Source organism: Ornithodoros turicata, chromosome 1 (assembly GCF_037126465.1).
Source record: "Ornithodoros turicata isolate Travis chromosome 1, ASM3712646v1, whole genome shotgun sequence".
In the NCBI taxonomy this organism is placed as follows: domain Eukaryota; kingdom Metazoa; phylum Arthropoda; class Arachnida; order Ixodida; family Argasidae; genus Ornithodoros; species Ornithodoros turicata.
The window spans coordinates 35,325,343-35,397,431 of record NC_088201.1 but is presented as its reverse complement, the minus strand read 5'-3'; the positions used below and the strand labels follow the sequence as shown (position 1 = coordinate 35,397,431).

The window sequence follows — 72,089 nt, the reverse complement described above, 5'->3', positions numbered from 1 at the left end:
GATGTCATAATTTCGCGGATCACGGTATCTGCATTACTCAACGTTGGGTTTCTTAGACGACGCTGGGTCAATGCCGGGGCGCTTGTGCTTAGTCGCCATCAACATGGCCACCAGAAGGGGCGTACAAACGTTGAAGTAACCGCTGCCACGTCTACTAATGAAGTTCCCAAATTCCCATGAAGTTCCCAAGTTCACGCGAGAAATTTGCAAGAAGTACAAAGGGAACACGTCCACCATACTTAGGATCGCGGCGCCATCTCGTGGAAGGTTTGTTCAACTTCAGGACTGTTTAATAAGTATAATATTATCTCCATCCATCATATGTACCAATATAAGCCATCACTGACCTATAGAAAAGCGACTCTTGAAAATAACACACTCTTCTTTGAGATAGCCAATCTGTCACGACTTGATTACACATATTTTCATCGCCACACGCTAACTTGGACTATACCAAAACGTACGAGGGGTGTTCAAGTCAAACCGGGACTTTTCATTTTTCGCAAAAGTAAAATGAACTTACTGGCGAGAAATTAGTTTTATTCTTCAACGTAATCTCCAACTGCACGAATGAACTTGTCCCAGCGTTTCACGAGGGCTTGGATGCCAGCAGCGTAGAAATCCTTACCGGCGCGTAGCAGCCATGATCGGACCGCATTCTTGACCTCGTCGTTGCAGCTGAAGTGGCGGCCCCCAAGGAACGCTTTCAGTGGCCCGAAGAGATGGAAATCGCTGGGGGAGAGGTCTGGACTGTAAGGGGGATGTGGCAGCAGCTCCCAGCCAAGTTCCTGTAGGGTGCGTGTCGTGAGATGCGCGGTATGTGGGCGTGCATTGCCCTGGTCGAGGAGGACCCTTTTGGTGACGAGGCCCGGCCGCTTTTGCTTCAGCGCCTTATGCACATCCCTGAGAACCTAGCAGTAATATGCACTATTGATGGTGGTACCACTGGGCAGAAAATCAACATGAACAACGCCAGCCTTGTCCCAGAAAACCGTGGCCATGACCTTACCCGCAGACTGGGTGCTTCGGAACTCTGACACTGGGCTCTGAGCTGCCCCAGCCCGGATCGTCCTGCACTGATGTACGGCCGTCTCGGAACCGTTTGCACCACTCAAACGCTTTGTTGCGGCTAAGTGCATATCATGGCCATACTGAGCCTGAAGTCTTCTGTGAATTTCAGATGACTTTACGCCTTCATTCACGAGATATTTCATGACAATTCGCTGTTCGATGTGCGCGCTCACCTCGTTGTCGGCCATCTTGTCCAGCACGTGCCTTCTGTTTTGCACAAACTTTGGACTAACACGTGGTGAACGCGGAGGCCTGTCGCGTGTGAAAATGGCGAAAAAAAAGTAGCGCGAGCCATTTGTACGTGTCTGACGTGTCTAACGTGTCTGACTCAGGAGACAGAAAGTCCCGGTTTGACTTGAACACACCTCCTAGAACAACATATGGTGAACAAAGACTACAATATACACTCCCTACTTTGCTGAATAATGTTGACATAGACATACCAAAGTCCTCCAAAAGAATGGTTCGCGAATACTTCTCCAGTTAAAGCTAAAATTGTTTGCTATGTATTTCTAAGAAGAATTTTGTCATTATCATGATATCAGCTTTGTCTGTGCCGCTACTGTATGGGAGCAGATGCCTCGTCAAGTCACGAACAGTGACTTTTTGTGTCTGCTTCCAATCACTTATGTGATCAAATAAATATATTATTATTATTATTATCTCTACGAGAAAGCGTCGGTTCTGCGGAATGATATAGCACGCCTCCACAAAACCAGTGGTCTAACTCAGCTCTGCAGCAAGCGGTGAGTTCGCAGTGAGCGATTCAACTTCCTTACGCAAGAGCCCAACACATCCTCTATTATGGATGTTATACTATTATTCCGATACTGATGATCCTGGGATCATTGAGCAATTAATCTGGTCGCAATCTAGGCACATACAGAAACCGAACGGCGGTGAATATCCTGCAAAACGTATAGGATGGCAGTGATGAATTGTGCTGTCTCAAGATATTCTCTTACGTCGAAACGAGTCATAAGGATTATCTGCAGTGATTTATTTAACATTACTGGCTGCCTAGTGGCATCACACAGTGATCTCAGAAAGACGCCGTCTTGGCTAAGCGAGTGATAGCTAGCTTTGCCGCCGCATAACGCTGAATTCGCACTCGCAGCGTTAGCAACTTTCGACTAGTCAGGCGATGCCTTTGAAGTGGTTTCGTTCACTCAAACGAGTTTGTATTCTTTTAATTTTCCCCTTACAAACGAAACAAAAAGTCTGCGAATGACTTACGAGTCAATCATCAGGTAACGGACACCAGTTATTTATCCAGAATCCTAAGCACGGGAGGGGGGAGGGGGTTGCGAAAATTGGGGGGGATCATTACAGTTACGTCATAACAGCTTAAACATAACATTACCAACATGTGTCTAAAGCTGAAATAGCAAGCCCCCACCCCCCCTAAGGGTACACAGGAAAACAGTTCAGGTGGTGTCACCAAACATTTGGGAGAGTGTTAGGAGGGTGCTGGGGGGGGGGGGGGGGGGGCTGGATAAATCACTGACTGACACGGTAAACTTTATGATGACAATGACGATGGTGGTGACGACGACAATGGTGGTGGTGGTGGTGGTGGTGATGATGATGATGATGTTGTTGATGTGACCAAGAATAGTAGCTCTATGTATCGATAACAATGAAAGGGCGCAGAGTAGCTGGTTCATAATGACAATGTGGAGACCCGAGACAGGGGAAAAATTAACTTAATTAATTAATTAATTTTTTTCCCTGTCTCGGGTCTCCACATTGCCGTATAGTTCTATGTAGTATACAGTAGACTTTTGGTAAAGCAAGTTCTTGTAAATTTTGGATCGCATGTGCACTGGCATTGGTTCATAATGGGAAAGTTCAGTACATTAGATCACGTGGACAACCAAGGTTGCGATAATACCAGATTCCTAGTTCGCCTCTTTCTAGAGTCTTCGAGGCTCCTCATACTAGAAGGAAATCAATTTAAGAACTGTACTCAAATCCACCGAATCTATCTAAAGTGCATGGATCAGTTCGCAAGCATATGAACGATAGCAGGCGAATTTCATTTTCTTCGTCATCTACTCTAATTACTGGGGTCTCTGTTTCCTACATTATTATTATTCGCGCTGCGAAAGGATAGCTTCAGTTTTCTCCCTAGCTTCGCAATATCAAGCCCAGGTTTGTGAGGTCACGGATTACGAATGTAAGTAATGTGAAAGGAAAGAGAAGTGTAGGGAGACTACTGTAGTTCGAAATCAAGATTGCGCACCATTTGGCAATATTGGCACAGAATGTGAAAGATTTTTTGTTTCTTTTGGAACCACTACTTTTCTAAATATGGTATTTGCCTGTACTTTGCTTCCCCCTGTCATTTTTTTTTTCTTCTTTAGCTTGCTTCTTGGACCCTGAGCTTTGACGTTAATTGCACACTGTAACTCGTAAATTTGAGTAGAACCTTTGTGCCCTAATGCCTGGTTGCTCGTCCCTAATCAAACTGCAAGGCAGCACGACACATATTTGTGTATATTATACTCGGGAGTTTAACTTTTTAAGACACTACACTCTAAAATCAGAACTTCACTGCATAGCACTCTCATAGATTAGATTAGATTAGAAGTAGAAAGAGAAAAATGGAAACGTAGCACGCTCCTAGCCAACTTCATCCCAAATGACAACGTTCTCAACCTTGATTTGCTGAAAACTGGGGGCGTGCGCAATTTTTGTGGCATTAAGCGGTTCATAATTGCCACAAAAATGGCGTAGGCCCTCCGTTTTCATTAAATCAAGGGAGTCAACGTTGTCAATCAGGATGATGGTTGGGTAGGAACGCGCTATGCGGTGAAGCTCTGTTTTTTTAGTGTACTACACCAATACTGTGGAAATGACAAAACATGAATTTTACGTGTAGCTGGGATTTCGCGTGCTTTCACTCTGTGTGTATCCAAACGATGCGATGTCCCGTTGCACTCCAAGTGTTAAACCTAGAAAGATACAGCACACTCCTACACTTTAAAAGCAGAACTTCACGGCATAGCACGCTCTGCGCGAACCATTGCCACTAATGATAGGGTTATCGCTTCTGCTTTGAAGAGAGGGGGGACGACGCTTTTTTTTTGTGTGTGTGTGATTATCACATATCCAAATTGACACAAGAAAGGAGTACGCCCCCTGTCTCTTCGAATCAGAAGCGATAACCCTATCATTCGTGGCCATGGTTGGCGCACAGCGTGCTACGCAGTGAAGTTCTGTTTTTAGAGTGTAGACAATTACAATCCAGAATGACAACGTTCTCACCCCTGATTTTTTGGAAACGAGCGTACGTCATTTGCGTATGAGCGTACGCTCTTAAAACAGATGGTGGTGGTGGTGGTGGTGATGGTGATGGTGAAAGGGCTCTTAAAACAGAACTTTACCACATAACACGCTCGTAGCCAACCATCATCCCGAATGACATCGTTCTCTCCTCTGATTCGTTGAAAACCGGAGGCGGAGCCTTTTGTGACACTTATGAAGTTATGTTAATTGCCACACACTAAAAACAGAACTTCACCGCATAGCACGCTGTGCGCCAACCAGAGTTGTGCCTAACTCGTTACAAGTAACTCGTTACTTGGTAACGGTTACTTTTTTTGGTAACGAAGTAACGATTCAGTTACTTTTTAAAATATGGTAATAGTAACGGAATCAGTTACAAAAATTGGTAACTCGTTACTGACGTTACTCGTTCCTTTTCTTCAGCACGGGGGAGCCCATTTCGGCACTCCGTGTGGCGCAATGCGTGCAAATCTGACCTGCGTGACCCACGACCACGTGTGACTCAAAGTATTATTGCAATCCCTCACTGGATGTGTTGTTGTATTTTCTCTTGTTTCCATAATCTCTGACCATCACTCCTTCCCAAGAATGGGCACCAATTGTGCATTGGCTACAAACGTTTCGACTTCTAGCCTTTCCTTGTCTTTGCTGAGCTTCTGAGCGCCCTAAATTATGACGCAGCCCCTGCGTCTGTTTTCGGGAACCGTTGGTGATCGGTGGCACGAATACCGGTGTCTTTTCTTGTGTTTCATAGTCTCCAACCACCCCCACTTCCGAAAGAAGGAAGGGCCCAAGCAAGCTGATATAGACTCATGGTAAGGGGCCGCGAGACATGGAACACGAAGGACGGACGACAAATTATCAGACTCAGCAAAAGGTTTATTACAATGACCCATACCTAAGACGCGACGCAGAGGGGCAACAAGACAAAACGAAGGGTCACTATTCACGTTGCCACGTTTGGCGGCATGTTTGTTGGCTCCTTTAACTATGCGGCGGTAACGTAAAAGTAACTCGTTACCTGTGAGTAACGAGAACTCGTTACTTTTGTATGTCGGTAACGAGTAACGTATTTAGTTACTTTTTTCGGAAGTAACGGGTAACGGTATTTAGTTCCTTTCTTTTGGTAACGGGCACAAGTCTGGCGCCAACCATTGCCACGAATGATAGGGTTATCGCTTCTGATTCGAAGACACAGGGACGTGTGCCTTTTTTATGGTAATTTGGATATATGATAATTGACACAAAAAAAGCCTTACGGCCCGTCTTCGAATCAGAGGCGATAATCCCATCATTCATGACAATGGTTGGCGCAGAGCGTGCTATACGGTGAAGTCCTGTTTTTAGAGTGCACAAAGCGGCGTACACACCGGGCTTTCCATGAATGAGGAGTGTTAATGGTGTCATTCTGTGCAATGCTTGGCCTTCAGCGTGTTATGCGGCGAAGTTCTGTTTTAAGAGTGTTGTGTAGTCTGCATGCTGGATGGTAGTAAGATGAAGCACCCCATTCGCACTCTTAAAACGGATGGTGGTGGTGAAAGCGCTCACCGTTGTCGGCCTCACAGGGGTATTGTGACAATTATCCTACCTGCATAAGTGTCACAAAAAGGCGTACGCCTCCCGTTCTCAACAAATCAGGGGACAGAACGATGCCATTCGGGATGACGGTTGGCTAGAAGCGTGCTATGTGGTGAAGTTCTGCTTTAAGAAGCGCATACCCGTAATTTACTGGCTCTTTTTATCCTTTCCAACAAAGTCAACTGAGTCAAAATTGAGTCAACTCAACTGAGTCAATGCAGAAGTATTGATGGTGAAGTATTAGTGGTGGTGGTGATGATTGAACTGCTTCAACAGAACAGAGCTTCGCTGCAAAACACGCTTGTAAACCAACGATCACCCCGAATATAAGATCGTTCTCTCTCCTGATTTACTGAAAACAGGAGGCATACGTCTTTTTGTGACGCTTACGCAGTTACGTAAATTGTCACAAAAATGCGTACACTTCGCGCTTTCCAGGAATAAGGAGTATTGCGGTATTATTCTGTTCAATGGTTGGCCTTCAGCGTGTTATATGGTGAACTTCTGTTTTAATAGTGTATAGGAAAACCGTGGGCTAAAGCGTTAAAGAGGATGAGATCACCTTTTCGTCACTAACCCTAGTCAGCAACAAGAAAATAAAATATTTTTCAGCTTTGACGATGCTGTCACCCTCAGTAGATGATGTGATTGGGAGCGTTAAACTGTAAACGAAGGTTTTACATCGGTATTATTCTTCAGGCACGTGGCATTGTTGAGCAGTAAAATAATAATAATAATTGATTTACACGCAAGGTGGTGTGCAGGACAAAAAAAAAAAAAAAGCACGCGTAGGTGCATCGTGATGTGATGTGATGTGATAGATGAAGAAAAAATTGGGAGGTGCATCGTGAAAGAAGCATCTGCACAGGTTAGACGTTCGTTTTAATTAGCACCCGGGGCCATGAAAAGCGGCATTGATTTTTGAGGCGTCTTAAGCTTGAGAAGTAGGATAACCCGCAGACGAAATCTGAACAGGTAAAAAGGCGCGATCTAATTTGGGGTGAGCTCGCGAAAGGGAGTCTTGAAGCGGCTCCAAGTTCTCGTGGGCAAGGAGCGAATGGAAGGCCGTCGGGCGTTGAAACCCTTAATTAATACCTGCGGCCATGTATTGATTTGGTATCCTATTTAGAGAGAACGCAAGAGACGCCGCAACAGATCGTAGTCTCAGGAGGTTTGACCCACAGCTGGCGGATAAGCCGCGGCATCAAGCCATTTTTGTCGTACACTTGCGAAGTCTGAAATGCAGTGCGCTGTACTAGTGTATAGCTAAGGGGACTGTAGAGGAAGAGCCAGACCAGTGGAGCCGCGGCAAAATGTTTACTGAATCAAGCAAAGAATAAATGCACAACCTTTTAGCTCGGGGATAAGCACGCGCCACTCACTTTATCCACATCTTCCTTAACACTCCCCCGCCCGATGCGTCTCTCATATCTAGACCTCAAGAGGATAAAGTAACTGATTTGGTCTTCTGATGAAGGAATCAGCTGTTGAGTGTGCACGATCGTACAAGTTCATCACTTCCAGTATGAAGCTCCTGCGCCCTTGCTAACTTCCAGAACATCCCTGGCTGCCGCTTGGCGGCAGAAGTACGAGCTGATGCGGTTGGACGCTGTTGGAGGTTGCATGTCGACTCAGCTGTAGCAAGTAGTCATTGTTCCACTGCCTCCAGTATGCAGTGAGGAGCCTCTCCTTTGCTCGAAGGACTTCTGACGGTTCGGCGTCTACGCATGCTGTCTGACGTCTCTTAATTGGCGGCAAGGCCGTGAGTCGTTCCCCAGTATCAGATGCGACGGATACAAAGCTTGGGTGTCGCCAGGATCTTCTGACATTTGTGTCAATGGCCATGAGTTGACGATAGCTTCGACTTCTATTAGCACAGTCAGCAACTGTTAGAAGTCTAGCTGACTTCGACGGAGTGTTCTTCTGAGAGAATCCTTACCTGGGCGTACCATACGCTCCCAGAAGCGTCCCAACCAGGCGGCACGTTCGGCAATAAACTCCCATGTTATTCGAGCTTGTGTCGCATACTCCCGTACCGCTTGGAATTGTTTCGACAGCAAGGCAGGGATCTCCCGAGCGGCCTTCTTAAAAGTTAAGAAGTTGTCTGAATAGATCTTCCTTGGCGTACCTCGGCGTGCTACAAAGCGTTTGACGGCCATAAGGAAGGTTCCGAAGGATTTATCGGAGACGAGCTCAAGATGAATGGCTGTGGTAACTGTGCAAGTAAAGAGAGCCACGTATGCCTTTCGTTGCCCTTCTGCCGCTCTGTAATAAAATGGATCCGCAAAACCTACGCCCACGACCTCAAACGCAAATTGCCGTGTGACCCTATCAGCAGGCAAGGGTGCTTCCTGCTCTGTGTACGGACGCGTCTTCAGTCGTCGACAGAAAAGACATCAGACATCAGACCAGAAGTCTTCTCTTAACTGGTGCAACGTTTCTTATACGTACATCGGCGTGGGACATCCTTAATGCTCTCTCAGTATTATAAGCAGCGTGAACCAAGCTTCTGACGCTGGCGGTAACAGTACGGGATGCTTGGCTGCTTGTTACTGTTGCGAGCACTACAGACGGCCAGTCGCAGGATTCCATCGTTATCCTGGTAATGGCGAAAATTCTCGAGATGAGAGGACCTTCCTGTAAGGAGCTTAGTCTGAGTAGCTTTGATCCAGTACAACTCTGATGATGCCATTTCTTCAGTAGAGAGAGCACCCGTTCTCTTGACGCCTGAACGCCTCGAGTTGTGGACGTAGCGCAGTATCCATGCGGTAACTCGAAGAAGCCGATTGGCACTACTGAAACGTTCGGGTGAAAGAACCTGTGTCGTGCAGCTGACTAGTGTCACCTAAGTGTCCAAGCATTGCTCGTGTCCTTCAGTGCAGTCTGGAACTATAAGGAAAGTAGGAAATAGCAGCCAGCAGAACGACTTTGAGGTAGTACCCAGCGCTTCTAGACTCCTCATATGCGTATGCACCGTGTCGTGGAGGCGTCTCAGTTTGAGTACGTTTCGGGAGGAAAGGACTGCCTGAAGACTCAGCAACCGCTTCATATGAAACTGAATCAGCGCGTTCGGATTGCCAAATATTTCATTGATCATTTTGACAGCAGTGTCATACATAGTTACATATTTCCAGTTAACTATAGGCCCTTTATTGAAGTTGCAGCTTCTCCTGTAAGAACAGCCGTCAGGTAAGACATCTTCTCATTGTTCGAGAAGGAAGCGTTACTATCTACCAGCGACTCGAACCGGATCCAAAATTCTTGCCAGTGCTCTTGACTACCATATTTTAGGAGTTCCAACTTCGGTAACTGCGGTCTGTGACGGCCATCTCCTGCACTTCGATGTTGACTAGGGTGACCCGGACTACGGTCTCCAATAGGAAGCGCCAGCTCACCCGTGTTTCTGGACTCCAATACGGAACCAGCTCTCGAAGACAGTGTGACGAGGTGTTTCTTCAGCAAGTGATGCTGCGTACCCGGTCTTGGTAGTCAATCATTCTCTCAAATTCTGATTCAACCTCCTCGACCGAAAACGTGGGCTCCAACTTGCTGTCCACGTCGTCGATGCTGGCGGAGAAAGCGGAGCAGTACCTCACGACGAGTTGTGTGATCCTGAGAGAAGTCTACGACCTGCATAGCTTGTTCGGCTTCATTCAGTATGCCATGGTCAATCTTTGTCGAAACGACTTCCCCTTTTGCAGGAGCGAAATCCTCGCAGTCGATTCCTGTGACGTCTCCATCGTCGTGTTGGCCTGTGAATGTCCTCCACTCACAAGTCCCTAGCAGGGCTTCCCGGGTTTCGGCCCCAAACTGTGTAGAGGAAGAGCAAGACGAGTGGAGCCAGGGCAAAATGTTTACTGAATCAAGCACGACCTTTTAGATCGGGGATAAGCACGAGCCACTCTGTTTATCCATATCTTCCTTAATAGGGACACTAAAGTGCAAAAATTTCTTCTCGCTGAATGAAAAATACCGTTACCTTGACACCTGCACAAAAGGAACGGGAATCATCCGTTTCGTCGTCCGTGATTCATGAGCGAAAGAAACCGCTCTTCACACATCACACTCTCCCTCTCCGCATCAGGAAGGCCGACAATGCAAAACTGGCTCTCATTGGTTTCCTCAAACGATTTGTCCAACCGTAGCGGGGGATCTTTTGATAAGACCAGTCGGAGGCCTGTCCGCATTGAGAAAGACAGGGAGATGGAAAGCGCAAACTTCCCTTTCTTTCGTTCATAAATCACGAAGGACGCAACGGATTAATCATGTTCCTTTTGTGTTGGCGTTAGGGTAACGGCACTTTTCATTCCGCGAGAATTTGTTTGCACCTTAGTGGCCGTTTAGGCTTAAAATTCTACATGCCGAGTAGGTATATAGAGCTTGGTCTATATTATAGTAATTCAAAGGAATAAGGAAAAAAGCAACAGAGGATCGTGTATTTGTCTTCAAAGCTGCACGTGACGCTGTCACAGTGTTTCACTCGAAATCTCGTGTTCCCGTGACGTTTCCTTGATCCACTATTTTCAGTACATGTATGTATCAAAATGTAATTTCCACGTACTTAATAATTCGTTGTTCTCGGAATGAGGCTGAGCACCGCTTGTGGCGACGAAACACCCCAGTCGTCGTCATCAACATCACCTTGTTGTTGTTCGTTGTTCTCTAGTTGCTAACGCGCCATTAAAACGTCAATCATCATAATCATCAGCCGCTTCTGTATTAGACACGAAATGACAAAGACAATAAGTAGAAAGTCCGAGAGCAGGAACGTAAAACAATGATGATAATAATTGGTGGCTTTACGTCGCGAGACAACTATGATCATGAGCGACGCCCTAGTGGTCGGTCTGTGGATTAATTTTGCCCCTGAGCGTTTTTTAACTTTAGCCTCAGCATATGGCACCTCAGCACATGACACAACGTATTTAACATCCCTCGCGGAAGACGCCGTGTCTAAGAAACTTGTACCCAACTTGATGGATGCACGCACGTAAAGACTGAATGAGAACTTTGTGCACTCGTCGCTTGTTCTTGGGTTTTTTTCTTCAATGGTCAAAACCGCCAGTTTGCTCGCTTTCTTGGTTGGTTGGTTGGTCGGTTGCCCATTGGCGGGAAGCCAGGGGTGTCACGAGGCGTCGCAGAATGGAACGACGGTCTTCCCGCAGCAGTGCAATACTGGTCCGCTTCCGATACGAGAGAGCTGCTTCTGCGGCGCTGTCGGCCTGCTCATTTCCCACGACACCACAATGGACTGGAACCCACTGGAGAACCAGCTTGTGGCCTGCTTCGTACACATGGTAGAAAGCCATTAACACATCTGGGACTAGGGGTACGGATGAGCCTCGTATGCCAGAATTTTCAATAGCTTGTAGTGTGTAGTCAGTGACGACTGCCCATTTCCGCGAGGTAAAAGCAACGATGTGCTGCAGAAAGAAAAGGTTGGCATAGTGTTCAGCAGCTGTTGATGAGGTTGGATGCGAAAGGCGTCGTCCTTGCACTACGCCTGCGGATGGCATGGCGAATGCCTAGGCGGAGTTGCCGTTTCTGGATGCGCCATCTGTATATGTTGCTGTAGACGTAGACAACGTATCGTCTACGAGAGCCCAAAAATGGGCTCGAAGGATTTGAGGGGGAACCCGATCTCTTCTTTCCAGAAGGTCCGGAAGGCTTACGAAGGTCGGTGGTACCGGCAGAGACCAGGGGCCTTCCGGCGGTGTTACGTCCGTAGCTACGAAGCCTCTGAGACTGTGGTGTGTCCTCTGCACTACTCGATAGAAGTCGCTTTCAGGGCGGTATCGAATTTTCCTCAGGAGCGGGTGACGGGGAATGTGAGCACGTAAACGTAGGAAGTGCCGAGCCGTTTCACGTTCACGTACAACCTCAACCGGGTGTTCACCAGCTTCAGCCAGGACTTGCCATGTTTCAGCCATTCTTGAAACTCCAAGGCAGCGACGAAGGCTTCGAGCAAACAGGGTCCGAAGGGTATTTAATGACGTTATTGATACCATGTGCAGGATAGGAAGACCGTAAAGCACAGGCGCCCTCACAAACGCCGCGTGAACTGCGAGCGGGAAGCGCTGATAACAGCCCCATCATGAGCCAGAAATATGTTGAATTGCCATTGAATTGGGAGCAATCGCTGCACTTTGATTTCAAGGTGCTTAATCTGGCGAGCCCAGCGCATGTCCGAGTCGATTACCACGCCAAGGAACCGATGGTAACGTACAGGATCATGCTTCTTGGCACCAACCCAAGGAGAGAAATTTGCCATAGCTTTGCGTGTGAAAGGAAGCTCGACGCACGTTTCGGGTGAAAGGTCCATCCCAAGTAGCGTGAGGTACGTATGTACATTATTTAAAGCCAGCTGCAGGCGGCACTGAATGGCTGGGCGTGATTTTGCTACTGTCCAAAGGGTGACGTCATCTGCATACACGGAAAACGACACTTTGCGAGGAATTACCGATTGTAGGCCGACCATCACCACATTAAAGAGTGTCGGACTCAGAATGCTTCCTTGGGGGTACTCCTTGATCAACAGGATGCTTAGGACTTTGGCCTTGGGATGTACGGACAGCGACAGTTCGGTCCGTAAGGAAGTCTTGGAGCCAGATGAAGAGTCGACCGGATACCCCAAAAGAGCGCAAGGCGTGCAGCGCACAAATGTGCGAGACGATATCATATGTGCGCATGATGTCCAGGGAAACCGATACGACGATCCACGGATGAGCACGAGCATGTTGGACTGTAGAGACTAGGTCGAGAACTGGATACATGAAGCTTCGGTGGCGACGAAGTCCAGCCATTTCTTGAGGGAACACACCTTGCTTTTCGAGCCACCAGTCGAGGCGATGCAAAACCATTATCTCCACCTCGTTTCCCATACAGCCTGTCAGGCTCACAGGGCGAAAGGAGGATAAGGCATTTGGGGGCTTGCCTGGTTTCAAGATGGGAACAACCAATGCCTCCTTCCAGGTAGGTGGTAATGATCCCTGTTGCCAAGACGTATTATACACATCAAGGAGAGCTTGGAGTGACCGCTCGTCAAGGTTTCGCAGTGCGGCATAGGTGATTTTATCGGGTCCCGGGGACGAGCCGGCGTTCGTCTTTAGCTCGATTAGTGTGAAGTCAGGGTCCATAACTTCCGGTGGACTGGACCAGTCTTGGTGAATTTCAGCTGTCAAACTGTGGACAAAACTGCGGTGTACCGGTGTCGTCGAGGCACCGCCGGTGTCGTTAGTACCACACAGAAGTCCGTCGCTAGCGTGTTTTCGTCTACACCCTTAACGATAGCCAAGGGGAGCATAACATGTGAGGAGTTGCTTCCGCTATTATGCAGAGAAGCATGTATCGGGAGGGAAAAGCCCCTGTGTAATGTACCTGCGGCGGATTAGGAGACAAGCACCAGCTGCTAAGAAGGGGTGTAGGGGAGTTGACCGGGCTGTTATAGAGACGGACTAAGCGGTTCTCGTGGCAAGAACGTGTCGCCTCTTAAAGAACGGAAGCGTAATCGCCGAGAATAGATGGGGACTCAAGCGTTAACGCGCCATTAGCAGTTTAGGGCAGCAAACTTGAACACAATTGGTGAGCCCTACTCTCCGAATCATATAATCTTTCTAATTGGTACGTCTTCAGCTGTGAACGGAGTCCACATCTTTATCCTCCGATAGGCCTTAGGTGCACTGTACGTAAATAGAGAAGCGCTACAATACGCATGCCGCTACGGAGGCTGGAGCACATTGGAGAGTACCAAGGACCTGGGAACCGGTCTTTCATAAGTATATGCATTGTGGGACCTCCATAACTAGTGCTTTTTACACCACAGGCGAGGTGTTTCGGTCTATAACCTGAGGTACCGATGAGTTTCATACACGAAGGTCAATCGATCAGGCATAGGATATTTTACTAGTGCTATATTTCCAGAACCGCAGTGTCTACGGGCTTCGGTGGAGCATTTGGTTGCGTGTACGTCTATTGGCCCCAAGGTTCTAGATTCGAACGCCAGCAACTCCGTGGCAGGATGCATGGGTAGGGTGGCAAGTTGCTTAGATACCGTCGTCTTCCGCTCAATACGGTGTGCCGTGTGTTGATATTTCGGCGAGTGTTCAAGAACCATCAAAAGGGCAAAATTAATCTACAGAGCGTTTCATCATGTTGCAGTTGTTGTTCTCCTTCTTTGATATACAGACATATGTGACAATGATCGTTGTTTAGTGATGATTCAATGCTGACTGATGATTTTACAAAAACGCGCGTAGCAAAGCAATTATAGGAGCCAAACTCTCAGGATATTTCGCTTCCGTGCGTTTTTTTCCCCTTCTTCTTTTAGTGGTTTCTTTTGGTGATGACTTCTGACATTTAACATTGCCCTAATAGCTTCATTGAACCGGTTTCTCTCTTTCAACAGTCAAACCCTTATGATAAAAATATATATATATATATATCGTAGAAAGAACATTCATAGCCGTGAGTATACGAAGAACTAATCATAAGGGCAGAAAAAAGCAATTTTTTAATGCAGTACTTGATGACCAAGCATCTCAATGACCTATCTTAAACAGAATTGTCAACTTTTGCGGCTCAGAATAAAGTGAACAATTTTCAGGTCTTCTCAGCTTGCCCACGCTTAAAAACAAACAACCTGTTTCGAAATCCGGGCATCATCTCTTTCTGGTTGGGTAGACGCGTAGGTTCTGGATGAAACTTCACTCGAAGCCAGGTATTTGTTTAAGTTTAAATGATTACTTCCATCTGTTTCGATATCTATACGACCGTTTGCAAATAATGCTACGGGCAAATATAATCGCTTATAGCTAGTATTTTACAAGTTACCTGGTCACAAAAACGGAGTTGGGGATTCGCATCGTCCGCCAGCTTGCGCTCTATGGTTCGATCACGCACTAGCGTTGAAAGACAGGATGCGCAAATTCCTTCTCTCCGGGTGGCCCAGCAATGATGACAATTCTGTCACCATCGTCGCGAGACAATGATATACAATGAGCGTCGCCACATGGATTCATTTTATCCACCTGTGTGTTTAAAGGTACCGCAAAGTAGCCGACATGGACAGGTTATATTGCCGGCTTGTTGCTTGTAAACCCAGCACAACAAGTTATGATAAGGAACGCTAAATATTTCTAATTTGCTAGTAAAATTGCGTAAAACGGCTTGGGACGACGTCGGATGGGAAATAATCCTCAATTTGTCAAGCAATAGTGATCTATGCTTCTGACTGGCTTGCTGCTCATGATGACTACGTAGCCGACTACGTAGCCGACACGTAGCCTGCTTCTTTTGTTTGGGACACAATGTTACGCGCATGGAATGTAGTTTTGCCGCCGTACTTGACGAGCAGTGCTCAGTTGGTGGCGGCCTCCACACAGTGTTGCCCGTAATTTTGAATTTTAAGTTTTTAAAAAACTATGAGCGCAATTGGGACGAACATTGTGGCGTAAGAGTACTAGGGTTTCAGGCTATCGAATGGTTAAATTTTCTGAGATTGCATCTCTACTGCGCTGTACAGTAGCTTTACACCCCGTCGTCTCACTCCCATTGTCTATGTAACCACGCTACCAAATAGACGATTTTAAAAAGATGCGCGCGCCACCAAGCAGCATGGGAACTTTGAGGGACACTGCTCGTTCGTCTGCTTCGGTTATGGTTTACCCCGGCTGACGCGGCTGCTGCGCACAGCGGGAGTGTTGTTGTTGTTCTTCTACCTCTGCCTCTGGCCATCTCGTAATGCTCTAAGGCGCTGAAAGTTCCCATGATCCCTTGCGTGCCACAGGTGGCGCTTGCTCTTGTAAAAAGGTCTATTGTCGGCTCGCTCGTCCGGGTTCGAGACAGCACCCGGTGTGTCCGTAACCGCACACGTTACTGCCTGATGCACCGAGACCGGCGGCGTGGCAATGACAGTGATTGTCCTTGCCTCTAACTTTATTTCATATGGCTATAAAATGTGAGGTGTGAACCTCAGTGAACCTGGATTTCCAACGACTGCGACGTGTGCAGCGCCGTAATAAACCTAAGAATGGGTTTCGATCCTCAGCGCTTATTCGATACACAGCTAGAAAGCTGAACCTCGCCGAGAGGTAATCCATTCTGCGTTCTTCTTCTTATTATTATTTTTTATTGCCTTGATTGCCTTGATATGATTGATGGAGCTGAAATACTGTTTTAAAAAACAGCTTCGGTGGTATTGAGCTGAGGTAAAAAGTGTAGTGGCTGATGTCGAAATACTCCAAAGCGCCTTAGTGCTCAGAGAACGGGTCTAAGTGCATCAAATACAAAAAAGAACGGAACAGACATTATCGATGGACTTTCCCACTACGCTGGAAATAGGAGCGCTCTATGCATGAAAGGACGAGAAATAGATACCATGTATCAATCAAACAGAGTTTATTTTTGCAATCCGAGACTACAGCCGAGATTGAATGAATTTGATGCATAGACAGACAAAAAGATGTTTCAATCGAGAAAATCCGGACATGGAAAGTTTGAAAATTGAATCAAGTGGGCTGTTGTTAAACTCTACAAACGCTTCCTTTTATACCAGAAATGCCCTGACGTTTCGAAATGAAACACTGCGACTACACAGCACCTTTCAGAATGATGTCTAACTTGACATAATGGAGCAATGTGGATGGCATAAAAATAGGGCGTTTTAGTTTGCATGTTTAAATAGCCGAAGTGATCAAAATTTTCAATGCTGACTGCGTGAAATACGTATTTCTATCTGGTCTACGCTCGACATGTTGTGAAGCAAATTTAGTTTGTTGGATTGGTCATTTCGAACGTATATGGATCATTGTCCTAAATTGTGTAGGCTGTGACAGTTCAGAAACCATTTACTGTAGAAGTACGCCATTTAAGAATTAAGAAAACAAAACTACTTGTGGAAGGCGTGATTTCTATTTTACACACGAATGTGCATGTGTTACAGCGTATGTAGCAGCGTTGCTTTACGAAACAAATACGCAGAGCGAGAGTCCGCCCTGTCGCAAAAATATATGACTAGCAGTTGACTAGGATGTTACTTATTCGTCGATATCTGCTTCGTTGATGCAAAACCTGTAACATGTTGGCAGTAACAATGCCAACATCATAAATTAGCTCACATACCTGAGCTTTAAACATCTGATACCAAGTTAGCTTTTTACACAGAGTCATACTACTATTTATACATTGTAAAACCCTTTGAAAAAATCACCAACATAACAAACGTATTTACGTAAATTGCGATAAGGAGCGTTGTTTTGAGAATCTTCGCAAAGACTTTGCATAGCTTGGTTGCATTCGTTTTACAAACGCTGTATACAGTGTTAGCTTGCAACCAGAATATATATTATTGCAACTTCAACACGGGTATAATTATTGCTGATCTGTATTAGGCGCCATTACAATGTCAGTGTGGCCTCAAGCTGTGTAAATTCTTCGCTGTATATGTATTGCTTTCAGCTGTAGATCGGTACAAGGTGCATTATTGCTACGATAAAGTATTTGAGTGGGCTGCAAAATGAGTCCGTATAAAATGGAATGATTATCACACATAATACGCGCGTCTAATCACAGATAGGAAGATCCCGAAGTATGCGAACAGATCGTACACAAAAACCACAAAACAACCATGTGTTACTGCTATACGTAATCATTTCTATGCACTTCTTTCACTGCACTTGAACTCATTTGTATTTAGGACTATGTTTAGAATCATGTTATGCACGGGACGGCATTAGAGGGCACGCCCACACAGTGCTGTATTGCATAACAAAAGAAACTGGGAAAGTTCAAGCTGATCACATGAAAGACATGTACACTGTGAATGACCATAAGGTTGTAAATGGTGAACCATCGCGGGATGCGCTGCCGCACACCGCATACCATTATTTGCTGAAGCCTTTCACATCGCCATCGCGATGTTCGGTAGTCATGTTTTGCGTCAAATTTCGGACACATGTATATCTATTGCGCACGATAGTCATGAGATCTTATTACAGGTGAAGAAAGCATAAGTAATTAATTATTATTTCGTTGATGGCTAATGTAAGCAACGAGGCGATCATTGTGATATCAAAATACAGTGTGAAGGATGATTGATAAGTGCTTTTTTACCATAATTTGCTCCGTAATGCTTTAGTAGAGGCCCGACCATACAGCTAGGAAGGAGTAACAGTATTTGTGATCTTCAATTTTACCCGTGAATTTCTGTAAATTTCACTTTGAGCATCAGGCGTCTCCAAATGCTCCATATGGCATCCGTACCGGTATTCAGAAATGGAATGGCTTCATGCCCTGAGTTTTGTTTCCTGCCGGAAGTGCTCCAACGCTCCGACGGAAGTTGATGAACTAAATGCACACATCATGATTAACGCGAGAGCATGTTGTCTCCACTATTCCTGCCGTACAAAATTCAATGTCATTAAACCCCTCTGCCTATGACGCTGATCCAACGTGAATTGGAAACGTACCGGTACTTGGTTGCTATTCTAATGAAAGCTAATCAAGAATACACCAAGTATAGCATGTTGTTCACAGGCGCTCCTAGAAATAACACATCGCACTTCATTTGCGTTAGAACCTATCATCACACAAAGTCTATCAAAACTTGTAGTAGCAACAGAACAGATTCGTAGCTAACCTCTTCAATGAACAGCATGCACCATGTACAATACTCATAAATACCAGCTGACAAAACCTACGTAGCAAATCTTCAAGGACGTAGCAGAACACACGCCACAATCACCACAGACATGATTCGCAAATATTACATGGATTCAACACAATAAGTAACAACGGAGGAAGATTGTCTCTACTTTGATGTACCAAGACCACTCATCATGTTCGGTACGTTTCTGATTTAAACACACACAAGTATCTACAAGCTTTCTACAAAAGTCGGTGTGTATCTATACAGATGGCGCAAGCAGTGTATATTGCTGAAATATGTGAACGAGATACAAAATCAATTCTGTACATTGTATTATTGCTTGTCGAATATGTCGAGTGCTTTGCGGCAATGCGACTCTTTTGGGGAACTCCAGCACGTCCGTGGTTTTGTGGGATGGAAGCATTATTCTTTATCTTACTATTGCTTCACACCTTCAAAGCAAAACCACGACATGACACTAACAGGATTATGCTACCGTAAGATGTAGCACAAGTAACACCCAAAAGGGCGAGATTGCCTGCTTGGAAATGAGCTTTTGCATAGGTGATTGCTTATTGCTCCGATGATAACGTTAGTTTCAGCCAACATTTATGCGCATTATTTATTGCTAGACAAATACATCCTGATTGCTTTGCAACTGGAAGTCGATAGTAGTCCACGAGCACAAACTACGTAGCATTTGTGCGTATTTGTTGTGGACCTCGAAAACTCAGCCTACACATAATACAGTGAGCACTGTGAACATAGTATCGAGGAAACGCGTGTCTGTACTTTTTTTTTGTGTGTGTATACGCGTGTATTCCTTAGATATCCCTCTTTTTGTCCTCCTATATAAGGGATCGTTGCCTCTCTGCTAAGTTAGTACATGAGGTCGCTAGACCTATGTCTTCTTTTGATGAACACAAAAGGAATAGACCATATAAAAAAATGTCGTGTGGAGTCCGTATTTCACCAGGAGATACAAGTGCACATTCTGCACGAAAGTTTGTTGTTCAACTATTTGTGTTAAATGCTTAATTTTCTTCGTTTTTGTCTCGATCACTGCTCTTTGCTGTATTTAGTTCCTCCGTTGGTGTTCCTCGCGTATCTTTTTGTCACGTGAAGCTGGGGTTTGAAACGTTTTATTCTGTAAGTCTCAGCCAGATGAGTGAGAAGCCTAGTGCGTTCGGGATTTGCGAGCGGCAGCGACACGATAGCAAACAGAAGCACCAAGTATGAATATGACATGGTTAAGAACGCGAACGAGACACATCGATATATGCGCTGCATCATCATTGCGTTCTTAGCTACATTTCATCCCATGCAATAAATGCCCCCTTCGGACAGGTTAATCTCCTCACCCTCAGTTTCTAAGTTTGAATGTTACTCATGATAGATCTCACCGTTTATGCTACTCTCTAGTTGGCTATGGGATTTCATTCACGCATTATAACTAGCATCCTCTCGTTCGAACAGTGGTGAACGCTTTGTTTATATCGGTTATTAGCTCGCATTTTCGTTTTATGTCCCGGTCCAAGAATGAGCCATTTAAGCACAGCTCAAATTAAATGTCTCCATGTGGAGCCTCATACCGCTATGTTAAAGGGAATACAATTGGAACGGACCATACGTCAGTTCTTGCCTTTATAATTTCATTAATCTTTCCATCTGAGTTAAAGATTCGTTTTTAAGTACCTCTCCTATTTTTGCAATCATGATTTTTTTCTCGAACCAATGTTTCCAACGAACTGTTGTTTATTCGTCCTAAAACGAACAAATAATGAAAATGCGGACATAACACGACCGCTGACTTTCGTGGAACGAGTGTATTCGTATTTACAAAATCATTGCAGACTCTGGAGATGCTTTCATCGACTGCGTATAAACAGCGGAAGAAGTGATATAAGCCTTGCCTGTCTTCCACGTATGTATTAAAATATATGTTGCGATGGAGATTGCTTATCTTACATGATGAATGAGAGCGAGCAGATCGCGTGTAAGAAATACACGAATATAAAGCGGTTGAAAAAGGTATTTGTCTGGGCCACTACACCCTCCCTGATATTATTAACGTGAATACGGAGAGTTTTCGTGTATTTAGAGCGGAAGAATGGTTGGAAGGATAAAAATAGAATCTACGCTAGTAGGAAAGAACTGGTAAAAAGATGGAATGAGTATCGCTCCTAAGATTTGTCCTGCAAGCATTTTGATTGCTAATCTACATTGCGGCTGTAGTATGAGTAGTGTGAGGAGACACGACATCTAACGAACTCAAACAACGCAACAAGTGTGTCGGCATTCTCGCACAAGACAGGCAGTCGGACGGATATTGTGCGCCAAGAGTTGTGTCGCGTATTCGTCGATTGTCACTCCAGAAGGATATGCTGCCCGAGAGGATCGGAATTTGTGGCATTCTTTTTCTGGCATTGGGAGAACAGTAGGGAAAAAAAATCAGGATATAGCCACAATAGACTTGCACATTACTTAGGTCTACCAAGCCCCAACGAAAGCCGGCCGAAAAATATCTCAGTTTACACCAGATAATTTCTCAAGCAAGGACAGTGTTAGGGCTTGCAACGGACGCGCACGTTACGTTTTCCCCCTTTTTACGAAAATAAACAAATAAAGGAAGAATTGGGTGCCGTGTTCTCCTACGCGGTACGTGCGTTTGGTTCCGATGTGTAGTGTCTACTCTAAATGGATACTTAATGTATAGCGCAACGGCATTGTTGGCATATCCATTAGTTGTGTAGTCTGTACGACGCTATGAATGACGAAATTACGAAGGGAAGCTCTCTACCATGGTTCTATCTCCTTAAGCTTGTGTACGCTCTGAAGAAATATTCTGAAAGAGGGATCAATTGGTATACACGTTTGCATAGGAGCAAAAGTGAGTGAATAGTCAGAATATATCTGACGTTACCGAGAAGCTTAACGTCGTTGTTTATGCAGCTGCAAGGCTGATAGCGTGTTCGTTCGTAGAGTTAACTAGAATGAATTAGAAAATTTAGGAGGTTGCAGCCCACCTACATCACTTTCAAACGAATGCCTCTGACACTAAACTAAGGGCCGACGTATCGTCTTCTAAAGGGAATAGGAAGTGGGAAGGTCTATCACAAAATATGCCAGTTGATATCAAAACTCCATCCGAAAATATGCTAACTCTTTGCTTCACATGCTGACGGCACAGCAGGCGACGCCTTCTTCGCGATGCAACACATCTCGTGAACGGATCTCGCGGGGTGTGTCGCGCTCCCATACACGGCGAGTGTGGTTCAGGCACGCAAGAAGAGATGGGAACCGAACCCGTGAGCCAAGGAGCGGGGCGCTGCCTCTCCCTACGCCGGCGAGTGGTTGTTCAGGACAAGCGTGGCCAAGTTTGGTGTGATGCCATCGGAGGAAGCGAGGGAGAGGGCTGGCGACGGCGGAGACGCGCCCCCCTCCTTCAAGCAGGCAGACTCAAGATGCTTGTTGAGGTAGGACTTGAGGGCAAAGGACTTTTGGCAACGTGGGCATCGGAAGTGCTTGAGTCCCGAATGGGTCTGCATGTGGGCGCGCAGGTTTGAGCGGTCGGCAAAGGCCTTCCCACAGTGGGCGCAACCAAAGGGCTTTTCGCCCGTGTGCGAGCGCATATGGCCCTGCAGGAGCCAGGGCCTGGAGAAGGCCTTGCCGCACACCTGGCACTTGTGGCTCAGATTGTGCGTTAGCACGTGCATGGCCAGCGCCGGCATGGACACGTACACTTTGGCGCACGTCGGACACTTCTTGGCCAGCTGCGAGTCCGGGCTCCGGTGGGTCTGCTTGTGCCGCGACAAGTTGGAAGATGTCGCGTAGTGCTTGCCGCACTCGCCGCATGTGTAGCGTGGGCGCTCCTCAGGCACGGCTCGCCTTGGAGGACTCCCAGTGCACACCGAGCTGACGGAGGTCCGCCGGCGGGACCGCCCGTCGCTGATGAAGAAGGCATCGTACGTGTAGCTAACCGTCACAGAAGTCTTGTAGTTGCCAGTGGAAGACGTCGGCACTGTAGTGGGTGGTGCAGAGGCGGTGATGTTGACAGCGTTCGTGGATAGCGGGCTGAGTCTCAAGTCTGTCGGATTGTCAGCCAGGGGCCGGTGGAAAGCCCTCGAGTAGAACTCTGGACCACTGAGGTCCATGACACGAGGTGGTTCGTCGCGTGCGTCAAGGGGATGATGGTGCAGCGGCAACCGGGGGTGCAGGTCAAGTCCAGGGTTGAAGAACGGTCGATCTTGGACAACGAGAGCTTCTGCACCCACCGCAAGATGCCCAGATGTGTAGTCATGAATGAAGCCTGCGAAAACAGATTATGAATATGATGTCAACGGCAATATCGTCAAATCTTCCCTGGGGAACATCTAATTCAAGATTGAACTTCTAAATAATTTACATGAGTAGCCGGCAACCCTCGTCTTTAATGGAATTGGCTGTCGGGGGAGAATACAAGTTTGCGGTCTGCTTTTAGTGACACTTGATGCCATCGTGTTTCGTATTGTGCCCGCAACTTTGAGCTATAGGCGCGCATCGTAATCGTGACGAAAGCTTTTGGTAAAACACATCATTGCAAAGGTAAAATGCCAATACATGACATTCTCGGGTAAACATAAACAAGTCCCCGCCACAACTTCCGGTGCCACGAAGAGTTCCGGTTCTTCCGCGACTAAGGACGCTCGGAACCAGTCGCCATGCAGAATTATACCTTTCGCTTTCCTGATTTTTTGAAAACGAGAGGCGTACACCTTTTTGTGGCAACTTGAATTTCCACAAAAAGGTGTATCCGACCATATCTCTCCTCAAATCAGAAGCGATAACTGTATCAATCGGCGCAGAGCGTGTTTGCTGTGAAACCGGACGTCGTATTGGCACCAAACCGGAAACGGTGAAAACGGCATGAATAGGAGAGGTGGGGGACAAAAAAAAAAAAAAAAAAAAAGAAAACAAAAGTCCAACTCTGTACCATAGAGATGTAATTGACGAATTGGATCAAGTACACACCCTTAAAACAGATGGTGGTAGGGTGATAGCAACCGCTTGCCGTAGTTGACCACGAGGGGGAGGGGGAGGGGGAGGGGGAGGGAGAGGGGGAGGGAGAGGGGGGGTAATGGCAGGGTAGGCTCGCGGTTGTTGGCCACACAGAAGTGGGCGTCGCCACGACTACGGCCAAAAAAGAAAAAACACGCACGAACTTCACCGCATAGCACAATCCTAGCCAACCGTCATCCCGAATGGCATCATTCTCTTCCCTGATTTGTTGAAAACGCGGGATGTACGCCTTTTTGTGACATTTATCATAACTGCATAAGTGTCACAAAAAGGCGTACGCCTCGCTCTTTTCACCATCATTCTGTGCAATGGTTGGCCTTCAGCGTACTATGTGGTGAAGTTTTGTTTTATGAGTGCAGGAAGGTTGCAACAGATGTTGGCTTACATCAAGAGTAAAAAAATACAAAAACGAAGAATTGACGCCTCAGATTAAACTGTGCACCAGACCCCACGAAACCGCAAAAATGTGCCTCTTTAAACACTACTGCTGTTCTGTTTTTTGGAACCCGTAAATCTGCAACAAAAACGCCGTGCCCATTTACTCTCAAACATTCCCTTTTGAGCACTTTGAATCATTATACTGATACTGTCACGAATTTAATCGGTGGCTTTTTCTCGTGTTTTCTTCTTTTCTTCTATCATATCGACGTCAGATATTTTTTTGACGTACGAATACGTGCTTCATGCTATGATTGTATGATAGGGTGCGACATTGTTTTTGTAGTTACATCCAACATCTTAGAAGTACTTAATTCTCCACCCAGAACAACTTCTTTCCAATAAAGGCTACGTCATTTATACAACAAGTGATTAAAAAAGTGCGCATGCGTAGTTGTGCGAAATGACGCGAAATAAAGGGATATGTGTACGAGAGGATAACGCGTGGCGTCGAAGGAAGACGAAGTGGATTTGTCTACAGGGTGTTACCCTATAAAAGTCTACCCGCGTCGGCATGCTGTGCTCGCCAATTACTCAATGCAGGCGGTACAATGTGTTGTCTACGTATAAACCTCATAAGGACATTCATCCATGGCAAATATCGAAGTGATTGAGCACCGTTACGCAAAATTATAGCGCAAAACGTGAGGTTCCCGTAGGCAAAACAGCCAAGATGGCGCCTCTCAGTAAGCAGACGACATCCCTTTTGGGTGTCGTCTGCTGAGTACGTCGGCATTTTTCGTACCTCACGTTGCTTACTTCTGAGCAAAATACGACAGTTACACGAAAGCGAAATGAAAACTGCAGTTCCATCCGGCTGGCAGGATATGCGACACGTCGTCGTCTGGGGAGCAGCATGGCAATTAAGTGCTCTTCTCAACGCCGCCATCTTGATTCTTTTGACTACGGGAATTTCACGTTTTTAGTTATAACTTCGTGTTGCGGCGCTTAATCACTTCCAAATTCACCAAGATTAAATGTCCTTATGAGCTTTATATGAAGATGGCACAATGTGCCACCTGCATTGAGTAATTTGCGAGTACGGCATGGCGGCACGGGTATACTTTTATAGGGTAACACCCTGTACAACTGCCACCAGGAAAGTGCGTAGCGCCTTGTTACACGTTTGCAGCACCTGTCTTGTTTTTTTATTTTGTTCGCTTTTAACACCAAATGTGATACGTTAAATTAGCCGGCACAAACATAAATTCTCCTCTCGTATGTTCATTCAATCCACGACAACAAAGTTTATGCATGGTTTTGTGGACGTTTCATTGCCCTGCTTCGGAGGCGGTCACTTATATAGGGTGTATTCACATGGCGTAAAACGAACGCGTTTGGCCGCCATGGTGGTGGTCACTTTTTCGGCGCAGCTTCCGAGATTATCCAGAATTTGCTCGAAAACGAAGCCTTAAATGGTGTTTTGAAATCCGGTCGCGTCCATTCCTTTCTTTTATCCCGAAGACACTTCGTCATTGTCTTTATCAGGTTTTCTTTTACGAAAACTATGGTTGCCGCATTGAAAAATCGCACAGTTTGTCATCTTTCTATGCTGCTATCACGAAAAGTGACCACCTGTGGGAGGAGCTTACGCGCATGCCACGTCACAATGTGACGTAGGTGAATACACTATCCATGTAGGATACAGCTGGCGGATATCTGAGACATAGCTTGATATCTCTATTGAGAGTCCGTGAACTTCTTTACCGGAAGACATGTGACAACGAACAAACAGGTCACAATGTGCATGGTGTCATCATCATCCTATATTTATTGTTGTCTTTGTTGCATAGATAGTGTACGGTACCGAATGTATTGATAGTTGCGTGTGCTAAAGCAGAAGCGACAATTTCTCTCGAAGCTTGAGCGAAGTGCCCACCCGTGTGAGAGGACTGAAAGTTATCCATGACGAAAACCCGAGACTGGGAGCCACCAGCTCGCTTGCTTTTTAACCATTTTATCTGAAAGTTATGCCCTTTACTACTCGTACTTTTCATTTTCTAGTCTGTTACTGCGCGCATGCGTTGTTACACCATCGCAATTGAGGGCTCCTGGCACGGAAATTGGATTGGAGGCGCACGCGCCACCCCGCTAGTGGGGGTACGGCCCAGCTAAGAAGTTAAGGAGACGTTATTCCATTAGCACAGCGCGGATTTACTCCCTTTGACGTTCATTTACTTCTTTTCGTGGAACCTCCTGGACGGATAGCTGAGGTGCGAGTTTCGAAGTTAAGAAATAAGCTTGTCTCCTAATGCGCTGTCTTTCGCAACCACATCCTGTGGGCTTCCGTCATAGTGCTCTTCTTAATGTGCTTTTTGGGGACCCGTCACCGCAACTTAGTGTGAAAACACGCTCTATGCCCACGAGCGCAAAAAGGGGTAAAAAGTTTCGTTAGCGTCACTAGTGACGGTGACACCAGCCAGCAAGCAAGGTATAGTACTGCACACACGGCCTTAGCTCAGTCAGCTTAGCTCTGCGTTGAACTGCAGGAATGTGGTATCCAGGGAAATGTCTCTGCGCAGTTTGGCTTTCTCATGTCTCTACTATCGTCCATATGATATCGCTAGTTGTCTCGCGACGTAAACTCATGAGTTGCCGTCATCGAGGCAAAAAGGAAAAGGAAAAGGAAGTGGACCGACTTGCCGTTGTTCGTCGTATTCGTTTCCGTGGCAAAATGGAAAGAGAAAACGAAAAGTGACGTCGACGTCCAGTCTTTGCCATGACATGACGATAAGTGCTCAAGACGCAATGCTTGGACGAAGCAGCGCGTCACTTTCCAAAATCGTCTATTTGGTTCAGGCAGGAATTCAAGAATGAGACAATGGGTGGATAAATACTGGTCGATGAGCGCTCAATTGTGTTGTCTCTAAAACCCCTCTTCCTTTGTGTTGCCGTTGGATGGTGCCCGCATCTGCACCAAGCAGCTTATGCGCGAAAAATTATTCAACACTATTGTCGGCCGCTTAAGCTGCGACGCCCTCGCCATGTCAGGGAAGTGTCACAGTTGCCGGTGGTATAGGGCCGTGCAGAGGATTGCCCACACCCAAATGACAATGCGAAAAGAGCAAAGGGAGAGTGTCGGCTCATCCGAGGCAGTGTCTGTAATTACAAACTTCTATATCCCGCGGCCCCATATCCAGGGAGAAGTTTCCCTGCCGCCTGAAAACCCCATTTCGGTGAGGGTCTTAGCGCATCGACACGTTTGGTACGTGGGTAGCTTTCCAAGCGCGTTATATCGGGGTTTCCGTCGCTGCTAACAAGGCTGCCTGGGGCTAATAAGCGAGCTGGGACAAAGCAGCAAGAAGCGCCATTGTTATTTGCTTGTCGTTTGCGCGGCGCGCGAGATGAGGGATACGTGGCATTACTGGTTGCGGCCGAGGTAGGCCGACGAGTTTTCCGTTCTTGTTGCTTCTGAGGCGTTAGCTCCTCAGGATATCTCTTGGGTGCCAATTTACGGACGTAGAGGAAGAAAGGATTTTCCCAGTCTCGTTCCTATGGTGACGAGATTTTCTGTGAGCCCACACTCCTAAGAGTGTCGCACGATGTTGCGAATGCTCTGTCACGAAGCCGCTTGACAAAAAAAAATAAATAAAAAGAAAAGGTTATTTGTATAATTTTCGGAAAATCCTCGCAATTTTTGCTTCTGCCTGTGTTATTGTGTACCATCCTCGCAAACAATCACTTAAGTATACATAATGACGCTGAAATTATGTGGTGCAGTGCACTCTAAGAAAGAAAAAAAACGTTAATTTTAGTCCTTTTTTGGATTAAATGCATGTATGTCTGCATGCAAATGTGTATGAGAAGCTTAGGGACTATTTGCAGTGCTGGGGAGTAAATTTCGGGGATTAGGGGACTAAAATGGGGAGGTATTGCAATCTAGGGGAATTTCTCCCCAATTTACTCATTTTGTGTGTCTGTGTGTGCGCGTGCGTGTAACTTCTGGGTAACTCTGTTGCAGGCCAGATTATCAAATGTAAAGGTGTTTGGTCAGTGTCTTAACGCATGATTCATTCACCATTCCGACACCTGTAGGGATTCGTTTACCTGTTGGTTCTGCGGTGGAGAACATGGCGTCACTACTGCCCATCCTCGCACGTCGATATCATTCGGAGGCCTTCGAATTGCCATTCGGCTGTCTTCCTGCTTTGCTATAGTCAGAACATTGAACCAATGTGTCCGCTAGAACGCGAATTACAACTTTTTGGCCAACATGCGATAACCAGAAAACTGTTCAATTTGTATAGTTCACTATATTCACCGTCAGCACTAGCACGGAGCACCCTTGCGCACCGCAAGCTGGCTCCCGCGTTGACTTCCTTGAAGCTACGGGCCTCCTCCAAGAACTCTAAGCCTTCGACCTGTCATCTCTTTGTGCTCTCCTTTAATTCATCCTCTCATATGAACCTCTTTGAAGTGGAGTTTGGTCCTTCGACCACCGCGGGGAAGCAATTCATGTCATCATCACTATTCATTCATTTATTGTTGTTGTTGTCAGCACTTGCTGGCATCTTCGATCGGCTATAATTTTACGCCAACAGATGATGACGTTGTACGTACTATTGCACGCAACCATGCAAAACTTCAATCGGTAGTCATAGGAAAGTATAGCAATCATGCAATCGCGCAATCATTCCTTGCGTTATTTGCTCTTTTTTTAGACCACACGCTCTTGATCCATGGCAGCGTTGCGACACGGGAATGTTTAAAGAACACACGAGATACCCTTGCCCAGAAAAAGGTTTTTCCAGAACAGAGATAAAATTTTTTGGAACAAGACCGAAAGAGAACTGTTTAAGACATTTCAAATTTCAAAAGCAGGAAACATGAAATGAGTATGTGAACCCTGGATAACGCTCTCACTTGAAGGGTTAGTTTTCTTCCAGAAATATTGCAAAACGCGTAAGAAGGAGCTGCTTCGTGAAAAATAAATCTTTGCCGACAGTGGGAGTATTATGTGCTGTTTTTGTTTCTTGTAGTCGGCTCGCTCCATCTAATTGTATAACATGTACCAACTAGCCCACATCTCCATCGTCGCATCGACGTATTCCGACGAAAATCATACTTTCGTGCGATGTGCGAGCTGTGGTCTCTGAAGCGATTTGGCTAGCTGGTGACGCATAAGAAGCCGGTCGTGCCAACCAGTATCTCTTTCTAGGGGATGCCTATACACTTGCACAGGAACAGGGACAAGTGATAAAGGTATTGCCAGACACATGCGATAAGAAAATTGTGTTGGTACGGGACCAAACGAGAACCGCTCCCGTGTGTACACCCTCCCCTGCAAACATATAGTGACTAATCCAACCGGCTTCATATCACGTCACCAGGTTCGAGGATCGCTTCAGAGCCCACAGTTCGCGCTTTGCACGTAAGCACGACTTTCGTTGTATATGTCCTTGATCTGTCACATCCCTTTCTGGCTGAAATGTCATCTACGGTATGTATATTGGACTCTTTCCGCTGGCCAGTGATACAGACACGCCATTCGTTGGGTGGAGTTTTCTATTTTCCTCTTCCGTTCTTTCTTCGGCTTGGTTTTTCGTGCTGTTCATATCTGGAACACAGAAATATGGCGTCGTCTGCTCGGAACGTAAGAGAAGAGTGCTGCTCACGGAATGGCGTCTCGCGTTCCTCGTGTGTTTGTTTCTTCTTCCCGCTCCTATTTTTCTTCGCGTGTTCCTTCTTCTTTGCTCTCACGTCCTCCAGCACAGATACATCGATCGCGTATTGATCGGTTTCGTTATTATTAGTTCTATATCTGGGAAAACTCGTAGGGAGGAGAGCATGTTTTTAGCCGTGAGCAAGAGCGCCTGTTCCTCAACAGGTAACGTTAGTAAACACTATTAGCGTGTCAAACAGTCAAAGCAAGGAGGGCCGAGATAGAGTGGGCAAAGTGAAGCCGCGATAAATTCGCTGCATAGGGTACTTCCATAGGGTACGCTGCATAGGGTTCTGAGAGGACTGCCATGCTGACATTGCACCCGGCTTCGGATAACAAAAAAGGCACCATTTTGACTCCGCCGAGATTAATGCAGTTTATTTGCTTTACTGCCACGTACGGAAAATACAGGCTGTTCATGGAAATTAGAAAATTTCCACCGTACCGAAAAATTTACCAGTGAGGCGACAGAAGGCATACGAAACGTTTGCCTACTGACGCGTCACTGGTCAGGGATCTGTGATGTGCCCTAACCTTTCTTGAGATCTCTGCGAATTTTTGTGAAATTTAAAAGGTATTTTACGAGGAGTAAAACAGAATAAACCAGAACACATAAATGTGCATGTTAGGCTTCGAACTTCTAAAATAGCAACAAAATAAATGTCATAAGGTGGTTGACGTTGCATGCAGGGAGCATGTAAGACGTTGGAAATCAAGAAAGTGTTAATTGGTTTTTACCATTTATAACGGAAGAGCCGCAGCACCACGACAGTTTTCGATGTGAATTTTAGCGTCCATTTTTCCTCCAGTGTGTGGTTTAATCTTAAAGTCACCGGGATACTTCTCTCCGGTGCACTAGAAACTGCTGAGTATCATAGTTATCTCGTAACCTAATGTTCCCCCACAACGCTCCCCTAGACCACGTGGCAGTCACGCCATTCCACTTCAAATTAATCCATCATTCCTATCGCACATGGCAGATCCAATTATCCATTTTTGCAGTGGCTCTGGTGGCATCGTGCATTATGAGGCAATCGCATCACACGTCTAAATGTGTGTCTGCTGATGTTGCCAACAGTACGGCTCTCAAGAACAGCAGGGCGGAATTGATATTTCTCCCTGCCGGTAAGGGGGGGGGGGGGGGCGGGATGGGAGTTATTCCGTAAGGTTCGTCCATTGTTGGCTACTACATAGACAACAAAAAATAGTAGATATAACTTGTGAGTTTCGTTATAATGGACAGTTGTAATATTGGGAACATTCCATGCCATTACGCCTTGCATTGGTTTCCCCACATTGTCGAGCACTATGAGGTGGAGTACGCTTTACAGGAATCAAATCAGCGAACACTTTTCTACACTTTTCTCTACAACGGCGAACCGCCGTTGTACCGATTAATTTCCTCGTCATTTAGAAAAAAAGAAGGAAAAAAATTCGAGCAGCTTTGATCAAAGCTTGACAGAATCCTCAGCCGCATAATACGTTTTTGTCGCCTTGAATCGTCAGCGTATTTTTAATTTTCCCCGCGATCATACCGACGATTGTAAGGGACTGTTCTCACATACAGTTCTTTACTTCAGAGCGCTGGAAACCAAAAACTGTTTTCCACCTTCGTGTTCTCACTTGGAAGGCAGAGCGCGCCGCGCTCGGCCGGCTCGGCAGCTCAAGTCTCGCGAAACCTCATTGGCGACGTGGCGCCAGACATGTACAAGATACTCAAAACTGTATTTAAGATAAGATAATAAATACTAACGTTAGAATAAGAGATAAGAGATAAGCTGGTTTGTCGTCCCTTCAGATGACGCACCCCGAAAGTCGCTGGAGAGGCGTGTTAGCTTAGCTCAATTGGTAGAGCCCTGGACCGGCAATCCAGAAGATGTGGGTTCGATCCCTACAGCTGGCTAACCTTTTCAGTGACTTTCATCGTTTTAACGTAGAATGTAATTAAGATAGAGTATAAAGAAAAAAAATTAAAAAAAAAAAATTAAAGTAATTAAGATAGAGTACAAAATACTTCAAAAAGTATTTGAAATACAATTAAGATACTCGAGTACCCCTCGCAAATAAGGCAGTCTTGTGTTTTAAGCGTACACTTTCTTTGGCCGCAGTAGCAATTGCATTTAAAAATGGTCGTCTGACATCTTTCCCCTCTTCCTCTGCAAAGCATTGCCCGCAATATGGAACAGACGTTCCACAGGTGCGCTGGAAGGCACAGCGGCGTTTTAAGAAAAGTTCACGTAGTCGAGGATATACTTCATCAATGCCGTGATTTCGGCGTCCTCGTCGTCCATGTACCTGTGCACGGGAACCGGTCCACTCGTCACCGGAAGACTCGTCACAGGATAATTGGTCACACCGGCCTTCTGGTACGAGGCCTTTTGTCACCGGAACACTTGTCAAGGGGGGCGATTCGTCACCGGAACACTGGTTGCAAGGTTGACCCCGTTCCAAAGGGATGCGTTTCACCGTGTTTTACCAAAGTCCAGTGCCCGACCCGCACTTCCGCGAACCCGGATTCCGAAGACCGCACAAATTTCACGTCTTTGCTAAGGGCACGGAGAGCATGGAAGTGAAGAAAACTCAGCGTGGGGCTCCGTTGCTGGGGCGCGGACAAAAGCTGAGAGACTAACCAAGGTTAGGTCAGGAGAGCCTTTCACTATCTCACACGTTGGAGAGTGGGTCAGTTCATGTAGAATATGCACTCGTCGAGACGGACCAAGGTTAGGTCAGGAGAGCCTTTTACGTATTTCACACGTTGGGGAGCACGGTGCGGTGAGCAGGTGGCAGGTTCACTGTGACGATTATTCCGGCGTGACGGCAGTTCCTCGTACGAGATGCCCTGTGACGAGTTGGCCTCCTTGACGAGTTCACCTATGACCAGTTGGCCTGTGACGACCGGGCTTGTGACGAGTTCTCCTAAACCCACCTGTGCACTTCTTGTACGGCGGTGTTGTCCCTTTCCGAGCCTCCGAAGACAGTGCTGCACTCCAAAGGAATAGAGTACACGACGTTATCCTTACAGCATACAAAAGGGTTCTTATGGGCGACCAGACAGCCCGTCGCCACAGAACTAAAGGCGACAACCTGAACGGAATGGACGCGGAATGATTTTCTACTTATCCTTGAACGCAAAAAGTCACCGGTCACTGGTCAATGTGGCACGTCGCCGCTATGTGACATGAGTCACCTAAACCCCGCGCACTGCGCAAGCCGCCGCTGTGTGATAGGAGTCATCAAAACACAAGTCCCAAAAAGATGACAAAGCGATACCACATAACTCCACTAAGTATATTTGACCCAGAACAAAGCAAACTTCAAGCAGGTCCCTGTTCGGCGAGGTCAGAATTCGGCGTCACCGCGTCAGGGCACACATAATAGAACCCTCTCTCGCCAAGGATTAGTACACACGGGGCAAGATCTCTAAATGGAGACTTGCAAGAAGGGCCAATGTCCGGGTCAAGTCCGAGGGAGTCAAGAAATTTCCACTGAACAAGCAAGATAATTGAAAGACGAGACACAGAAAGTTTGAGAGGGAGATCCAAAATATGTCATTAGAGTATTGAGTAGAAAACACCACAAAATGTATTTTAAATAGAGTACAAATACATAAAACAAAAAGTATCGAGTAGAGTACCAAAATGCCGCAAATTGTATTGAAAATACAGTATTTTAGATAGAGTACTCCAAATGCGTACAAGTCTGCGTGGCGCAGCTCCGTTTCGTTTTGTGTTGATTTTTTATTCCCGTAAGGCGTAAGCTATGCGGACGCACAAGCTCAATTAGCTTGCGAAACATGAAATTCGACGCCACGTTCAGTCCACCACGACACCAGCACAACACCGCAAAAGCGGAAGCAAAATATTCCCACTGCTTCCGCGACGTCGTGGGTAAAACAGCCTCTTGATTGGCCATCACAAAACCAGCGCTAGAAATGTAGATGGGTAGAAATCCAGCGAACCGGTAGAGATGTAGGAAGGGAGTTGCCTCAGGACAGAAGCCGCCGATATTTCGAATAGAGACTGTTCTTCTTCTGGGCCAGAAGAAGAACAGTCTCTGTTCGAAATATCGGCGGCTTCTGTCCTGAGGCAACTCCCTTCCTACAGCGCTAGAAATGAGCGCTGAACAAGTTGACAGGAGCTCAACTCTGGCAACGCTATTCTCCAGCAGTTCGTATAGCAGTGCCAGGGCGAAAAACAGCGTTGTGTTCTAGCGCTGTGGAGCAAAGCCCTGTATGAGAGAACAGGCCCAAAGGCCTCACTTGTAGCGATACCTCGCGGCTTTCCTGCGCTGTCGATACTGTCGAATATTATACGCCCTTCGTCTTGGTCTTGACTTTAACGACCCTTGCAGAAGTTCCAACTACAGGAAATTGGTACACCACACTGCCGAATTGCTGGTGTTATCGGCCAGAAATCGAACCCTCGATCTTGTCAGCACTGAGAGTGAAACGGTTCGTGTTATCATCTTATCTGACGACAACGCATAAAAATTCGCATCTCAGTTTACGTGCGTGTCCTACATTTATGATTTGGCTACAGCGGCCGTCTTCACTCATGGCGTATGTACCTCTCCTTTACGAACAAGCTTCTGATTAAAGTAACTAGACGGGAAACTAATGAGTTCAGCCACATGCGAGATAGTTACAGGGTGATTCACCAAACGTGTTCAAAATTGTGTTAGAAAGTTTACTCGCTGAAAATCATGTGGTCAACAGTGTTTATCTCGGGAGAGCTTTTGCCACGGTTTCCGAGCACTTTTATCAATTGAAGTCGCGAGAAATTGAATTTAATTTTCTGAATTGAACTTCGAAATTCGTCATGCGAACCTAGCGTTTTTTTTTTTTTGTTGATGTTGTTGTTCTTTTTTGCAAGAAAAAAAAGAAAACATGTCGGATTGACCCACTCCATTGCAAAATACATTCCTTCCTACAATGGTAGTAGCTGGTAAAAAAATTGTGAAAACCTGCTTTCCAGTGGTGAATCACCCCATGTCGAAGTCACGATTTATTTGTTGTTGTTGTTGTGAAAACCGTCGTTTCGAGGCCCGCAAATTGTCGGCTGCTGTCAGATATCCGAGAGAAGCGATGCGAGGAGATCGTGGAAATGCCCTTTCACTTTTCCATTCCTATGCATCAGATGATAATGGCAGCGTGGTTACAACGCAATTTTTTTCTAAAAACAAAAGGGAGAAGGAAACAGGAAGAGGCGGGTCACCGTTTTCTTCCTCCGCATCTCACATTAACTTGACGCTGAACCGAACGCGGCCGGCAATTTGCGTGCCTCGAAACGACGGTTTTCGCAATTTTTTATTTTTATTTTCCAGCTATTACCATTGTAGTAGGGAACGTACTTTGCAGTGGAACGGGGTAAATCCGACATGCACTTTCTGTTTCTGCCAAACAAATGGGAGGCTCACTTAGCAAATTTCGGAGTTCCCCAATCCAGAAAATTCAATTTCTCGTTATAGAAGTACTCAGAAGCGATGGCACAAGCTCTCCCGATATATACAGCTTTGACCTCCATAATTTTCAGACAAGTAGGTTTTCTCATAGAATTTCTTAACACTTTAGGTGAAACACCCTGTATAACGCCTCTAATGTTGGATATTTTCAACACCGGCCACGGTGAGTGAGATGCCACTAGGGCTAGAAACTCCTTTCATTATTACTAAGTTGGGCCTTGCGAGAACTACCGAAAATTTTGGCTTTTGTTTTCCTCGAGGTGCGGGAAGGTTCATGCGAAACACTAACGTCAATAAAGGTTGCCGAGAAAGAGCCGGAAAAGCCAGGCAAGCTGTAAAAGTACACGGTTAGGCACTTAGGCTGTTAGAACAATCCATGCATATTTCGGTATAGAGCGCCAGAGCAGCAGCGCACAGGTTTTGGAGTATCAGCGCATATTTTCCCTCAAGGTTTATGTTGTTATACGTTCCAAAAGGGGTATTATTTGAACCTCTTGAGGCATAATTCCTGACTCCCTGGAGTGTAGATTTGGAATATATTGAGGCATTATTTGAAATTTTGGAAAAGTGACGTTTCTTAGACCTACAGAACTCCTTTAAAAAGATTCATTTTGGTGGCGTACATCTTCTTCTCTGTTGCGGGACGAGTTGGTTAAATGTTGTAGGAAATATTTAAATACATAAAAAATGATTACAAGTGAACACGCGTAAATGCTAATGACCATAATCATAGCAGGATAGGATGAAGAAAACGGAGAAAAGAAACGAATGACGGCGCGCGTTAATTGGAGAGGGAAGTTAATGAATATGAGTCACCGAACAAGGTCCAAAATTGCTCTGTGGCAAGAACGTCGGGCATTTCATTTAGAATACGGCTGGAAACTCTCGGGCAAATTCTGGATATTTTATTGTGGCTCTTTTATTGTTGAAAAATGAATATACTCGTGTCCGTTCTGAACCCCGTAAAGGTCTGCAGTCTAGTAATAATGCCGACAAAAAGCGGTGGGAAAAATTATAAATAAGCAATAATCATTTTTAGCACGTTTCGTAGCAATCTTCGCTACGTGTTCTAAAAATGTTGCTATGCTGTCATTTCGAAGCTAGCGGCTTAGATGGACATGTTGAAGTTGCACATCCAGTTCACGCAGCTGCCGTAACACTTCATAGAAAATAACGAAAATATTATGTGGTGAAACAAGGTAAATTTGGGGTATTTAGCAAGACGTAACGTTACAATTGTAGAGTTTAACTAAAACATGACATGAAAGGCTTGTTTGTGAAATAAAGACGTTTTGGTTGAAGTTCAGTGTCGTCCCAACAGCGTTTTTTTTTCTGCATTTTAATATTATGTTTGTCCTTGCTTTTCCTTGACGTCTACCAGTGCCTTCACCAATTGCTTCTCGGCAATAACACAGAAGAAGAAAACAGTGCCTTCGCAGTCCAGTTATTTTAATACGTTGCTTTACGTCAACACTGCTCAATGCGAGCCACATCACCATGATCCCATGTAGTGCTCCTAGCTCGCATAGCAGTTCAACTCTGAAGAGTTGTATAGCTTTTGCGCGTACCGGTAGAGAATAATTGCGCGTGCGGATAAGCCGATTGACTTTCGTTCAAGCGACTTGGTTGGCGGATTCAGTTGACGAAAAGTAAGCGAGTACCGGTGGCGGGACTCGAACCCACACCTCTCTGATAACCGGTCAGGTGTGCAACCAATGAAACTACGCTGACATCGTGCTCTCGTCAATATATCAACATACTCGTTCACTTCACTCACAAGGCCTCGGCACTTGCTGCTTCTTTTTGTCAGCTGCCGTCTTTCAGATCATTGCTTGGCCGTTTGTGAGGCTTAAATGGTGTGTTTGTCTTAATTATTTGTTCAGCCTCCGGAATTCACGTTGAAAATTACTGGTCGAACATCGATGCTGACGTTCAGGGCAGCGATTCAAATGACGCAAATGTAAGTGCGCGCTAAACTTTTTGCACCCTTTTGAGCGTAAGGTGGGTGTACCATAACTCACACCACTTTCTGTGTGAAAGTTTGTTGGTGTAATGAAATACACCTACCTCTCAGGGTGTATTTCACACCTTCAAACTTTTACACTTAAAAACGTGTGAGTTATTATACATCCACATTACCTCTGAAAGGGTGTCACATCTACTTAGCGGGTGTGCGGCTTGTTGGTCTGCACTGGTAACTGGACGATACCCTAACTCATTCAATTTTTGGTGCAAATCAACACCCTTAAGCAATATGCGTAACGTGTGCAGCTCTGTTTCCACAGTGAGTGTATCACGCATATCAGCCAAAGTAAATGCATTCGTATTGCCAACTGTAGGATAGGGACAAGGGAAAGCTTGCCCACATCACATTTCAAAATAGTACTGCCCTCGCCCTAAAAACGAAGAACAGGATCAACTAGTGCTAGGCAGGCAGTCCCACGGAACTGCCAAACATGAACATGTAATGCATTGTGTTCTCCCAATATATCAACTCCGAACTGGTGCCATATTGGACCAATATACGGCGTGAAATACGGATAAGGATATACGCGCTTAGATTTAGAGATCAATTTGAAACATCACAAGCTTACTTAGAAAGGCATTTCCTTTCCAAGAGAAAACTGATACCATATACATTGCCTGTCTTGCGAGCGTCTGCAAATTCAATAGCCCTGCTGGCATTCCAGTCAAAACGAAGGGTGAGGTGTCTATGTTTAATTTGATTATATACACACAAAAAAACAACAACAAAAAGAACTCTGAAGTGTGAAATTGCTTGCTGTATCCGTCAAGATAACGATTGTGTTTCTTAATGGTTTTGGTATAATGGAAAATTAAGACTGAGTGTACAGGCCATTCATATTCCACGACAATGTTAAACATTTTACAATAAGGCGAAACACTCCTACACCTTTACACCCTTAGTACACCAGTGTAGATGTGTACCCAATTCACACCCATCCTCGAAGGGGTGTAATATGAGTGTGATCTGGGTGTATATTGCAAAATACACCCCTCTTACACTAACATAGGTGTAAAAGAAATAGTGTGTATGTAGAGTGCGATATGCAACGGACTCGCGTTCTTACAGGAATCCACCACTGTGGTGCCGGGCATTACGAGTTTCTTGAGTACGTTGATATGGCAGACGTGGATACAATGGTGAGTCAAATCGAAGATGGCTGTAGAGCACTCGCAACATGACACTGAAGCTTTCTAAAGAAATCTTCAGTGTCATGTTTTGAGTTTTCTACGTTGATACGGGTGAGAGATGTGTGCCTTCAGCTGCTTCAACACAAAAAGAAGATTTCTCTATTATCAGACCATGTCAGCAATCCGTTTTACAATGTATCCGAAGATATATAAGTCGAAACTCGATTGCTGGACTGCGGAGCAAGTGTTCGTTATTCGGACATCGCACCTAGGCAGCTCTTTCCCCATAACTTGGCTCATCAGCATATCCCCTTCAACGTGCCTTACGTGGGCAGTTCGAGAGGGTGGCAGTAGGAAAGTGTCACTTGGCTCCCTAGTGCCACCGTCTGGTACGGCAGGGAATTGTCGAGAGTGACACCGTACCGCTAGCTTGCGACGTATGGCAGCAATACCATTTCTGTTTCCGCAGATCCTTCCAGTGTGTTGCAATATTGTTCATACATGCCTTCGTGTTCAACACTTTAGCACGTGTATTACAAGTTAAGACCTCGTTCGCGCGTAGGTATAGTGTTACCGTTCTCGAATTCAAACAACTCAGGGAAAAGAGGTGCTGACGCCAGGAATCGAACCTGGGTCATCTGATCTCCGCAGAATCTGAAAGGTCTCCAGGTTCGATTCCTGGCGTCATCACCTGTTTTCCCTGAGTTGTTCGAATTCGTTAATTTCTGGGCGTTTGAGGCTTGCGTGTCTGTGTCGTGCCTAATTTGTGGTCTGCATCGGTCATTTCTCGTTGTTTCCGTCCTTATCTTTCTCGTCGTAAAATATATATTAGAATTATTATAAGAGGTACATGACAATGAACACTTTGTGGCTACGTGATAGAAATTACCAGCCAAGTACTCTCTACTTACTCAAAAGCTAATCTACTTCGCTAGCAAATCATGGCTTCCTGCCTCTCTATCTCCAGTTTCAGAAACGCAAAGAGGAGAGATGCTTTCCCAATTCCTTTCTCGGAAGTCGAGACGCAACAATGAACGTCTGCTGCAGGGAGGGCCGGATGGAGATGTTAAGCAAACTAAAGAGCCGCTCTTCGATTGAGAGTGTCCTTGGCCCACTACAGTGCGCCGAATGATTACGAGCACGACTGGCCGCCACTGCAGAAATACGAACGGCGGACCCACCGAGCGCGTGCGATGTCTCGGAACTCTATAAACCCGTTGAATATCACGATCCCACATACAATGAATAAATTTTACAACCAGTGAATACGTCAAATAGCGCTGTGAAGTCCCACATCAGCCTTTCAGAATTCGGTATCCTGTTGCGTTCGAAAGCAACACCGCATATCTGAATTCGGCCCTGTAAGTCGTTTCGTTATTTAGTGGCACATACTCCAAGTATTTGCGAGTCCAAAAGTATTTGTGACGTATATAGGAGCAAGCACATCTTGCCTATTAACAGATATCATGTGGTGACTGACCCATATCTTTTTCGTCGTGTGAGGGAACCCCTATCGCCCGTGACTTCTTTCTTTGTATTTCGATCGCGATGTCGTGCGTGTTTCTTTTTTCTTTTGCTTAATTTTGACGATTTGTTATAAAGGTCAGAACTTATTTAATATGTACATACAAACATCTACATTTGATCCTGTAGCACTGTATTGCTACGTCGACGGAAGTGCATTGTCAATGCTTAAAATCTTATAACTAGGTTGCAACTCCACATGGAGACATTCATTGTTCCAAGCGGTTTCGAGTAGCTGGTCCTTCGGTTGTAGGGCAAGGCATCTTCCTAATTTTCCTCTCCACACATCACCTCACCACGTTATGCCGCAAATGACGGTTTCAGCCCTCGTCTAGCGAACATGACCATCAGCACGAGACAGTTGCCCCACCAGTGATCTTCGTCCTACACTACGGAGCGTTGCCGAAATCGACCTTTTATTTCTATCCTAAAAAATACCAATCTCCAGAAGGAGAACGACGGCACAAGATTTATGTACATTCACATGAATTACAGGCGAGTGCATAAATAGGCAAACAAAAACTAAAGTAGTACATCGCATAAACCAAAGTACGGGCGGAATAAAACGAAAAGGCAGGCGTTTCAACGTTTGCGCAAATCAAATTTTGCCTGTCGACGATTCCTTCCTTCGTCCGAGAAAGATGTGGCTCGTCAGGGAAGATGATGCGGAAAGAGGGAAAAAATGATGGAGCACGATAAAAATGGATTTCAAATGTCTCTGCCGTACTTTTCGCAGGGATTTGCGTCGCGATGACGAGGCGTAAGCGCAGGATGGCGCGTTTGTCACGCTTTGCTGAACATATCACAATTGACATTCTATGCCTTAGAGCTGTTCTTCTGCCTGCATTGTACCGTAGAGAAATACTTGTTGGAAATTCGTTTTCAATAGCAGTATTCTTAAAGCAACGCATTTTCTCTTTCATTATAAGGCGCGTCTCAGCGCCTAAGCAAGCGAGTAACGTGTTTGCTGATGATTTGCGTTCAGATTATGTCGCACCGACCCAGACAATGTATAGGCAACACTTCTTCAATAAGATGGACGGGGACACAAAAATGACAAAACGCTGACGGTGGCTCAAACTAGCAAATGACAAACATCGGATAGTACAAAAATAAAATTTGCACAAAAAAAATCCTACGTACGCATTATATGTACCATTTGCCTTAATATCCCTGTAAATGGTCCAAAGCACTAACAGTTAAAGTATCGTTTAGGGGGTTTTTTCCTCGCATAAATTCGAATGCAGTCCGGAGGAACGCACGAGGGTCATCCTCTATGAGCGACGATGCTTGTAAACTAATTGAGCGCACAACTAGGGTCATCTACTCTCGCGGACCACCTGTACTTTCGTAATTAGCCGCAGCATAGACCACAACAAAACGAAGCGCAAAATTCATTGTTTCAAGTAGAGCGTAGCTCCATTGTCATTTGCTTTCGTAATATTCTTGAGAGCTGTCCATGCTCGCGATGGCCATTTTAACGAGAGTCGAGATTTTAAGCCTGAATTATTCATCACCTGTTACCCTCCCCCCCCCCCCCCCCCCCCCCCGACTACGTTTTCTTTGCTGTGCGCGAGGGTAATAGTTGGCGACATTATACACTCGCTTAATAGAACACCACTTTCTGTACTGTTGCTCCATTGATTGCTTTCGAAAAATATACTATTTTTTCGTGATACCAATATTATTTGCATCAAGCACAGGTCATCTAGAAAGTCGTCTCGGACTATAGTTTCCTTTGAGTTTCTGGTGAGCCTCAACAAACACACCTTTTACTACGAGACACCGGAAGATTCGCTTTGGTGCAAACAAGATGCACATGCAAATGCGTAAACTGCACCGTGGCTGTTGGTGGTCACTCTGTGGTTCCGCGAGACATGCATTTGCATGTCGGTTATTAGTTTCGGATGCTTCGATAAAAGTGTGTCCTTCAGTGCGCTATAGCCACCTTTGTGTCTATATTTTGCCGCGTAATAGACACTGGCTCATTAAAGCAAAAAGGTTTTTGTGACGCCGGTACACTTCGCAAGGAGCAAGTGAGCCGTGGTCCAGCGTGGACTTTGAATACTAATGGCGTTCAATTTTCAGAACTTGATACTTGAGCGCACGTAACTAGTGTTGCGCGTCTGATAGGTCTATGCTTCCTGAAGCTATTGCGCATTTAATCGTTTTCGATTGAATATGCAGTCCACGATGCAGAGTCAATATATAGGTCTGTCGTGCCTACAAGAGCGTTAACACCGTAATGAGCATAGGTTAAATGTTTATCATACCGATACCAGTTACTGCTTAAGCAAATTAATTTGGCGATGCGATCGGGCTGCACGGTCTGCTGCACTTTACTACGAATAAAAAAAAAAGCCGTGCGTGTTCGAAATATGCTTTGCGGTCGTTTATTTTCTTTGAATATCCACTGAGATGTATGAATCGTTCTCTTATGGAATATGTTCACGTTGTTGCGCGGTGAAGCCCAGACAACGGCTGGCTTAGCAAAACGACGTAAAATGTTTTAAGGATTTTTGCGTCAATAACTTTTTTTATTTCAAGTCTGAGCACATGCCATTTGTGGCTACATTCATGGTGCGTTGCCCTTAAGGCAGTCATACGCCACTTGGCATTTTGTTCAGTGCATTCGCTGTGTCTACTGGTACAGTGATGGGTAGTACTTGAAGTACCAAGTACTCAAGTACTACTTTAAGTACATTTCTCAGTACTTGTACTTTACTTAAAGTACTTCTCTTCGGCACTTTCCTTTCAAGTACTCAAGTACCCAATTGGCAATATTAAACGCAAAACTTGGTCGCAGCATCATTTCTTTCGGTTCATATTAATCAGTCAGTTGTAAACCATCCATATTTTCTAATTAGCACTGGGCAAAAATGCTTGCGAAAACTTTTTAAAGATAACAGTAGACACGTAATTACCTCACCTTTTATCACTACCAAGTGTTGAAACGTACAGCGATACGATCTAAATTTTTAATGTACTTGATGAGTACTTCAAAGTACTTTACTTGTCTAGGACTTTGTACTTTACTTTAAGTACTGCTCGCGACACGGTTGTCTGAAATCGACGATCAGTGGATCCGCAGCCCGCGCTTCATTGGTCGCCCTCCGAAATGTTGTGTCAGTGTTGTATTTAAAGGTAGACCATATGTTGCACATGTTTACTACTCAAAACGAGTGGGCTTGCAACACCTGAAGATTTAGGATGGGATAAACAGCGAGACGCTAATTTCAGACAACCGTGTCGCGAGGAGTACATTTGTAGTATGGTACTTTGTACTGTACTTCAAGTACAACCGGTGCAAGGTACTTGTTACTTTACTTTAAGTACAGTTTTGAGGTACTTTGCCCATCACTGTTGCTGGATACACAGAAATTGGTAATAACGCGCTGGTGAGTCACCAACTTCATCACAGTGTGCTGACCACCAGAAAAAAAATTTATACAGGTTTTTTTTTTATATTCGTTGCAGAATTTTTATAACAAAAACTAGCAGAGCAAAATAGTGAGTTATATGACCAGGCGAACATTCTCCCGAAGAAAGTATGTAACTACAAAATCACTAATTACCTAAATTCATTAATTATATCTTTAATTAGGGGATGTCGCGCAAAAGCCAGATAGCAGAACGGGAGATATTCCTCGTTGAAAACCATTCCATGTTTAAAAAACCCTTAAACAAGCACGTGTGTTGAAATATCCATCGCTGAATTTCGCTATGCAAATGAGCTGAAACAAGAACTACGCCCTTTTCGAGCGCAGAAAGAGAGACAGGCCATCCACGTGACATGGTCACGTGCTTTGCAGCGATGGAGCTGATTGGTGTATAGGCGCTAATCTATTGGCCAGACAGACCGCTCTTCGACGCAGATAAGGTGTAGGTCGCGTCATTTCTGTGCTCGAACAGCGCGTACTTCTTGTTTCGGCATTTCGACATAGACCGGATTACGTGTGAAAACATCTCTACTTTATATTACTTTACTTTACATCTCGGCGATCGGTAATTACTATGTTATTTGTATCAATACTGTTCCTTACATCAGAAGTATGGTCATGGATAATGAAGTGGTAGATTATGAAATACATAATAATAGATAGTTATGAAATAGAACTGTGATATATTCATGCGGAGTTCCTCACTCGATATGTGCATTATAATTATTTTTCCGCTGTCCATTGCCCATATAAGAAGTATTATATACAGGGTGTTTGCTCTAACGTGTCCAGAAATTTTATTTAAAGCGAGCGATAGAAGATAAACGAGCGCTACTTTTCAGCTACGTGACTAAGAAACCCTGTGCTACTAGTGAAGCAGTACCTGTTTCTTACTCAAGTAGCAGAAAAGTACCACTTGCTTTTCTTTTATCGCTCGCTTTAAATATAATTTCTGGACACGTTAGAGCAAACACCCTGTATATACAAAAAAAATATTAATATGTGATTCGCAGTGTGGACCAATGATTGGTGATTTAACAAATGATTATAGACGTTATTGTAGACGTTGACAACAAGTGATTGTGAGAATGACTAGACAACGAATCTGCTCTGTTAGATTTCTAAGCAGCATATGAGGACACTTAATTATTTCGTGATGCATCACTGCCGTCAATACAACGCAGATGCAGAAGCTATAATGCATGAATGTTACTAAGTTTTACTAAAACATATGTACCTTGTAACCCCAAACAAAGAACGAGTGCGGTAACCCGCTCGGATCAGTGGCACATCATGAATAGATGATGCCTCTTGAATCGGCAACAGGGGACCTACGACGCCGCGGACAATGATATCGACTCTGACATTGCGCTTCGCTGGCCTTTCGGATTTAACGCAATCGGCTTAGCGGTATCAGACCGTAAAGGATCGCTTTCCAGTGAATCGGACCTAAATAATGCTACGAGTTCTGCTTTACCGACTTTGTGGCGATTCTTCCCATTTAGATTTTTTCCTGTCTATCTTATACTCAATTCAGTAAAATTACTGTGTTGAAGAAGTACGTTGTGAAGCGGGTCCAGTGAATCGTTGTTGAGATTTGTTTGCAATATATGTCGACTGATAACCAGCGGTTCAAAGTCGGCAGCATTGGCTTCCTTTAAAAATCATTTTATTATTGTGTAATATTTCATCATTTATTTCCTTGCCTTAATTCCGCCTTTCCACTCCTGGTCGGAGCTCTTTCTGTGTTTCACGGAAATGGTTCAGTGAGAACTGCGATGATGTGTAATGCCGCGTGCATCAGAAAGACATTTCTTAATGTCATACTCCTTTTGGGAGTTCTCGGCTGGAGAAATTTTTTTTTTTTTTTTCTGCGGTTCTACAAAGAAATTATTGCTGGAAGAATGCGCTGCGATCACAACCTTGCTTCACGGGATATGCGATTTTATTGACAATCAATTAAGAGTCAATAAAAAATATTTCTAGGGCCCATTGGATAAAACGGAAACTCACGTAATCATTTAACGATAATATTAATGGTAATGTTCATTTCCACACAATGTTACAGCTTCATGTAACTTAACGTTTGTAAGATGTTTTGTATTGTGGCGTGATCAGCGTACGATGCTTTCTACCAGTCTTCTCTCTCGCTCATTTTCATTACTGTTTATTTTTTGTTGTATGTTTGTGTGTGTCGACTGATGTTTGTATCTGTCGTTATTGCTCCTCCCCTGTTTTATTACGCATAAGCGCTGAGGCTAACGCAGATGAATGTTTCCTGTACCTGCAATCATCGGTCAGGAAGGTCGTGTCAATTTTGAGAGTTATGTTTGATAATCTCCCAATAATGTACAAATAAATTTGGGTGAGTCCTGCAACCAGCTATCGTTTAATGCCCACGAACGAGTGAATTCCCACCTCGCGCACTAGTAGTCAGCTTTTTTCGTGCGCATATGGATACACAGACACAAGCAGCGCTGAACATATGCGACGTATACTCCTCATGGCATACGGTGCATCTGTGTCCTGTTTCCTGTTACAGAACGTGTATTACAATGCTTTCGGAAACGAACGCAATGACAGTAGCCAACTATGGCGACTTTACACTTTTCGTCATCTTTTTCATTACACGGTCTCTTAAACGCGCTTCGTAATTCTTACTTCAGAGATGGGATATGAGTGTCAGGTTAAGCGATTCAGGGACGTATGCAGGTGCATCCCCACTGCACAGGTACCGCTACAAGTTGGGAACGAAGAGCTATTAGTTACTTCTTCGTGAGAGCGTACACACTTGGGACTCGTTCGGTTCGCTCGCTCGCGGTGCCAGAGGGCGGTAATAATTGGAGTTGCAGGATCATAGGGCCTCGAAATCATCTGTCCGTTTCTCTGTCCCTTACGATAGCCCCATGAGCTTACTGTATGACGCCGCCCGCCTCGGGCTGTCTCGCATTAACGTACAAGATAAGTGCTACCGTTGACTGCTGATACTAATAAAGACTGTTTCACAACGCATACTTGTTCCTATACAACACGCGGTGATGTCCATGTACCTTACATTATTTGCGTTATTATCCTGTTTAATGAGGATAATATTTAATAATATTCCGAATGAATAGAACATGTCGTATAAGACCGACAGTGCCATTCACGTTTTTTGCTTATCCTTGTTATTATTATTGCTTTACTTAGTGCATAAAAAATAATTGTTGTATGGCGATATCTATTGTTAGGTATAGATACCGGAAACTTGAAAAAAAAAATCCACTGCTCTGCTCAGGTGGTACATAACGATTACGCCTTTATTCCTCAGTGTCTGCTTAATGTACAAATCAAGCTTCATAAGGGTGTGTGCAGGTATCTTATTTATTATTGCAGTAAAACGCAGTGCTTTATTTAACGGAATCTCACGTCAACATTATTTACAAAATGTGTTTTAAATTGTCGCGTTCAATCCAAGAATGGCATGTAGACCTATTTACCTCGGTATACGCTAAAATATGAAGCAAGTCTACGAAAAGGCTATTGTTCATGTTCAGCGAAAGTATCATCTTCATGTCGTAATTGGACAAAGGAGCACTGGAATGAAGTCTATACAAAGCCAAACATGCCGTTCTTATGTTGAATATGGCTATAGATATCGATATAGGGATATGGATATAGGGATCGAGTAGTCTGTGCCGTGTGTGCTGTTACAGCTCTATGTTGGAACCATTCAACAAGGAAAAGCAGATAACTAAAAAAATCGAGGTAGACACGCACGTGGAAAAAAAAAAGGCGAAATTAGGCATTAAGACATCATGCACACAAAGTAAAACTGCAAGAACTAAAAGAAGAGAAGCAAACGGAAATGGGTAAAATGACTGTAGTTAGTCACTGGGCCTCCAATCCTGTGAAACATGCGCAGTACGTACAATAAATCCTAACAAGCCCAACCTATGTCCGCAAAACTGCTCACGTTGTTCCTCAGGCTCGCTTCCCCCCCAAGAATAGCGACCGGCATACTCAGAAGTGGACAAAAGAATCAGTGGCCGCTATGGTATCAGGTAACGGGGAACAGTAACCTAAATTGATCTACCACGGTCTGGGGTTCTGCCAGGTAAACCTTCAATTCCTCGGCCTCTCTTAAGCTTCCGTTGCTGAGGAACGTGCAGAAATAGAATGGGGCTCGATGCGGTCAAACAAAGGATTGTAAAGCTTTGCTTGTGGATGATATATGCAATCCATTAGCAGAGCTTTGGGGCTGCAGGCATGTCAGCTCGGTTCAGGACGTTAGCAAGGCAGAGGACAGCGCTTTAGTGCACTTGCACTCACATTTCTATTGCACTTCCATTCACGATAATGTTAGCGGTAATTCTACGTTGACACACGAGATCCCCTTCGGAACGTAAAGTCAAGTTTGGAAGCAAAATATGCAGTCACGTTAACTTGAACACGTTTTTTGCGTACGGAAGTAGGGTACTCGCTATTACGTACGTCAGTATCAGTAGAATTCGATAGATGATGGACTATAACGCGCTTGTGTGAGCATCTAGGTTCGAATCCTTGAGTCTTCTACCAAGTTTAATATAGTTCTTTTTTTTAAAGCAGTTTGGTTTGTATATAATACTAATTGTAAAGTACAGCAGCCTTCATGACCAATAAGTAACTTTCGAAGCGGCACGCAACAAGATGGACATGTATGTCAAGCGACAACAGGTAAAAGGTAACAAACCTGTGGGAGCGGCATTTCCGAAGACGGCCGAGGTGATGACGGCCGGCCGGTCATCGTGGACGACAGGCAGTGGTTGCTCGTCGTTGGTGGATGAGGAGTGTGGAGGTGGCGGGCTGGGCGCCGTCTCGCCCTCGGTCGGGCTTAGGGGCTCCCGGTAAGGCCAGCGGCCCGACGACGCCGGTCCACCGGGGTGTTTGGCAGCCGCCTTCTTGACGAGGTAGCACCGTGGCATGCTGCCTTCTCAGCTGGCCTCTTGCCTCTCGTAGTCCATGATGCGGGAGAGGGCGAGTTGTGTCCTGGTATCTGTGTGCACGCACGCGCGCGCGCGCGTGTGTGGATGTGTGTGTGTGCGTGTTGTGGAGAAAGAAAAGAACGAAAGGAAAGAAACAACGCGTTCGGTTTGGTGGCACGGGAAAATCCGAGTTCGCACCTCGGGCTTAGTTTTATAGCGGGAGCGCGCCCCTCACCGATCCCCTCCTCGCCGCCGGACGTCGCGCATGCGCAACTCCTCCCCTCCGTGCCATTTTTTTTCCCTACTGTGTTTCGGCTGCTGGTCGGAAGGCTATTGGGGAAGGCTGCTAGGGAGAAACTGGGAAGGGAGCTTCATCTCTCTCTTGGCCTCGGGCATCATCGTCGTCATCATCCCGTTGCGATAGGAAAAAGAAAGGAGGAAATGGAGCTGTAGGGAAAGAAGTTTCGAGAGCGAAGAGAAGTGTAAGGCGGTAAGAACACTAGCGATTCTCGGGGATGGCTTCACGGAGCGGAAGCAATCTCTGGGAAAGTCTTGTCTACCGGCCGCCTGTTTGTCCTGCCCTTATGGCGCCGCTGCTTTCATGTTTCACATTGGCGGCATCAAAACATTTGCACTCTGCGAAGTCAGCAGTTTGTATTCATTCCTCAAAGCGACACAAAAATGTCGTCAATGAGTTTCAAACACCTGTGTATTTCGTTGTACAAATGACATAAGGTGCGCAATATCGGAATACTTGTTGAACGTGAAGAATATGCCCCGTGAAAGCTATGTTGCTGTGCTCAGCGGCTTGAATAAAACGAACTAAAGGGTAACGGACATGTTTCACCTAAAACAAATATCGGCATACCGAAACGTTAGAATGTTGGAGCGCAGCAAGCGTTTTGATGCGAGATACGTGGCCTGAGTTATTGGTAGAACTAACATTGCACGAGATAAGGCCCTCGTCGAAAATGGCAGCCAAGGCTGACACTCGAACTCACACTTATTGTTTGCGTGTCAAGTGCGCTAACGTTTACGCCACGTTTGCACGACTTGCGACGACTTGCCAATGTTCTCAATCGTAGGGGCAGGAAAACTGACTCTGCCTTGCACGCACAATGTTTGGCTTTTTCGACGACTACCTTATTTCATAGCCCTTAGGCTTTGGAGGTGGTTTTGCGTTATTCGTCTATTTCTGTGCTTCTCTTGGTTTGGTAACTTTCCATATTCACCAGATCCCGCTTGGCTCTTTGTGTGTGCGTGTGTGTGTGTGTCTGTATTTGGGATAATATAAGATAGGCTGGGAAGAGAGTCTGTGCGTTGTCCTGCTCGCCTGAATGAGGCCCATAGCTACTCGGCAGGGAGTCGTACCAGTATGGTGTAATAGGTAGCGCCTTGACCAGCAGTCGTCAAGACGTGTGGATTCGAATCCTGTCGCTATGTAATTTTTCAACGTCCACTGCATCTCGTTGTTCTTATGCATGCGACGTGTAGCAGCTAGCTACAGCTTCATCTTCATCAAGAATAGCTACGTCGTCTCATCAACCGTGAGGGCCGTAAGGGCGCGCGCACTGGAGGTAGGTTTCTCGAAGCCATCAAAGCCGTTGTATTGAAGGCAGTTATCATTGTAGGGCGTGGTGTCCACTTAGCTGCTCTACAATTTGACTTCTCGCATGTCGCACGCTACACCTTACTAATAACGAAAGCCAACGCTTCCGTGAAAGATAATTCTTTCGCCGGCGCCCGCATACTTGATGCCACAGCAGCCTGTAGCCTTCGCTGTTGTGGCACTTCGTATCAGGGTGCAACAACTTGAAAAACACAGACAATGACCTCGACAAGCAGGCCGCCACTACCGGCCAACATCAAGCTCGCTTAATGGTACGCGCCTCTTCCTGTGTCTGCCACACATCATTGAGGTGATGCTCCTGCGCACCATCTCCAAGGGACAGTGCATTCTGCTGGCACCATTCCGCCTTCGTGGATTCCGCCCGGAACTATAGCCAATCTTGCTCCTAGTCGGCAAACACCACCCCCCAACCATCAGCGGCAGGAATGACTGGGGCCAATAACCACCGCTTTTTCTTTTTTTCGAAATACCGGTCACATTTCCGATGGCGTTTGCTTGTCGATACCAGTGCCAACGTCTGCATCCTTCCGCCTACACCCGCTGAAAAACGCCATCCAAAAGCGGCAGAATATACCTTGCTAGCCATCAATCAATCGAAAATCGTTATGCGTGAGCAGGTACTCTACTTGAATCTTGTTTTCTGCAGGGTATTCTGCCGAAGTTCTATGATCACTGATTGGCCAGTGCAGTCTTTGCAACCGATTTATTTTCTAAACCAGTTCGGTCTGTTGGTGAGTGTTCGCCGCCACCGCGTCACGGCAACACCACTGTCCTTCCAGTTCGCATGATTTTTACACGTCCCGGAGGTGATGGCCCGGGCCGGTCAGCGCTTGACTGCGTCATCATTACCTTGGTCAGCCAGATACAAGAGGTCAAAGCAGATTGATTATTGACTTCCGTTGTGTTCCTTAATGTAAAGAAAGCCTACGATAGTGTTTATCATGCTCCCATCCTTGACGCTCTTGCTTCAGCTCAAGTGGGCGGCTGCCCTCTGCGGTGCATACAAGACTTTTTAGATGGTCGCTATCTCTTCGTGCGCACCGCTGATTGGGACACCATCAAGCACCGCGTGACCCGTGGGATCCCGCAGTGAAGTGTCCTTAGCCCCCTCCTCTTTAATCTCATCATGGCCTCCCCTCACCCCGTTGCTCCCTGCTCATACTTCTATCACGATATACGCCGACAAAATCTGTATCTGGACTTCTGCAACCCGGCGAGATACGAGCCAGCGCCGACTGCAACGCTCTGTACACATAAATACCACCTACCTTGCCTCCCGTGGCCTGACGGTCTCCCCGGCCAGGACAGTTGTAATGGCGTTCTCAATAATGGTGAGAGAGGCGGAACTCGAGGACGGAAGGGAAGTCACTTCTTTCGATCAATAATGGTGCTGTGATGTTACACGTAAGGTTTGTCTGTCCAGCGACATGTTGCACGTGCCGTAGGGTAGGACTGCGGATAATTTCGACTACCTGGGGTTCTTTTGATGTGCGCCGGAGATCTCGGACACACGGTGCTGAAATCAATGTTTACCTTCCCCACATTGCTACCGTCCTTGGCCGGGATCGAACCCGCGATCTTTCTGCAGTTATCCGCTGTGCCTTGACGGCTGCCCCTTGACTTTTGCCACGTCGTGCCGATACATAGGTCTCATACGTGATCCCGACCTGACGTGGTCATGTGAAAATGATTGCTACAAAGGCGACAGCCTTAGTTCACGTCCTCAGACGTATCGCTGGTGCATCCTGGGGTCCGTCTTGCTCTGACCTTCATCGCGTCCACCAGGCTCTCGTGGTGGCGACACTGCGTTACAGCCTCCCCGTCCTGCGTGCTCTCTGCCGAACACAGGAGCGCGAGCTGCTTAACATCCAGGCCCGCGGCCTCCGCATTGTAGGGAGTACCACGAACATCGGAGACCTACTGTACTCTGGCTGAAACACGCAAGACGCCTGTTCCCCTTCTGCGGGATGCTGATACCATTCGAGTATATACTGGCTACCTCACCCGTCACCCTCATCACTATCTCTGCCATATTAACGATGACTGCCCGGACTCCGCCTTTTACAAGGCCATCGCCCTCCTGAAGGGTCATCTTCCCTCCTCCTCATGCACTCCCTCATATGCGCCGGCAATGTGGAACTTTGCCGGTGCCCATATCTGCCCCTCCATCCTCTGTCTTCAGCGCAAGCGTGACATTCCCTCACCTGTAGCCCTTCAACTCGCTCTCGACTTTCTGCACTCCACGTATCACAACCACCGCCACGTCTACACGGACGGGTCACTCATGGCAGACTGATCCGGCGCTGCCTTTTATATCCCTGGCGGTGACCTTCAGCAAGCCTTTGCCCTCCCTTACCCAATGTTCTCTATTAAAGCAGAACTCTTCGGCATCCTGTCGGCTCTAAAGCACTTGCTCGGCTTGCCGGCTGCACAGTGGGTTCTTGAGTTTGAGTTTGATTTGCAATTTTCTAGCGCAAAGATATCCACAGTGGGTTCTTCTGACTGACAGCAAGGCTTCTTTAGCTCTCCTCCTCTTTTTCACCCTAGCACCATATGCCCTCTCCACGCTCTCATACTTCAGACTCTCGCCCAGCTCGCGGCCAATGATCATTCTGTGACGCTTCAATGGATCCCGGGACACGTAGGCCTCCTTGGTAATACCCGCGCAGGCACAATGGCGAGACGCGCTACATCTACCGGAGCTCTCCATGCTACCCCTAGCGACCTCTGCCTGTTCCCTGCACATCCGCCGTTGGCGCTGTGTCCGTACCCGACAGTTCCGAACGGACTCTACTTCTTCTGACCATTTCTTAAGACTCATTGACACCCTGCAGGACTTTACTATTGCCTGTCGTTGCAATAGAGCAGAAGACTCACTTCTCCATCACTTTCGAATGAATGTTGCGCGCAAACCCTCACTACTACATAAAATGCGCCAGTCGAACTCCCACAACTTGTTACGCGGAAGGCAACACTCTGCACTATATGTTATTGTGCAACCAATATCTCCCTCAACGATTCGTCGACCAACGCCTCTTACGACAACTTGGTTACCCCAACCTCTTTTTGGCCACTCTGCTCGGCCCAGTCCCGCGCAACCAGGGTGCGGTCAAGACTACTCTCCTGCGCTTCCTTCATGCCTCCGACCTCTCGACAAGCCCCTAAGGCCACTGTTTCTTTTTAGGTCCAACTTCCTTTTTCTTTCTCTAAGGAATAGCAAGTCGGCCTGTGGCTGACTAACCTTTCCTCTTTCTTTTTTCAATAAACATACCCCCCCCCCCCCCAAGTTCGTAGGGCACCATACCAGCACGCTGCTATTAGTCCCACTTCACGTCTCCCGAAACCCACTATATTCGTGATCTCCCTGAGAAGGTATTCCTCCATCTGTGAACCGCTCCGTACGTATGTACCACTGAGAGACCGAGACCACTGTCACGTATCACGCCGTGACGAGAGGTCGTCCTCTGACCGCCAGCGCCCATCGCTTGGCACCGGGCGCCAAGCAGGAGTTTGACAACAACAAGTTTATTTTAAGATGATGAATGGGGAGTTTCATCGCCAGGGGTGATACTCTACCCCATTGCTGGTGGTGATGTAGGGAATGATATAATGAGCCCCTTCACAATAAGGATCGAAGTCCTATTGTATCCAAAAAGGAAAAAAGAGCTTTGAGCGCAGAGCGTTGGTGGGCTGGATTCGGCCAGGGACCAATCAATTTTGATAGAGAGAAGGGGCGAGAGTCCAGCTGACTAAGAGACCCGGAGAGTTCGGTTCGGGAAGGTTGGTAGTGTGGGCAATGAAGAAGAATGTGCTCCAGATCCTCTAGCGGTAACGCCACTGAGCTGTAAAAGCCACATCGAGTCGCATTCGATGAATTAATGCAGCATCTTGACGAGAGGTGTTTCGTGGAATGCGGAAAGCGAGCGTTGGATCAATTCTGCTCAGCATAGATGGGGGCAGAATGTCGGTTGTCCATTGGCGGGAAGCCAGGGGTGTCAAGGGCGTCGCAGAATGGAGCGACGGTCTCCTCGCAGCAGTGCAATACTGGTCCGCTTCCGATACGAGAGAGCTGCTTGTGCGGCGCTGTCCGCCTGCTTATTCCCCACCACACCACAATGGGCTGGAACCCACTGGAGAGCCAGCCTGTGGCCTGCTTCGTACACATGGTGGTAAGTCATTAAGACATCCGTGACTAGGGGTGCGGATGAGCCTCGTATGCCAGCATTTTCAATAGCTTGCAGTGCATATTTCGAGTCAGTGAAGACTGCCCATTCCCGCGGGGTAAAATCAACTACGCGCTGCAGAAAGAATAGGATGGCATAGAGATCCGCAGCTGTTGATGAGGTTGGATGTAAAAGGCGTCGTCCTTGCACTACGCCTGCGCCTATGGTATGGCGAATGCCGAGGCGTACTTGCCGTTTCTGGATGCGCCATCCGTATATGCTGCTGTAGACGTAGAAACCTTCTTATCTACCAGAGCATAAAAATGGGCTCGAAGGACTTGAGGGGGAACCTGATCTCTTCTTTCCAGAAGGTTCGGAAGGCTTACGAAGGTCGGTGGTACCGGCAGAGACCATGGGGCTTCCGGCGGTGTTACGTTCTTAGCTACGAAGCCTGTGAGACTCTGGTGTGTCCTTTGCACTACTCGATAGAAGTCGCTTCAATGCGGTATCGAATTTTCCTGAGGAGCGGGTGACGGGGAATGTGAGCACGCAAACGTAGGAAGTGCCGAGCCGTTTCACGTTCACCTAGAGCCTCAACGGGCAGTTCACCAGCGTCAGCCAAGACTTGCCGTGTTTCAACCATTCTTGGAACTCCAAGGAAGCGACGAAGGCTTCGAGCAAACAGGGTCCGAAGGGTATTTAATGATGTTGTTGATATCCTGTGCAGGATAGGAAGGCTGTAAAGCACAGTCGCCCTCACCAGCGCCGCGTGAACTGCGAGCAGGGAGCTCTCCGTTTGAGCTCTGAATTTGAGTTCATACTCGAATTATTGATTCTTCGTCAAGGGTCCTCCCAAGGCGATTGACTAACCAGGCTTATAATCATATTCGCTTGAGGCTCATCATCGACTACCCCCAACACAACGCATCCTTCGCAAGGTCTTGGGACTGCTAAGTTTCTGCTGTCGTTTCGTTCCACACTGCGCTGCTGTTTTGGTACATTTACATGCCCTTCTCACTACAACCATTCGCAAGCTGGCCCACAACACTCTGTTGAGCTGCACCATAGAAGGGGAACGCACCTTCGTCGACATTTAGCGACACCTTGCCCACGTAGCGCTCTTCCAACATCGGCATCCATACGAGGAAGCCGCGTTGCTTGCATCGATCTTGCATTGGAACTTTCTACAGCAACGACACGACGGTACATAGGTGTGTCTTGGGTTGTTCGTCGCACAAATTGGCATCCACTGAATGCAAATTGATCACGTTTGGCCGTGACCTCCTAGCACGATATTTGGCTGTTGAGCAATAGCTGCTAGCGTCCTTGAAGGCCTCCTTTTTACTCTCTATATTAACCGCATGCCGCTCAAGTATGCCCTCCAGTCGCCTACCAAGGAGCTGTTGCCTCGTGAAGCCCGACACGTGACTTACGTACTCCAGTTTATCGACGACGCCAGTCACATTCCAGGAGACTTCCCGTACGTCATCTTGCACACTGATTGCGGCTGTCTATTTCCTATCGATGGATACCACCATCAATTTTGTGGTTGTGGCCGCTCAGCAGAAGGACAGTATCATACATATACCCTAGGAATCGACGAACTCGGTGTCCTGACATTGAAAGAGGCTTGTTTGCGCCCAGTCCTTGGAGCCATGCGGGTGTCTTTGACGCCTTGCATGACTCCTTGGCGTTTGCACGTCGAGGAACATCGTCCCGGCAGGATACCTGTGGCCCTCCACATCACCACTTGGGTCTCTTCATGGCCTATCGACACAGAGTTCACCTGCACAGTTTCTCGGGCGAGATATGCAACTTGATCGCATCCACATAAACCTTACTGAACCCGTACCTCAAGCCAAGGGCAACCATTACCTGCTGTCATGTGTTGGCAAATGCACTTGACGGCTAGATATGTCATACCTCCTAATAAGTCTGCCGAGACCATTACCCCTGCTCTTCTCACTAGGTGGGTCGCCCGTTTCCGTCTGCACTCCATTATTACCACCGACAGCGTACGCAAATTTGGGATACACCCCTTCTGCTCGCTTTCTCATCTACTCGGGAGCACTATATCTGCACCATGGCGTACCATTCCGTAGCCAACGGCTTCGTCGAGTGCCTGCACTGCCACCTGAAGACTGCATTGCGTGGCCGTGGTTCCTGTGTTCTGTGGGTTACCCTTTACCTCTGGTACATTTTCGTTTCCGCGACTTTGAAACACGGCCTACGCTGCTCCTGTTACCGTAAAGTTACAGTTGCTATCTCTCAGCAACAAATCAGGGATTTGAACACAAAAGTGCATAGAGTTAGCAAGAGTACAGACGACTAGTAAAGCATACGAATGTCATTCTTGTAGAAAAGGTCGTCATGTAAGTCTCGAGGAATCCGTGACCCATACGCGCGAAGCCCCTAAGTCCCCTTGTTCAGAATTGTTGGACTTCAACAAGTCTCTGCGAGGTCTGTGCTAATGCACATTTGCGCTCCTACACATTTCACTGATTCATAAGAGAAAAACATTAGGGAGGAATTGACCATGTCATTTGACGCATCCTGCTGCTCATACTCAGACACACACAAACAAGCTGAATTAACTAAAAGAAACAAGATTCACAAATTGAAAATACTTCGTCCAGTGTCCTTTGAATTTCATAACTGCTAAGAATGTGGTATCCTCCTTTAGAGTCCCAAACGCGCATATCTTCAGCATGTCGAAATTTCTGTTCTCCTGGCGATCAAGACCAGATTTGAGCTTATTTCATTGACCTGTGGATCTTGTATGGCACACTAGGATGGTATTCAGCGTTTTCCACAAAAGCCAACATAACAACAATTGAGAGTACTACCCTTGATGCTGAGACACGATGTTCCTTCCTATGTACTTCTCCGTGTCAGCGCCCTTAATCTTTCTTGGACTCAAGGAAATCCTACCGACTACGTATACTGATATACCGTCTACCATAGGTGACGCTAAAAAATGGTGGATATACCGACAAATAGCATGTTTCAAAACCTCTAAAATTCTTAGGACGTTCTTTATTTTTTGTTTTATTCATTCTTCATTAGCATTATCTATTACTTTTCTGAGAGAGAACGTGATAAATGGTCATTTTGGATATCTGAGCAGCAGGGATAATGGCAAATTTTATTATTTTCACTGCTCTGGTATGAGTGGTGAGATGGCTATGGAACGGTATTTTGTCAGCGGTAACGAAAGAGGTCTCGTACAGCAGAGTGATCCAAGGTCGGTCCCTGCGGTGGATCGCAGACTATCCCCGGAGAAGGTCAGTGTACATGCGGACAGAAGACGGGAACAGTAACAGTCATGGCCTATCAAGCGGGGTGCCACAAGGGAGGCGTGCTGAGTCCACTGCTTTTCAACGTGGTCATGGCGAACCTACCGCGACGTTTGCCAAGAACGTGCACATTAGTATGTAGCCGTCGACATATGTACGAGTACACGGTATTCTAGAATGCAGTTGTCCCCATTCGGCAGTGCCGTCAGAATGCGTTAGATTGTATGACCATCTTCTTAACGGAGAGGGGCATGGACATATCAGCCGAGAAAACACTGTTTCTCGTCTTTAGCAAAAAAAAGAAAAAGAAACGAAAGACAATAAAAGCATTTTTAACTGAAACTTGATGGCCAACCAATAAAGAGGGTGTCTCGTCAGCGATTCTTGGGAGTAATAATCGACTCGCAGCTCCTATGGGCTGCACACATTAAACATCTCAAGAGAAGAGTCGACGCACGTGCCAACATTCTACGTCGTATCACCAGCTCCCACTGGGGATTGTCGACAGCCTCCTTCCTCACCATACATAGAGCACTCATTCGGCAGATGATGGCTTACCATCTGCCCGTACTGCATGGGATAAGCGACACGTCAGAGAGGACGCTGCAAAGCGTGTTATCAAAAAGTTCAAAACGTCTGCCTCGGTATACCTTGTGCTACTTTCAATTGCCTAGCTTTCAATGTCCTACTTTTTATGTATCCTCCGTGGACACCAGAACTTCCTCGTATTTCGATGGCTGTGAATGGTGTACATCACCGAAAGGCAGCTCCACCATCGTTAGTGCTGCAACAGTGCGGTCTCTCTATGATGGAGAGCCACCATAATAGGACAACAATTTTCATCGATGGGTCGACGTCAACGTCCGGGTGTGCGTCTGCATTTGTGGTACCACAGCACATCAGGGAAGGAATGGCACGGCTATCCCATAAAACATCGCCGACAACAGCGAAATTAGTAGCCATACAGCTGGTGATGCGGTTTGTAGCAGCACGCCAGTTGCCTGCGCAATGGGTCGTATATTGTGATTCAAAGGCCGGTCTCCAAGCCATAAAGTCATTCCTGGGAAGTGCCTTTATGGCGGCAATAGTACGGGACATCGTCATAGCATACAAGAAATCAATAGATGTAGGCCATGGCATATTAATTCAGTGGATTCCTGGACAGGCAGGTATACAGGGTAACGAAGCTACAGATGAAGTGACAGATATAGCACATCTATCGTCAACGAAACATATGGTGACATATTCCAAGTCAGATGTGAAAGACCTGTTGAAATCGCAGACAGAAGTCATATGCAGAAAGCAATGGTTACAAGCCGAGAGTCGTTGATTTCACTCACGGACCAAATGCGGTGGCTGCTGGACACGACATGTTTTTTCAATGGATCCCAGGCCATTGCGGCATACCTGGGCAGGATGCGGCTGACGCTGCGGCACCCAGAGCACGTCAGAAGCGTGCGTCACGACTCATCTATTACTGCAAGTCCGACGCTGGGGCCATGTTGACTGCTCTGCGCCGCTAACTGGCTGAGGCACAATGGCTGTCTGGCGGGGCTCGCGCCTCGCTGCTACACCGCGTTGACCCGGAGCTTACCTCTACTTTCCCGAAATCGTTCCCTAGGCCGTTGGCGTCACTTTACCACCGCCTCCGCCTCAATGTGCCCTACAGCCAACGTCTTCTTCACAAGCTTGGGAACGCAGATTCACCTAACCGTTGGCACCTGTGGGACTGTTGAGGACAGTGAACACATTTTATTATCCTATTCACGGTATCAGCAGCACCGACTGTGTCTACAGGCTTCTTTAGCTCGGCTGGATGTTAAGGTTCTGGGCCCTTGGTCACCGGACCATCAGTTCCACGCCATGCAGGCGCTTATGCGATTTTGCGCAGACTCTAAGTTAGTGGACACAGTGTGACTCTCTGTGTGAGTGACTGACTGAGTGTCTCTGCCTTTCATTGTTCTTATTGTAGTTAGCCATTTTTGTTTTTCTAAGTGATCTGCAGTAGCCGGCTCTAGTAATGAGTGCCTCTCTCTCCAATTTTTTCTTCTCTCTTTCAACTCAACTCGTTCATCTCTGCTGCACCAGATAGACCCGGAGCTGAAATTTCATGTTTCGTTGAGCATACGGCGACCTATTCAGAAACTTGCACCGGTTTCGCCTGAACGTCCCGTGCGGTCGACAGTTTCTCCGTAAGGCCGGAAGGGCTCGTTCAGCAAACTGTTCAGTGTGTGCAAGGGTGGAAAACACGGAGCACAAGATAGGCACCCAAAAGACTGCATTGAACTCTGCTCTCGACTGCTTGGGCAATAGAACCTTCGATATGGTAAAGGTGCTGGGTGTTTGGGAACCCATGAAGAGGGACGGCAGCGTTGTCGGCACTTGTAAACTTTCTAGTAAGTTTTGCTGTCGATGCAATGTATTTAGGCCCACTTGCTAGGCATGTGTTGTCGAGTCCCTTGTCCCTTGTTTTGGTTGTCGCGATTCTGTGCACTCCTATATGGGATGCAGGTAGGTATGCATGTGCATATTATGCAATTCGTGGGGAGGGGCAAAACGCCGTCCCACATGCAAACAGATGGAACAGCGCGACTACGCCCATGACAGCTGGACTTGTCCCGTCTAAATCGGAACGTCTGGTCATTTTAATCAAGTAATACCTTCCTGTTAAATCGAGTTGACCTCTAGCACAAGATGTATCTTACGCCAAGGGTCGCTTTGGATTACGGTGACTGATAGTACTTATGCCTACGAGTATGATCACTTGCAGGTTATTTTTTGCGCAAGTGACACGTATTTTTTTAATGATCTTCTTTGTTGTTCCTGTGGCATGAAGTTGATGGAGTAAGGCTAAGGCTTGTGCAGTAATATACACACATGAAACACATGGACCCTCACATTGGGAAGGCAACATGGGTCGTGGTTCATTGCTTCAAGATTACAATGTTTCCTTGCTATCGAACGGACAATTTATGACGATCCCGCGTGCAAGTGGATGAAAAGAAAAAGAGATATCAATAAAAGAGGTGTTGTTCTTCGCCCTCATATTTATCAGGGTGTCAAAAGCTTGAGAGGGCGAGGGGCGGAATAACGATTGAAACGACGACCTGTTACTGCCGGGGCCCCAATTGAATGACGTCAAATCAATATTTTACGCCTTCTACGCCGTTGCTGTTGCAGCTTGTCTTGTTTGTGTGACCTAAAGCAGCAGTTTCTGTTTTTAGCGGTTTCTTCCGCTGCTCTTAGTTGAAACTTCGTAGTTCAACATATTTCATAAAAGGGGAGCGATGGGAAAATTCAGTAGCGAGTTTCTTGCGTCACTATGTGGCAGAGACGTCGGCAGTAATGGAGTATTATGCTTTCGTGGTTTCGATCTTTCTGTCACGGTACAGCAGGTCACGAATTCAATGGTTGCAGGTTTTTGTTTCTGGTCGTTGAGGCAGCTCCTCGAAAGTTGCGCCATTTTCTGCTGGCGGAGTACAGCCGTACAGGAAGAAGAGAAAAAGAAGCCCTGAAGCGCTGTTTAACTCAAATTCGAAAGGAAAGATGACTGCTTTGCGTCGAGGGACACTGGTAAAACCAATATGTATTTTACGCCGCAGCTGTGACGTAATCAGTACAGCCCCGTGCTGTCTCAAAGTTGTTTTGACTCCGGGAACAGGCCGGGCTCGGGTCCAGTTCGGAATAGTTGGGCTCGTACCTGAATCGGACAAGTTGTACGGACACATTACAAATCTGTCGGGCCGAGCTCGTGTAGGGAGTGGCTTCGCGATCGCTGGCCGTGCTGAATCTTCGACTGCCTAGGCGTAATCATTTACACGTCTAACGAGCGACGAGGTATTAATATAGGCACGTGATACATTGCGCGTGGCGTATGATACGCCCTTCACGCGAAAGACGCCGTGCAGTATCACGTGCCCTTCACGACGAGTGCCCAAACCCTCGTTAGACGTGCAAGCGATTCAAGGAGCAATGAGGTGACATTTAACATCGCTCGAAATCCTGCCTCGTGTGTCACGCTGTCCACCAGGAGTCACCATGCAAAATATGTTCGCTCTGCTTTGCGTTATAGATGTGCAATCGAATTTACAAGAAAGGTAGGAGAAAGCAGCCGCTGACGGCCGGCACGATCCTCACGTGACGGGCAGAATGCCCCGAGCCTTATTTCTTTGTTTTTTTCTTCTCAGGTCACGCGCCGCTTATACAGCTGTGTCGCCGTACGTCACAGTTCGCACGACGTCCTCGCGTTCTGGGATGTGATATTTTCACAAGGAGAAGGATTTTTCAAATGTGTGCGCCCTCGCGCTCGCTTTGTAGGTCACCTGCGCTCATCGTTCTTTCGCAGGAACTCATTTTATTCGTTGGAGAACACCTCATTTGGAGCCACCTCAGTGCTCCTTTAAGCTCTTTTCTTCACTTCTGATCGGGTTCGGGTCGGGCCGATAAACTTAAAGGGACGGTCGCATCCGTTCCAGTTGATTTCGAAACTGTCGTGTCACTTAATTCCTCGCGGACCACGGACCATGGTATCGAAAAATCCACGCGAACTACTGGTGTAGTTTCACTGTTAATCGACGGAATACATGACAAAAGCTGACGCCGTGTGTTGAGAGTATTTCGGAACTTTCTCACTGGAGAAATGAGAAAACGTCATTCTCCAACCGGCCAATGATGGCACGCCTTTGAGAAAAGGAATGCCACGGCCGTGTCGGCGTCTCATAGAGCTACGGGGCGTCTGGACGGCGCCTTTCCTTCTCTGTGCGCCGGCCTGTCACCCCTTCGCTTACGGAGTGACGTCACGCCGCTGGAGCTTCTGCACCACGGAGGCAACGCTGGGTTTCCTGATGCGACCGTCCCTTGAAGTCCGTGCATACTCTAATCCGTTAGTTGTGCATACGAGTAGCTGTAACGAACGTTCCATGTCCCGGAGCGATCACTACACATTAGGAATAATTTGAAGTAATTCTAATTTCTGTTTACAGTCTCCTGTTCATGTCAAAACCGTTTTGACGGGACATGCTGTGGTGCAGAAAGCGAATACAGAAAAGGCTTATGTTAGGTCGTGCTTTTAATCAGTGTCTTAAATATTGCAGCTAAGTGAGATCGTGTATTTCTGTGTCTGTGAGAGGCTGTCTTTAGACCAAGTTTGACTGATAACGACTTCAGGAAGGTTAAAGAAGACTGCCAATTTTGTCGAGCTCGTCCTTTGGCTTCATTTGCAGAAACGCCCGTAAGGCATCTTCATTTACCCCCACGGTTTCCATTCGCGCCTCATGGCATTATGCCACTGACAGCATCGGTTGCTCTTTGTTCATTGTGCTCGTCTTGACGCGTATAAGAAGAGAGAAATTACGTGAACAAAAGGGAGCTTCTATTATTTTGAAATTACTTTCTTTGCGCGGGTTTCATCGTCCTGAAGCTTTCTTCTTTGAAAAATTTGGGGGTTTCTTGTAGCCGCCCCCACCCCACTTTTGCCATTGTTTGCCTTAACATTTAACTTTCTATGCCCCTAATTCCTTTATCGTATTTGTTTATTCGCGACGATAGCTGTTCGGCTAACGTTGTTCTTTCTTAACTGTCCTCATCATTTTTAGGAATTGGAAGACACACGCTTTTTAAGCCACTGTTCCGCAAGAAAGCTCTCAAGCGCCAGCCTTCGTCGTCTACGTTTAATTCATTATTTTCTCGTTGCGTGAACTTCTCTGTTGTGACGCTCGAAAACTCCAGCGAACCCTGCTGTCATCCATGTGTGTTTCTTTCACTTTATACCCTTTTTATTGCTTATGCTTTTTCTGCTGAAGATCCCCTGAAACACTTTTTTTTTCCTTTGTTACTTGGGAAGGTGTCATTACATCTCCTCTTGTTGTGCTTAACAGGAAATACTGGCCGGAAAACATCCGGTTGGCAAGATCATTGTTGCCAGCCTAACTTTTGTCGGCCAAGCGTCAGTTCATTGAGGTGCACTTGTCGACATGGCGCTCTGTGGGCTGAAAGTTTCTGCGTGGCAAGTCATAGAGAAAGCTGTTGTAGGCGAGGAGCAACTTAAGAACAGAGGGGGGGGGGGGGGGGACGCATTTTACGAGGACGTCTTGTTTGCTGTTGTGAATTCCGCGACATTGTGCGTGGCTCCGTGACTGATGGTCGCAAGTAACGATAATGTCTTCCCTCTGTGGAGATGTACAATGCACTGTGAACTACTTGTACGGTCCAGATATGTGGGACAGATGGTAGTTTGAGGTAACCGTACAACTTTTCTGTTGCTCCCACATCTGGATTATAGAAGAAAAGATTCCGGTAAGGTGATGAGGGCAATCTCGCTCTTTCAAGCATCAACCCGGCAAACGTTTTGCTGGGGTAGCTATTGCCATTTTAACGTAATCCTATTACATATTCCTGGGATTGATGCGGTGCTACTGGTTAATTTCGAACACGCAAGTACAAATTGGAAATTGCAACGACATTATCGATAATCAGTTTTAGCTACGCAAACACATTGATGTCACAGCATCTGAAATGCTCGAATTATCACTGACTGCCAAAAATTACAGTTACTGGACCTATGATTGTGTATTCAAGTGGTGCGAGCGTAAATTGACTAGCACTGCGTGATGCATGTGGCGGTCGCCACATGTGGCCCTTTTTGAACGTGATCGATCGTAAGTTGTGATGTGGAGTACTTGAGTACTCCCCATCAAAAATGAAAAATTGAAAAATTTGAAACTTTTTTTTTACACTGGAAAGGGCATCATTGCAACTGAAAATGCGGTGGTGACAGGCTTCAAATGTTCCGATAACACCGTTTTCCCGCGGACGCCGCCATATTGAGGGCGCAACGCCGTCTAGCCGGGGAAACACGTTGAAAGCGGTTTACCGCCCAAGCAAGAGAGAAGGAATGCACATGCTTCCTCCCTGGTATCGCTTTCCTCCTCTCTGGCTTGTGCTGGCTGCAAAAGCGCTGGGTGTGAGGCCGGCTGAAAAACGGTGTATAAGAGACTTTCATATCGACAGTTGAAAGTTGGAAACACAAAATATAGTTAATACACACATGATATGCACTGCAACAGGCAGCGCAGCGACCTGTGTGTGTAGCTTTCGTGTTCACGAGTCATGATTTTATGTTTCATTTAAATTGTTACTTTCATTAGCGGTTGTAATGTGCAATAATTATTCTATTTAAAAATGCCTGATTGACTTTCAATTATTATATGACGAAAGAAAAAAACAGGATAGTGGTTTATGTTTTTGCACGGTTGCAGAAAAAGGCAGTTTTTGATTGTGTTTTATTCTTTTATCATTGATCATGATAATTATATTATGCATGTGATATGTCAAAAGGTAGCGGTGAATGCTCGGGAATGTATGCTATCTCTGTTGACTTGTCTTTCCATTCCCCCCGCCCTCCCCCTGCCTGGTTCATCTGAAAGCATCCCTTCTTAGTTCAATATACTATTAAGCGAAATTTGAAATAGGAAAAACATGTTGCCGATCGTTGCCGATGAAAAACGATTGTATCTAAAGCTAGTAAAACCCTTGGCTTTATGAGACGAAATTTTAAAACAGCACCTAAAGACATTAAGGGATTAGTGTATCAGACATATGCCCACCCAATCTTACAATATGCTGGCCCAAGGTGGGACCCTTCTGAAATAGGTTTGATTAAAAAAATTCAAGAAATACAAAACCAAGCCGCACGTTTCGTTACGAATAACTAATCATCGTGCACACTATCTGCTGATTTAAAAATTAAAATACATGCTGGGATGGCCCCAACTCGAAAGACGATTGAAACTTCTTCGAGATATTTATTTCAACAAATCAGGTATCCCCCGTAACGATTATTAGTGAGTTCTAGTATAACGTACGCAAAGGTGATAGCGTACGATATACCAAAATCCACTATGTACTACCGCCTACCTTTGTCGCGCAACATTTAGACCACCCCTTAAAGAATAAGTATCGTTCCTGGCCATCTTTGTTTCAGAATTCTTTTTTTGTAAGGACAATAAACCAATGGAATAGCCTCCCACGTGACCTTATGCTCTCCTGCCCTTACGTTTCGTTTGCTGCTAATTTATCCGATTATCTGAGTGCATAAAGATTAAGAAACGTGTTTGTGTATGTATTACCCGTATTGTTTTGTATTCTCGTTTGAAACAATTATGTACCCTCTACTCTACACAGTGCCACTCACGTGGTGCAGTAGAGTAATGATAATACATAAATATATAAATACCAGAATTTTGCACTACAGCACAACTGTTTGCTCATGCGCGTAGAACTGCAACCTAAGTCATCGGTTTCAGTTCTTCTATATATCAAGCGCTTGCCAAAAATGCTTGCCAAAAAAGTTGTCGATCAAAACTGAATTACATTCTCACTTTTGGTCGCCAGCAAACGTTGAAACGTGGAGTGATACAAAACTACAGCGTACTTGACGAGTGCTACAAAGTATTGAACGTAAATGTTTTGAGGCGGAACACACAAACTGACGAGCACAACACGAGCCTCAATTTGCCTAAGGACATTAAAGATTGAAATATTGCAGTGGGCATTGTGACGCGAGTGAGTGACTGTCCCGTTCGTTGAATGCACTCTGCACCTTACTTTAAGTGCATATGCACTGTGGTACTTTGTGCTGCACTTAAACCACCAGTGATGCAAGGTACTTAGTCCTTTATTTTAATCACAATTTTGCAGTACTTTGACCCGCGTTTATTGTGAGGGTGTAAAATGTCGGTCTCTCTGCTGATGCAACCAGGCATAATGCGACAGCATTGCTACTAATGCTACGAAGTGCTAAGATACTGAGTAATTAGAATGCCGCGCACTGGTCTGTAGATATCGCTGAAATTTAGTAGAAAAATCGCACTGAGTTGCGCTGCAGTGCCAAAGAGAATATCAAGTTACGTTTTTTTTTTTTTTTTCACGTCAAGAAACTACGCGATATGTAATTATGCCATATATATTTTTTATTGAACTTCAAATGCTGCGTCGCTTGTTCACTCTCCGGTCTCCGCACGTCTTGAACATGTACATAGTGCAGTGAGCATGACAGTGGGCACGTCAATAAGTAGCAGGCTGCGCCACTTGCCGGCATTCCGTGCCGTGCTGCGCCGCGCATACGCTACTCCAGTGCAGAACCCGTGGCGGTATATGTCGCCGCTCAGCGCTACTGGTGCGTTTACGCTCACATCGCACAGAAAATCTTCGGTGGTACCATAAGAATGCTGTCGTTTCAAAAATTATCCCAGACGGAATATGATCAAATTTTCGTTACTTTGATCCCAGCCCTCAGCCGATGTCTCATGAGGGTACTCCTTGGAAGAGGACGAAACAAACTCTATTCCTGACTATTCGAAGACTGTACGTGCTGACGTGAACATGAATGGCAATTTGGAATAAACACAGGGGTGCGCATAACCCGCAATTTTTACAGCCACCCTCTAGCAGTCGTTTTTGGCAAAGTCACCATCCTGTCGAAATCACACGTCATAGGTTCCAGGTTTTCACAGTTTATTTCTGGCAAATTCGTAGAGTGTTTCTCTGGGGTCATCATTTACCGCGTAGTTTTTCGTCGTTTATTTGTTACACCTTGGTTAACATGTGGTATTCGGAAAAAAGGCGATGGCTGTGATACAACATACTCGTAAAACGAATTAGTAGCGGCCTTGCGAAGCGCCGTGGCACAACTTGCAGGCAAGATCTGTATCACGATCCCTTGGAGGCGCGAACATCTCGAAGTCCGCATATTCCGTGATGCATCCGCAATGCAGCTTTCGCTTGCGTACCATCTTGCCGTCCGTGCCATCTGTGCTCCCTTGTGCACTTTGAGCGGGAGGAGAAGCATGATTCACAGAAAAAGGAAAACCCTAGGCGCTGGTCATTTTCTAAGTAAACTTAAGAAATGGCCCAAATGGCCTCTAATGCCTTCATGTCGACTAGGGTCACTAAACACGGTACGAATGTCGAGGTGTCTCTAGGCAAGGATGGAGTTCACCCGCATTGCACGGATGGTTCGTGCATTGTGAAGTGGCAAGACCGCTGCACAGCGGATTTGCGTCAAGAGATCTTCCCTTCCTTGGGATGAGGGCTGCTAACCCACGATGCGAGGCAACCTCGACACAAAAGAAAAACCCTGTCGAACAGTCATCAGTGCATGACTTTCCTTCGTGAGGTCTCTATTACTGGAAACCTCGAAAGCGGAGTTTTTCGGATAAATCCGAATTGCTTTAAACTTTACCGGTGTATGTTTTGCGAATTTCTTCGGATAAATCCCAGGAACCTAGCCAAGATAACAACATTTTGAGGTCGTGTGACTGTGTTTTAGCGCTTGCCGACACTTTCCTGCCAGAGCAAGAAGAATTAGGTGAGTGTAGGTCGCTTGTGTAAATTATAGGCTGTTTCTTAATCGACCTTATAGTTTATCTCTTCGAAGCATAGCCCTTACCATTGCGTGGGTAAAACTTTGGAACGAATTATTTTAAACCGTCTCGTCTGGCACCTTGAGAGTGCTCGTTTTTTCCCGGAAACAATGAGGGGCTTTCGCCCAGGTCCGTCACTTGATAGTGTCATTACTCTGGTCAGCGAGACACAGCAGGCTCGCGCTGACGGCATCCTGACCGCTGCTGTTTTCCTGGATGTCAAGAAGGCCTATGACAGTGTCCAACATAACGCAATCCTTACGGCACTCCAAGACGCCAATGTAGGGGTATGCTCCCTATCATGAATCCGTGACTTCCTCGCAGACCGTTCTCTTTTATCCGCACTGCTGACGGAGATACTGCTTTGTATCCAGTTCACCGAGGTGTCCCACAGGGAAACGTACTCAGTCCCCTCTTGTTCAACATCATTATGGCCTCTCTCCCTGCACAGCTGCCAAGCCACACCCATATCACAATCTATGCAGACAACATTTGTGTTTGGACCTCTGCTCTTCGTCGCGATGCGATCCAACGTCGTCTACAACGCTCCTTGGACACAATCGCCCACTATCTTGCCGACCGCGGCCTAGCTATCTCACCCACCAAGACTGTAGCCATGGCCTTTTCACGGAGATCATTCCACAAACATCCACTCTTCATCGCCGGTTCGCCCCTAAACTTTGTCAAAACCTGCGATTACCTGGGATTCACCATTGACCGAGGCCTGACATGGTCCTCCCACGTGAAAACGCTTGTTACGAAAGCCTCCGACATGGTCAACGTCCTCAAACGTATGTCAAACCCCCGCCGTCAAACTGGCCCGTCCTGCCAGGACATCCACAGGGTTCGTACGGCTCTTCTTTTGGGCACACTGCGATACCCTATCCTTCATGCTCTCAGCTGCACCCAAGAACGAGAGCTCCTCAATCTCCAAGTCCGCAGTCTCCGTGTCTGTCTCGGAGTCCCTCTGACAACGGAGACATACTCCGTACTTGCCGAAGCTAGGGAACAGCCTGTCCCTACTCTGCGGGACTCAGCCACCCTACGCGTCTACGCCCGCTGTCTGACCAAACCTTCTCATTCCCTTCGCCAGGTTGCTGTGAGGTGCCCCGCGTCTGTTTTTGCCAATGCTGTTGCACGCTTACGAGACTATCTCCCGCCCTCGACATCTGCTCCTTCCTTTGCGCTTAGTGCTGCCAGGATTGCGATCATTTCAGCGTCTTTGGACGATGGCATCCCATGTATCGCTTCTGCCCAGTCTCTTCGCAAAGCTGGGATGTAGAAAGTTCCGCACAAGGGAGAGCCGAAGGCGAAACCGCGCGCCTCAGGAGCGCATGAGCTGCGCCGTGGGAGACTCACCTGGACCGCAAAGCAGTTGATCTGGCCAGCAGATCACCACCTTCTCCTATCATCTCCATCGCTTCAAAGCACGGGGCCCTGTGACGTTGAATGAGCGCTATACTCCTTGCCCTTCTGAGGCGCACGGTTTCGGTTTCGTCTTATTTGCGTGGCAAAATTGGGCGATGGATATTGCAACTTATGTGTTCGTTTCAGGATTTAAAAAAAACATTGCAGACTATCACGGAAGGTGCGATTTTCAGCGGCAGCTGTTAATGATTTTTCCTGACGCTGACGAAACGTTTGGCATTGCCGCTAAATGTCGCGACACTCTCCGTGACGGTCTGTAAATTTGTTTGTACAATGTTTATGATGTGTTTGCAGGAAGGTCATTAATTACTTGAAGGGAACTCAGAGACAAGGAAGAGACGTACACAGAACAACGTCTCTTCGTACGTCTTTTCCTTGTCTCAGAGTTCATGTTCATCATGGACAACCAGCTAACCTCCGTCTTATCTCCCCTTCAGGGTTAATAAAGCTGATTCCTTAAAGCTGTATTGACCTCCACCGTGCATGAGGGCATGATCGAGGCGCCGGATCTGCATAAACGGAATTCGCGGATAGATCGGATTCCTCGGTGTGCTGTCCTTTTAGTGTGTTCTCTGGTTCCCGAATGTAGTTTCCTCTCATTTCTACACTTCTGCAGCCCATCATGTTCAACTTTTAATTATCGTAATGGTACAAGCGTCGGGGAATCAAGATAATGCGAAAAACGTACATTTGGAGCGTCGGTGTCCCTGTGGCGTCGCACTGCTCACCCTGGTTTGTTTACTTATCGAGGCGCGGGTACAGTAGGGACGTCTAGAATGATTGCAAGGATTAGAAGAGATTTACAGAGTGGAAGGTTTTTACGATAGCGGTTTCGAAAATATGGTACGCCAACTACCTCATTCCCTTGACGTGGCATCACGTTGCTGATCTTGGGCTTGAAAGCTTCCTGTTTGTGTTCCCTGGAACGCTTCCGATGTGCTAAAACTCCCTAATGTGTGATTTCCCTTTCCGCACCTGCGCGCACCTGTCACTCTCTGTTTTTCCTCCACTCTGGCGCGAAGAGGCGAGGGCTTCTTTGTTCTACAGACACGGCGATCTCCTGAAACCTTCCCGTTAACAGCTGCCACTGTAAGATGAATACCTTTCAACGAGGATTGTGTCCCATTCTGCTATCTCACTTTTCCCCGAAGGCCCCCTAAGCAGAGTTAATCAATTATTTTTTGGTAATTAGTCATCTAGTAGGCATACTCTCTTCGAGAGGATGTCCATCTGGCCGCATAACTCAAGTGCAAAAACTGCATGTATGCTGCTCTCATAGCTTTTTTTTTTAATCTGTTGTGGATAAAAAAAGCCTTTGTAAACAATGCACGGAGATAGGAAACGATAAAAACAGCTCCGACAACAACGAGTATTGGGAGCGAGCTACCACTTACGTCATATAGTTACGTCATATGCGTCACATACCTGATATAGTCATATAGTTGACTCCTGTCACAGCCACCGCCTTCTGTTTGCTGATCTGAAAAAGCGGACGTCCGATGCATCACATCTGAAATCAATCTTGGCGAGGCACACATTTAAGTTGTGATGAACGTAAAGTGTATGCAATAGGACACGCTTAGGGGGATGCCTTGTTGTGTTGTTCCAAGCCTGAGCTTCGGCGTTCTGAACAGCCGCGCTTACAGAACACCTGGTAGTGCTATGTTATAAAATTTCACTTAGCCTCGCCACACTTCCACGTCGTGTATGAGGATAATTCATAACGTAGTTCTATATACATCTCCCCTCCTAGCATACTGTATAGGAGGAGTGCTGTCGTATCTATCACTCGCAGTTTCGTTAATCAAGTTTATGCCTTTTGATTATGGGTATAGTGTCTCGGTGGTGCTTCGTAACAGGAGTGCAGATTACCATCACGATGTATGATCTCGCATTCTATTCTCCATCAGAACCAACCATTGCCCACGCGTATATCGGAGGCTAAGCGCAACCTCCAGCGGGGAACACTTTGAGGACGAAAACCGGAAGGGAATTCTGGTGGGACGGAAATTGGACAGACCCTTCACCGTAAGAAGCTGTTTTGTCAGGAAGGGGCAGCAATTATTGTGTTCGACCGACAGCTCAGTTATTGAGAGTGTTGTATAACCACTTTCTATGTGGAAGACTCTGGTTGATATGGCCATGATACCAGCGTTCTGCATAAGATGACAATTTTTTTTTTACAAATGTTCTATCGTAACACTTGGACCTCTTTTGGGACATTATAGTCGTGGGCGATAGCATCTTCGTTAGATAATAGTGACTTTAGGTAATGCGCAAAATGTGTGCTGTAAAGAAACTTGAGAATGCGTAAATGTCAGCGGAGCAATAAGGGGCGTGCGCAGCGAAGACGTCTATAGGCATGGACAGCGACTCAAAAACTGAATATGGTGTAATTTTCGAGCGAAGAACTGCGACACAGGACGAAGGGGAGAGCGAGTCGAGGAGCGACCGATTTGATGCGTTCGTCTGAGGTGAAGGGCGAAAGAGAACAAGTACCATCGCTGGTCTCGAGATAGCGTAAGTACATCGATAGCCCTCATGTTGTTCAGTTCCCACAGCCCCAGTCTCAACTTTTCCATTTTGTTCATTTTTTGTCGCACTTAGTGCACTGTGTGGACACCATCTGGATAAACAAACCCTGATTGCTTGAACGATGTGACGTAATCATTAAGTTGCTTTTGGCGGCCGTATAGCTGTGTAGACGAGTCGTCATCAGTCACTTGTAGCCAGAGAAAGCCTGAAGCTTTACAACGTCTGCGACGATTGCCCGAAGCAGGCGACATCCCGACTTCATAGGTTGTAGGTGGCGTTGGCTGTGTATACTTTGCACCCACTATGTCCATCCAGCTACATCGCTGATCTGGGCAAAATATTGCGCGTCCGT

At 46.3% G+C, this 72,089-nt stretch overlaps 1 protein-coding gene across 1 annotated transcript; it reads right to left on the bottom strand.

The window, feature by feature from the left end:
• Window positions 1–16,318: 16,318 nt before the first annotated feature.
• On the bottom strand, window positions 16,319–48,439 carry LOC135377979 (transcriptional repressor scratch 2-like). Its single transcript, XM_064610765.1, has 2 exons — window positions 48,033–48,439; window positions 16,319–22,892 (listed from the first exon to the last, which is right to left on the bottom strand). The coding sequence occupies exons 1-2, from the start codon at window positions 48,262–48,264 to the stop codon at window positions 21,922–21,924; spliced, it is 1,203 nt and encodes a 400-aa protein (XP_064466835.1). The 5' UTR covers window positions 48,265–48,439; the 3' UTR covers window positions 16,319–21,921.
• Between the last annotated feature and the right edge of the window lie 23,650 nt (window positions 48,440–72,089).

Excerpts from the sequence above, each read along its gene's own strand:
- LOC135377979 (XM_064610765.1), bottom strand. The coding sequence starts at position 48,264 with ATGCCACGGTGCTACCTCGTCAAGAAGGCGGCTGCCAAACACCCCGGT. Across the intron at positions 22,893-48,032 it reads CGGAAATGCCGCTCCCACAG|GCTTCATTCATGACTACACA; the intron begins GTTTGTTACCTT and ends CTGTTTTCGCAG.